Source organism: Pelodiscus sinensis, chromosome 23, assembly GCF_049634645.1.
Source record: "Pelodiscus sinensis isolate JC-2024 chromosome 23, ASM4963464v1, whole genome shotgun sequence".
Classification (NCBI taxonomy): Eukaryota; Metazoa; Chordata; order Testudines; family Trionychidae; genus Pelodiscus; species Pelodiscus sinensis.
Genome location: NC_134733.1, coordinates 17,349,115 through 17,410,062, shown reverse-complemented (window position 1 = coordinate 17,410,062; position 60,948 = coordinate 17,349,115). Strand labels below are relative to the sequence as shown.

The window sequence follows — 60,948 nt, the reverse complement described above, 5'->3', positions numbered from 1 at the left end:
CGCCATTGAAGTCAAAAGTGCAATTTATCCCAGCTTAGTACTGACTTCAGTAGCCCTCTGGGCACCTGCAGCTCTGAGCAAACGGGGCCTCCCTGCTGCTTGGACCCAATTGCTCAACCACATAAGCCAGAGTGCAGCTTCATGCTGGAGTATGTTTGAGCCTGGGCTGTTGCAGAAAGAAGCTGCAAGCAGAATTCTTCACCCTGGAACAGCAGCAAGGCTTGTTATGAGTTAGGAGAACAAAACCAAACAGAGCTAAACTCTGCAGCTGGGGCCAAATACACGGGCTTTTCCAGCAGAGAACTGCTAAGGGCAGCTAGCCCAGCATAGGTAACAAGGGAACTAGATTGGAAGGGTTACACTCCCTTTCCCAATGAAGCAAGTACCTGACTGGCAGGCAATATTCTGAAGACTTACTATGCCTCCACCAAGGTAGGCTGGGGAACCTGTGCCAGGTCCCACCAGTGGTCCCAGCTAGTGCAGGCGCCAGCACCAGGGACTTCAGAGGAAGGTGGAAGGACCCCCGAATGGGCACTAGTGGACTAGCCTGCTCGTAGCAGAAGTTCCTTTCCAACCTCCTCAGAAGCTTGGCTGACACCCTAAAACCACAAGGATTTCATTCCCAAGTGTTTAAGTTTCAACTACTGCAACCCACCCAGCCTGGCTGAATGTTTGAGGTTCACAGGCACTGCTGTCACAATCCTATCTGCTAAGGCCCATTTTTTATGATTGCAAAAGGCATTTACTTTCCTGCTTTTTTTAAAGCCATGTACATTCCTGGAGGCATTATTCCAAGAACAGAACACTGGCTCATTCACATTTGCCTTTTAAATCTACACCTAAACTGTACACAGGCTGTGTCACGGAAGTTAAAATAAAGCCAAAGATGTCACAAAGGACAATGGGGAAAAAAACTTAAGACCTGTAGCGTGCTTTATAACCTACCCTTGTGGCAGTGACAGAAATAGTCAACATTATTGTGAATCTTATCTAGGTATTTCTAATACACCAGCATGCGAGAAATCCTGCTAAAAAACCATTCATCTTGGGGATATAAAACACACACAAATCCTACAATTGCAAAGGAAAGGAGCCAGATTCTTAGCTGCTATAAATCAGTAACTCCACTGATGCGATTTTGATTTACAGCAACTGAGGATTCTCAAACAACATGAGCTTGGCTATGATACATGTTGGACACATATTTTAATGGTACTTTTTATTCAGTTCTATATATTCCTTAACCAATGTATATAAAGAGAGTCTCCCTAAAACTGTACACTTTGAGTATCTCCTTCATCAATTCTTGTCACAGCCACTGACCATGGTGGCATGTGAACAATTATATAGAGTCACTTATAATTAAAACGAATACCAGGTTTTCCGCAAGCGCCTCTCATCAGAGCAAAAATTACCTTTAGCAGCTTTGCCAGCAGGAAAGAATCATTCCAACTCAACAGATCTTGTGTTGTATATTGAATTTACTGTCTTCAAAAGGACACATTACAATAGAGGGAAGGCAATCCTAATGTATAGTAAGTTATGCCAGGGAGTTATGCAGTATTAACCAATCTTCATCTTACAGCAAAAACTAGCAAGATGCTTGTATATCTTATTGTGTGAAAGATTCAGAAGGCTGCATCTTGCCATTAATGTTAATGTTAGTCAAGTACACACACACCTCCACAAAGAAAGTACAGGCTCTGGAAGCTACCTGGCGGGGGTCAAGGGACGACTGTCATCTTTGTTCATGGGGTCTGCCCCATGTACGCCACCTAATCGGAGGGCCATATATTACGTCCAATCAAGTCAACGACAACGCTCCCGGATGGTGCAGAATCAGGCCCATGGTGAGCTTGCAGGCTTTAGCACATGGCTTCCCAGACACAGGGGATAGCTACTAAAATGCTTCACATGCAGGGTAAATAAGCAATGGACACTGAACAGAGCACACGCTTCTAGGGGAATACATGCGTGTTGGTGCTGTGCCCTCGCTCCCCGAGCAGTATGTACATTTCCTTCACTCCCATGCCCTGGCGGGGGGAACTGCACCTCCCAAATGGCATTTTCATTAGGTACTAAAAAGATCCGCAGCCTCATTTCCACATACGCACTTTCCCATCCCGAGAAGGCAGCAGGGCCCAGCCTGGGGGGGCGAGAGGACAGCTAAGCAGTGCGTCTCCCGCAGCCATCTCCTTTACATGCAGGGCAGCCGCAGTAAGAAAAAGTTCTCGATGTGACTAGGATGGTGGGGGAAGGCTCCTGATGATGGTCTAGGGGAGTGCGAACAGGCAGGTTCTGAGAGGTTCCCCATATTGCTCTGCTGATGGGACTCCAACCCACTCAATGGGACGTGTCTCAGGACATGAGAGTAAATTAATCTCCCGTCTCCAGGTCATTCTGGGTCTTCCACCTGCGGAGCCCAGCTAGCCCAACCATGTTGTGTGTGTGTGTGAGAGACCGACCTGAGCTGGCCTTACTGTGCCTCTTACACACCACTTGATCCCCACAGAAGGCAGAAAAGGGTGTAACCTGGTACCAGCAGTAGGGGTGAGGGGAAGAGCAGGATTTTCTGAAATCTCTTCATTTCTGAGCAGACTTGGGGTGTGTGGGCGTGTGGGAGGGGGGAATTTAGCATCCCTGTAACTGACAGATTGAAGCAGTGTTGATAAGACAAGTCCTGTGCAAGCTTCCTTCACACAGTTCTGCCTGTGCACGTTCACCGTGACCTGGAACAACCCTGCCACTCCATTCCTGGGAGTTAATCAGACCAAGACTGCCAGTCTTCTGAGAGAGTCACAGCCCTAAGGTGTGACCAGGCTGTGGTTATTAAACACCCCAGGGCACTTCATTAGAGTCAGGGAGTTGACATGTCCTGGCCAAACTCTAGATGGGTTCTTGCCTCTCGTTGTCCCTCTTCTCCCCAAGCGATTCTTCTAGCTGGATTGTCCCTGCATGTTCTAAGTGCCTTTATCGTCGTCGTCGTCTTCCCACATCAGAAGGGGCTGCATTGCAGGTATGGATGACAGGAGCCCTGTTGTGAGGCTTGTTGAACATCATGGGACGTTTGGGTGGAAGGCTCTATTCGTTAGGTGAATTGACTCTTTGTAGTCATGCTCTAGTCCCTAAATCTGCCTCCTAGATCCACTGACTCATAGGCCACAATTCACCCTGGTCCAGTAGCTTCAGTGGAGTTATACCACAGAGCTAAGTTTGGCTCCCGGACTCTTGTGATCAGTGCAAGACCGGTGCACTTACTGTAAGGTGTCGGGAAGGGATTTATTCTCTGCAAAAGCCCCAACAAGACAGCGAATAAATAACAAAAGAGGAAGCAAACAACAGTAAAGATTTCCCACTTGGCCCTTCTGTCGCTATTTTTCAGGGGGAGGAGTACAGGAAAGGGTAACGCAGAAGGAAGCACAATTTTTAACCTGCTCCCATTGCATGGCTGGAATCCATCTGCCCGTCTTCTTGCTCCAGCCAGCCAAGCTATTTTCTAAGCTGGGGGTGGCACGTAGCAGTTCAGGAGCTTAGAGGGAATCACACACCTCAAGGGGAAATGCAGGATGGGAGCCGATCTGCAAGGTCTCCCCATTCTTCCTTGTCCAGTCCTGTCCCCTCGTGTGAAAGGGAACGGCTCAGTCCAGCGTCCCTCACGCTCTCTGTCTGTGCTTGTATCCTTGTGCTTCTGTCCCTGGAAAGGGCATACAGGACAAAGGTCAGAGCGGCCTGTCTGAGCCTCTCAGGAGAGCCCTCGCCTCTCACGCCACAGCTCTACCATCACTCAGGCCTTTACCGGTGGGGGGTGGGTGGGAATTTCTTTCTACCCTCTCCCTGGCCTTGCCTAGCCGGGCAGAGTCCAAACTCTGACCTTTCCTCTGTCCACACAGCACAGCGCTTCTCCCAGCCTGCCCCTTCTCCTCTCTCAACTTCCGCCACTTCTTCCCCATCACGCCCCCACCCCCAGCCATTCAACTTGGATCCGCTTCCTTTCCTGTCACGCACAGCATCACCTCCTCTTTGAATCTCGCTGCTGCCACCAGAGGTGACTTACAGCAGCACTTGGGGGGTGCCCCCACGTGGCCCCTCCCTGCCCCTCTGGGTGGCCACGCTACAGCCCTCCCCCTGCAGGCACCAGTCTCCCCTGGCTGCTGCTCTCCCCCCTGGACCACGTCGGTTTTCACCTTCCAAGCTCCTCTCAACTCAGCCTCTCCCTGTGACTCTGCTCTGGAGAGTCGTCACCACCCATGACTTCCGCCTGGCGCCAGCTCTGCCAGCGCACCCGCTGCTTCTCCCATAGAGGCATCCCTGGACTTTCTCCCGCCCTGCTGCTGCCTCCCCGCTGGCTTCTCTTCCGTCAAGGCAGGGGGACCACAGGCAGCTGGGTGAGGTCAAAGCAGCCAATCGGATGTTCAAGCCATCCTGTCCCCCGCTCCCCGCACAAGAGCATTGTAACGGCAGTGAAAGCTGGCTCCATTGCTGACTTCAAGGGCTCTGGATGGGGCTCGCTAAGAACAGAAGGAGGATTCTGGGATCAACATGTCAGCAGCCTCCGATTTGGGCACCTCCATTTTTATGGGACTCCCCTCCTCAAAGGAGCCGGATTCTCAGAGTGAGGAGCACGCGCCTCGGAAAAGCCGGGCAAAGCCACGCTGGTTACCTCTGAAAGGCCTCAGCGCTGTCGCAGCACTCAGCGCCCACAGGCAGGGAGCCCAACACACCGTTAAAACAGAGCTCCCCCGCCTGGGAGCCAGAGCGAATCCGCCTCCCGGCCCACAGCGCTTCTCACACGGAGTCCGGTGTAAACCGGATCGAAAGAGGAGACATCTCCCCAGGGCCCCCTCCTGCACATCCCAAGCCAGAATCCTGCCCAACCAGCCCCCTGGGATGCAGCGTCTGACTTTCACAGGTGCTGAGGTTCTGCAACGGGGCAGGATCCGAGCACCTCGAAATCAGACTACTTCTGCCCCGGGCTCCAAATACGCTGTCATGCCAGAGTAGCCAGTGCCACTAGAGGCAGGTGGGCCGGGCGTTTGGGCTTGCTCTTCCTCTTGGGTTCATTATGCAGGGGCACCAGTGGCCAGCATGGCACTTCCTCCTCCCCTCACAAAGCCCTTCCCCCCGGCACTGCCCTCTCGCCGACTCACCAGGCTGCATGTGCACCATGCGGCACAGCCCCTTCCCCGGCTGGCTCCTGTACACGGGCTTCACGCACACTTTGTTGGCAGTGCCCGAGGCCAGGTCAGTCAGCAGCACGCTGTGGATCTGCGGCGAGACGCTGAGGAGCGAGGAGGGGCCCGTCTGCCGCCGGCACCTCACTCGGTAGCCGAGGACTGGCCCGTCGGCGGAGTCCCAGGAGGCCTTCAGGGTGTTGGGGCCCATGTCCTCGAAGCGCAGATGCCTCACCCTGGAGATCTCTGGCCAGGGGGTGGGAGGAAGAGCAGGTTAGAGGAGCCCAGCCACTCAGGGTCATCCCTCCTTCCGGGCCCATTTCTGGCACCGGGAAGGGGTGGAGTTGACAGCTCTTGAGCAGTAGCTGGACTCCCTTTGCATGGCTCCCCATGCCCTGCGGGGGGGCCTCCTCCAGGCAGGAGGGGATGGATCCCTTTTCAGGGCCCATTCAGTCCTCAGCCTCCGCTCTGACACGGACACAAAGCAGTCTGGGCAACACGGACCCCTGCCCACGCAAACCGGCCCCAAGTCAGCTCCCTGCCACTGCTCACTCCGGATCCATTTGGGGTAAATCTGGCCGGATTTTGCCAACTCTGACCAGCTACATTCCCTTTGCGGGTGCCCCCGACACAAGACACCCTCTTCATGAGCTTCCAGCCCAGTTACTCCCACCACACTGGTGTGGGAGTTTTGGCCAAGTGCCTGAGGGGGCTCATGCCCTCCATCCCTCCGGGCTCCAAGACACAGGCCACAGGGAAGGAGAGGACAACAGCATCGGCCTTGGGGTCTCTGGCATCTACCAAGCCAGTGCTGCTTGTGATGCTCCGGGGGGCTTGACTCCGTAAGGGGCCACGGGGCGATTTGTCACAAACCTACTGTTGAATTTTCACCAGTCCTATGTGCTGTCGCCCTGCCATATTCTATGGCTCTCGCTCTTCGTTCCCTGCACCGGCCCCCTGCCACACCCTACCTCAGGCCCCTGCTAGCTGGGCTGGCCGACCTGCTCTCTTGCTGGAGTCCTTTCACCGAGGCGCCCCCTTGCAGAGGGGCGTTGGCTTTGTTTGCACAGGCGATGGGTGGGAGAAGGGTTTCCCCCACAGTGTCTGCTTTGGCCAACGAGGTGGCCATGTTCTGGAGGGACCCCAGGTTGCCACTTTGATGACAGAGCGCAGGTAACACGACCAGCCTCTGTTCCGTTCAACCCCGTGCCAGGGGATGGTGGTTTGCTGCCAGAACAGGGTCCCGCTCACTTACCTGCCTGTGTACAAGCTTTGGCCGACAGGGCTTTCTCCTTCCCCGATTTGTAGATGGCTGTCACCGTCACCAAGTAGGTGGTGTTGGGCGCCAGGTTCTCCACGACCGTGCTGTTGTGTGTCCCGTCCACTTCCAGCAGCTGGGCCGAATTGCCCGGCAGTGGCCCGTACAGGACTTGGTAGCTCCCCACGCTGTCCGGCGTGGGGGCCCAGCTCACGCGGAAGCTGTGTGGCCTGGACTCCGAGATGAGAACCCGAGCCGGGCTGATTTCCTCTGCAGGGAGGAGGGGAAGGAAAGCGTAGGTTGGCGGGACTCACGGCAGCAGAGCTGTCTGCATCCAGAGCAGCTTAAATAAGTCAAGGGCCTATTTGCCGTCTTGGAGGTGGAAGCCACTAGAGTCCGGGGAGGGAGGGGCGGTTCCCTAGTCAGACACGTCAACGCAACCCAACCCTGCTCTAACTCAAAAGGCTTCCCCAGGGTATTAGCTTGCTGCATGGCCAGCCCTTCGCCCTCAAATGGGTCAGCTTCTGCTCACAGCTCCTGGACGCAAGCAGGCCTGTTGACAATGTCACCCTCTAGTGGTCACTGAGTCCACGTCACGTCACGGCTAGGGCCGCAGGTTTCAAACGTTTTTCCTCACGACCCAGTTGAAGAAAATGGTTGGTGCCGATGACCCAGTGTAATTGTGTCTTTTGACCAGAGTGAGGGCTTTGGAGTGGGACCAGGAGGGGGGTGATGAGGTGGCGGGGGGGAAGAAGGCTCCATCTGGGTGTGCAGGCTCTGGGGTGGGGTGGGGTGGGGTAGGAGGAGGGGCATAATGGGAGGTTCCAAGCTGGGGGAAGGAGGGGTTCCGGGTGTGAGAGGAAGCTCTGGGGTGGGGGTGGGTTTCGGGGTGGGTGCAGGCTCTGGGGTGGGCTGGAGATGAGGCGTTTGGAGGGTAGGAGGGGCTCTGCGTTTGGAGAGGCTCAGGGCTGGGGCAGGAGGCTGGTGCTCAGGGTGTGGGCATGGGCTGTCCTCGGCCAGCTCCCAGGGAGCAGTGCAGCGGGGGCAGCTTCCTGCCTGTCCTGGCACCGCGGATGGCCCTGCACCCCGGAAGGGGCTGGCAGCGGGTCTGGTTCCTAGGCAGAGGTGCACAAGTGGCTCTGAGCACTGCTTTCGCCCACCGGCCCCGGTCCCCAGAGCCAACGCCCAGGGTGGAGGCAGCACAGGGAGCCCCATCCACCCCGCCTAGGAGCTGGACCAGCTGCTGGCCACGTCTGGGGCACAGCAGGGTCCACAGTGCAGGACTGGGAGGGAGCTGCCTTAGCCCCCCTGCTAGTCACCTGGTCCCCCTGCAGCCAGGCGACCCAGCGCCTGCTGTTCTGTGACTCGGTCCCAGGTTGTAAACCACTGCTCTAGTGGTCACCCGTGGAGGATGAGAAGCCTGCTATGGCCTTAGGTCAGACACTGGAGTTTTAGATCAGGCAGGAGCGGCAATGCCAGGTTCCTTCCCCACTAACACCCTGCATCCCAGGGGGTGCTGCTACACATGCACGGGTTGTCACACTGTGAGAGCCAGAAAGTGCATGCTGGGAGAGCGGGTTTATGGAGCTCTTTCCACCTGCGTGTGCTTTGCTTCTCTTGACCTTGCCGGGATCCGCCGATTGGCAGTGGTTAAGCCAGGGAGACCAAGACAAGTTCCAGTTGCCCACTAAATTCTGGGGTTTTTTTCCTAGATACATAAGAACGGCCACACTGGGCCAGACCAATGGTCCATCTAGCCCAGCATTCTGTCTCCTACAGTGAACAGAACTGGATGGACGGGATCATCCTCCCATCTTCCCCTCCAAATCTGCAGAGATTTTAAGCCAGAAGACATAAGGGGGCTGCCTAATCCTGCATAATCCAGACCAGAAAATGCCACCGAGTGATTCCTGCAGATCACACCCCTGCCGCATGGCTGAGCTACAGGGCCTCTCTCAAAGCCATGCCTCGGCTGTCAGGTCTGGGCAGAGACCTGCGCTGCCTGTCGCGTGCAGAATTGTCCTACCTTCCAGCGTGGTGACCCGGGTGGTCTGCGGAGGGATATAGTGCACGTTGGACTCTGGAATGAGCACGACCTCATAGGTGGTTTCTGGCGAGAGATTGCTCAGGAGGAGACTGGTGTGATCTCCAGACACTTGCTTCACCAACTTCCTCCCCGGGTCGTCCGTGGGGGCATATTCCAGCACGTAGTAGCCGATGTCGTTGGAGAGGAGCCTGGGCCAGGTCAGACGGAAGCTGCTGGAGGTAATGTCCACGGCACGGAGCCGCTTGGCTCGGATAACATCTGGTGGGAAAAAACAGCAAGAAGTGCTCACTGGAGGATCCTGCTGTGAGCAGAGACATCGCTATGCCCGTGAAAACAGCTCCCTCCCTTCACGTCGGCAGCAGCCGCCTCATGAGGCAGGTGAGCATTTATCACCCCCAAATAGCGGGGGTTCGCCTCTCACACAAGGAGCACTAGACACCTCAGTGCTAACTCTACACAAGGCTCAGCTCACCCCCTGTTGCAATGCAGCCACTTCTGGGGTGGAACAGGGCAGCTGTTTAGCTGCTCACAGCAACACAGTGCAGCAGGCGAGAACCAGGCTGCCATGAACCAATCCCTTTTTTAAAGATTCTGGAGCACAACAATGCCTTTCCCCCAAAGCAAGTGCAAACAGCAGGGAGGTCTGGGCATGTGGGGATGCAGGGGAAACACTGGAGAATCAAGTCTGAAGAACACCCCATTATACCCCTTGTCATCCACAGAGCACCAGGGCCAGGCTTGTAAAGCAAGTGCATCTCTCTCCAACAACCACCAGATGGCAGCAGAAACCACACCCCAAAAACTGGCACAGGGCTCAGCTGTGGGGCCAGGCCTGCACTGAGGCCAAACGGGCAAGATGGGGACACCTGTCCCACTGGGGCTGTGCTCAGAACCGCCCCCATTCCCGCCCCAAGCTCCTGACCGGAGGAGTGCGGGTCGAGGAGTTAATGGGGGAATTGGAGTGAGATGGGATCATGCTGGGGGTGGGGGGAGAGGGGGATTGGAGTAGTTTTTTTCTTCTCACTTATGCAGTTCCCCGTTGAGGCTATTGTCTACACTCGTGGATTCTTGCTCGAGTAATATGCAAATGAGGCTAAGCATGGAATATTGTCAAGCCTCATTTTTTTTCAGAAGAGGCTCTTGCGCAAGAAGGAGCATCTACACTGCCCCTTCTTGCACAAGAAAAACCCTCTTGCACAACGCCGTTCTTCCTGAAAAGTAATAGGTGTAATGGCATTGCACAAGAGGGTTTTTCTTGCGCAAGAAGGGGCAGTGTAGATGCTCCTTCTTACGCAAGAGTCTCTTCTGAAAAAATGGTGGCTCATTAGGTATGCAAATGAGGCTCAGCAATATTCCACGCTTAGCCTCATTTGCATATTACTTGTGCAAGAAGCCGCAAGTGTAGACATAGCCTGATAGTTCTCCACCCCTGCCATACATAAAGAAAACATTGAAACCTTTTGTGGGATATAAATTAATATTTGACTTCATTTAAAATAAAGTTTGATAAACTAACATAAGAAAGTTAAAACGTGTAATCTGTTTAATGATTTACCATTCTCCCTAGCTGCAGCACTAGCAAAATGGCTCAGGCATAATTATGTAATTAACAGTGAGTTTCCATTAGCAACTGGAAGTCTGCGGAAAGGTTTGCACGGAGCCAGGTGTTCCACAGACCAAAAAGTTTGAGAACCACTGCGCTAGAGAGCACAATGCTGCCCAGGCTCCGGGGGCAGCCGAGGGGAGAGGAAAATACACGTGTGGGGGGCTCCCCCTGCCCCAAAGCCATGGTGGCTCCTGGCAGAAAGGTAAAGGCACCATGGACCAGATCCCCAGGGGATGCCACTCCCAGAAGGGTGGGACACCCATGAGTCACCCACCCATTCCTGCCTGGGTCATTTCCTTGAAACCCCCCAGCCACCCTGACCCCACCCCGTGCTGGCAGTCCAGCATTACGCCCCCCACAAGACTGGAGCCAATGCCAGCTTCCTGGGGGTGGGGGAGAAGCCCTGAGGCTCCATACCACATCCAGGGAAAACGTGCACTGCTCCTCCCCTCCCCACAAGAAAAGTCAGAGCAGAGCCCAGGAAACCAAGAGCCCACCCCCCCCAAGGAGAGCGGCACAGCCCAGGGCCGGAGGGTTAAATCTCAGTGCGCCACTTCGGAAAGGTTGCCGACCCCGATCTAGCCCCTTACCTCAGGGGCCAGCCTCATCTGAAATGGCAACCCAGCATGGGGCGGGGGGGGGGGGGGGGGGTGGATCTGCTGTCCTCCCTGCAGCCCTAGTACTCTCAGGCATTGCGGCCTCCCCAGCTCTGCCCTGTCTCAGGAAGCCTCCAGCTTCCCTAGCAACTAGGTCCCTCCAACTCCACAGCTGGAGCAAGAATGAGTGTTCTCCTGCTGCCAGGAGCCCTCTTTTATACAGCCCCAGCTGGGACCTAATTGGCCGTATCTGCCTCAGCTGCTTCTCCACGCTCTCAGCCCTCTGCCAGGACTGGGTTTTAACCCCTATGGGGCCAGTGCGGGGCAGACGCCCCATCACAGTGTCTCATGGATCAGAACGGGGCCCGCAGTCGGGATCGGGCCCCATCATGCCAGGGCTGCACAGACGCAAGCCTCCCCAGGAAGCCAGGCTCTGTAGCAGGTTTGCCCCGTATTCTGCCTGGGTGCGTGACTCCCCTTGATTTGCTTTCCGATCCCTGTAGCTCCTATGCCGCCTCCAGACAGGAGTCTGGGTTTGCCCCTGGATACCTGAAGCTGCTGTGGGCTTGGCTCAGGCCCTAGAGGAGGAGTTGAAGAATGTCAAGTCATCCTGCCCTCTTCTTAGAGCGGCCGGGGGGGCCCGCTTTCCAGAGCTAGCCTCCTTCTAAACCAGAGAGCAGTGATGCCCTTCTGCCCTGGCCACTCAGGGTTCCCCTTCTCCAGCGGGGGTTTATCTAGGCATTACAGCCAACATCCAGGAGCGGCAGTGTGGCCTGTATCACAGAGGAGCCGGCCAAAGCAGATCTTGGGTGGGAAATGGGGATTTCCATGAGTGAGAAAATACAAACTTTCCCCTGCCTAGTGGTTAGAGGAGGTGACCCCTGTGGGTTCTGTTCCCAGTGCTCAGGGGAGGATGACCTGATGGTTAGAGCAGGCGATTGGAAGCCGGGACTCCTTGGTCCAGTCTCCAGCTCGAGGGGAAAGTGACATGTACGGAGGCTGTGAGGCTTCCTTTGCCAGGGTTGGAAAGAAGAGCTCTGAGTCCCTTTGAGGGAGCTGCCAGGGAAGCGAAAGGCTCTCTTGACGCACTGCTACAGCATCGTCCATCTCCAGCTAGAAACGCTTCACACACATCCCTGTCCAACACAGACAGGTGGGGGCACTGAGGCACCAAGCAGTGACGTGACCTCCCGAAGAGCACACAGCAAATCCTCAACAGAGCTGGGAACAGTGCCCAGATCTCAGGCCCCCATGTGACCCAGAAGCCCAGCCTTACCCTCCCTTAAAGAGCTGGTGTCCCAGGCCAGCTCCCATGTGCTCTAGAAAACAGCCTCAGTTTCCCCTTCCAGCTGTTTATGGGCATTCCCTGCTGGGTAGGAACATTCCACATTCCATGCCCTCACTTCCCCTCTTCAAACCAGCAGCACCCAGCGCCCCTCCCTGGTTCCCACAGTGCTGTGCAATAACTCCCCCACCCCACTGGCCCGTGCAGTGTGATTCCTAAGGGCACAAGGCACAAAGGCCCAGCTCACTTTGAAACTCGGAGGCGCTGGAATGAACGTCTACCCTGCCAAAGGCCAAACGCACCGGGAAAGGAAACAAAGCACCTCTGAGAAGAGCCCAGGGGTGTTGTGTGAGAACCGGGTGGGGCAAACTACACCCCTGCCCTGTCTTACATCAGCTGGGCATCTGGCCCGTGGAATGCTGACAATATCAAGCCCCAAGCCCTGCTGCACAGCTGGAACAGCCTTGGCCAGAAAGCACAGCCACTAAACCACAGAGAGAACATCAGAACGGCCACACTGGGTCAGAGCAAAGGTCCATCGAGCCCAGTGTCCTGTCTGCCGACAATGGCAGCTACCCCAGAAGGAATGAACAGAACAGGGAATCATTCACCCATTCCCAGCTTCTGACAAACAGAGGCTAGGGACACCAGCCCTGCCCATCCTGGCTAATAGCCATTGATGAACCTACCCTCTGTGAATTTATCTAGGGCTTTTTTTAACCCTGTTAAAGTCCTGGCCTTCACAACATCCTCTGGCAAGGAGTTCCACAGGTTGACTGTTGCTGTGTGAAGAAATACTTCATTTTGTTCATTTTAAATCTGCATCCTTACTTCCCCCGTTGCCTAGGAACCCCTCTGTCCCACCCCCAGGCTATGAGGGGGCACTCTCAGGCTGGCCAGCCTCTGAGCAGTGACCAGTTCATGGAGGTGCAAGACAGCCCCATGCGAAGGCTGCCCCTCTGCCCATGGCTGGTATCTTAGGTGCATGACTGAATAGCTGACCAAGACACTGCTTTGCCATAACCGTCACACTAGGTGTCTCATGGATCAGATCCGGACCCACAGTCAGGATTGCTATAGCCACTGGATCCCCCTTTGTCCGCATGCTTGTTGACACCCTCAAAGAACTCGAGTAGATTGGTGAGGCATGACTTCCCTTTACAGAAACCATGGGCACTTTTCCCCAGCAAATTATGATCATCTTTGTGTCTGACAATTCTGTTCTTTACTATAGTTTCAACCAATTTGCCCGGTACCGACGTTAGACTTGCCAGTCTGTAATTGCCAGGATCACCTCGAGAGCCCTTTTTAAATATTGGCATCACATTCGCTCCCCTCCAGTCATGAGGAACAGAAACTGATTTAAAGGATAGGTTACAAACCAATGAGGCATTCCGCAATTTCACACTTGAGTTCTTGCAGAACTCCTGGGTGAAAGCCATCTGGTCCCGGGGACTTGTTACTGTTTCATTATCAATTTGTTCCAAAACCTCCTCTAGTGACACTTCAGTCTGGGACAATTCCTCAGATTTGACCTCTAAAAAGAGCGGCACAGGTTTGTGAATCTCTTTAAATGATGATACAGGGCACGTGGCTCGTTTGATTCAGCACCACACGAGTTTCCAATCTACGACTAACGTTAGATTCGTGGGATGTTGTTCCCTAGGCATACATCATGGCTGATGCTTGCCAGTCACCAGTGATGACCACACATGCCTCCATCCAGGACCTGACTTTCTCTCTGTGTCTTTTTGCGGCTCAGGTAGGATTGGACACAGGTGAGCATCTTTCACAGCCACGGGCTTGCTGGAAATGGCTTGAATCTCAGAGAACCCAGGGCAAAGGTGGCAGGAAAGTGGCTGCTCTTTCATCTCCTGCAATGGAAATATTATTCGCAGCGCAGTCTGCTGGACTGGGGCCCAGATCTCAGTTCTGCTGCTGGCTTGTGGGCTGACCTCAGGCAAACCACTTCTCCACTCCAAGCCTCAGTTTCACCAGCCAGTAGTTGTCCATTTTACCAGACAAAAAGCCAGTTAGAACAGCCTGAATTCTGCCTCTCAAGGGTGGGGCCTCGCACCTGCCAGGCACGGTGGGTGTTATTCTTTATCAGAAGGGGCGTCATGTTCCTGGACAACACCATGTATGCAGGACGCGGACACGGAGCTTTTGCCGCAGGCTGCGGGAGCTGAGACGTGCGGCTCTCCCTGTGCTGGAACCAGATGCAGTTTCTGTTGCTACTGGGCATGTAGGATCCTGCAGCAGAGCAGGTGCCAAAGCATGTCAGTTTCGACAGAGCAGTCACCCATCAGACGTGAGCAGGGAGGGATCGCTCGCTAAGGTAGCCCTGCATGTCACCGGAAAAGAATTCTCTGATCACATCACAGGTGAAGAAAGCCAGATTCTCTTCCCCGACTCCCTTGATAATAGGTGGGTGTGTAACCCACACACCTGCTGGGTGTGGTTCCCTGTCCTGTGTAAGGCACTGAGACCATGTACAGCGAGAAAGAGAGTTTGCTCAGCAGCCTTAGCTCAGCCCCAGCTGGCTGATAGCACAAGTTGTAAAGACTCATGCACTAAACTCCCGAGATGTCAGGTTTGTTCCTGCCTGTTGGCATTACCCAGGGATTCTCACCATTTTAAGCTAACACTAACAGCCTAATCACAGAGGTGGTGGTGTACATGGTGGTGTACAAGCAGTGTGGACGTTTTCTTTTTGCGCCAAAACCCCTTTTTCTGCCAGGTCAGTATACTCGGATCTTGCGGAAAAAGGGGGTTTTGCACAAAAAGAAAATGTCCACACTGCTTGTTTTTGTGCAAAAACCCCAGCACAAAAAGAGATGGGCAGAAAATATGCAAATTAGATTGTGACTCATGCAAATGAGTCCCTCATTAGCATATTTTTTGCTGAGAAAACTCGCAGTGTAGACATAGCCGGAGAGTGACGCACTGGAAGGCAGGAAGGTTACACTCTAGGCCCAGGCATTGCGGGAGTGGACCCTGATCCAGGCGGTCCAGGCTCTTTCAATGCCACTGTCTCTAGAAGCAGCCTCATCGCCTGCGTTATGTGGCTCAGCTGTTTTCCCACAATCTTTGTTGTTGTCCCTGCACCTGTCAATTGCAGGTATTTCCCTGGTGCCGGTGGCGGGCTGTAAGGGTTCGAGCTGGCAAAAGGAGCAGGATCAATAGCCTAGCGAACTTTAACCCTTTCTATCTCAGTGGTGGAAGCACAGCATGGAAAGCATTCTGCACACTTGCTCTGTCAGCCGGAGCAGAGCATGGACAAGGGGCTGACAGATTTAGCTTGGTCAGTTCAAGCAAGAAAAGGAACATCGGTGCGAATTTACAGCAGTGAGGGGCAGTTGAGAGGGGCTGCCCAAAACCTCACCAATCCTGGAGAAGGTGGTGGGGAGGAAGTAACTCCAGGGGAAACAAAAGTTGCACTGGTCAGTCTCCTTGCACAGCCTGAGTCTCCTCTTGCTTACAGTTTTCTTTTTGCACGGGGACAACTCCGCTGACTTCAACAGGGCTACTCCTGATTGGCACCAGAGCAAGCTGGACCAGAACCAGACCCACACTCCGTGGTACCACTTGCATTCACTGACCTTCCCGGCACCCCTCACCGCAGGTCAGTTGCTATCATCATAACCATTGTATCAGTGGGGAAACTGAGGCAGAAAGCTGCTGTCACTTGGCCACCGAGAGAGACCATGGCAGAGGCAGGATTAGAAGCCAGGAAGCGGGAGCCTGCATGTGCCCCAAAGATAAATCTACTCCCTTTCTCTCGCTCCCTCGCAACAATGGCTTTCATGTTGGCTTGGATCTAAAATTCTGGCATGAATCCCAGACCAAACAGCTTACCGGGTGTATTCGTTGCCTGCTTAGATCTCGCAGCAAATCTTTAAAAACCAAGATGATGCTTCTGACGCTCATGCGTCTCGTTGCAGAGGTGTGGCCCCTTTAATTTCCTCTGGTGGTGGGTTGTTCCCATGCTCTTGTTCACACCTAAGGCCACTGAGATCCACCCTGGGGGCTATAGCAATGAGCCGGGATGATACCGAGCCCCTTCCTGGACCCGGGTGGAGGGAGGAGCCGGGCCAAGCTCATTACAAAGCTCGTTTGTCTATCTATAAAAGGCCTTTTAACTCACTATCTCGTTGCAAGAGATGAGGACAGGATACACATGATGATAATGCCAGTGCCAGGCCTTTTCCCATGCTGCCCACTGGCTTGGCACAGCCTCCGGGCACTGCATGCCAGCTGCCCTCCCTTCTCTCCTTTGGCACATGGCTTTGTGCCCGCACAGCCCGGCACCCGCTGCTCTGGGGAAGAGAATGCAAAGGGGGCTGCACTGGGCCCACCTGTCGCAAGGTTATGATGATAATTGGTCTTTTTCTTCAAGACCCAGCTCCCAGAGTCATAGGTGTCAGGGAGAATCCTGGAATCATCAAAAAGCCCTGACTGGAGCTCACAGATGCAGGCAAAGCTAGGCCTGAGTGCGGGGCAGAGGCGTACATGCCGGAGGGCAAAGGCAAAAGAACAGAGCATGTATTCTTGTTGGCAAGCTGGTGTCACGCCAGCTTGTGGAGAGGCCTGACTTAGGGATGCTTTCCGCTTGGAGCTGGGGACAACACCGCCCAGCTTCAGGGGAGCTGAAGTGGCCCATTTGCCAGCGGGACTTTGTCCAGCTCTTTGCACATTCCAGCCACTGCTGCGGTAGACGTGGCACGTGCTCCCCGATCCCCCACCCGGAAACCCCAGCTCATCCCACAGCAACGCTGCAGATGTGGTGGGTTTTCTGTTCTGATGTCTGAACTTGCCATGCTTAGACTATGATTACAGTGTATCCCTCTTGCGCAAAAGCCTATGCAAATAAAGTGCGGATTAGCATATCACCACGTTTCATTTGCATAATTAATTAGGGGCCATTTTTGCGCAAGAGGCTTTTGCGCAAAAAGGAGCTGTGTAGACAGCTCTTGCGCAAGAGCTGTTCTTCCTCATTTTTTCAGGAAGAACGGTTCTTGCGCAAGAGGGGGCTTTTGCGCAAAAAGGAGACATCTGTACAGCTCCTTTTTGTGCAAGAGCCTCTTGTGCAAAAACGGCCCCATATTAATTATGCAAATGAAGCGCGGTGATATTCTACTCTGCGCTGCATTTGCATAAGCTTTTGCGGAAGAAGGGTGCAGTATAGACGTAGCCTTGGTTTTCTAACAATGGGAAAAGTGACCCAGGGTTTTGCAACGTGCTGTAAGCAGACTGCCCAGGGCAAGGATGTCTAGCAGAAGGTGGCTGGCGCAGGCCTCACTGCTTTTCTTGGATGACAAAACTGCAGTGTCAATAGGAGATGGTGGAAAGGGTTAAGGATACTCAGCACCAGGCTCTAACCTGTCTCCCCACAGCAGGCGCCATGCAGGGAAGGCAAAACATCCTTTCCAAGAGAGTCCGTCCCCGCCGCTCCAGAAAGCGGACGGAACGCCGCGCAGGGCCGGAGGCACTTGCGAAGCTTTCCAAAGAAACTCTGGCATACGAGGCACTTTGGGCAAGGGCCCAGGTTCGCAGCGGCAGGCAACACCCAGGAATGCTACTGAAGCGCTGCGTGGAGGACGAGCGCCGTAGGGAACGACGTTCAAATGAGCAGGAGACGTTCTGCTTTGCTGCCAGCAGGCTGCTTTGCTTCGGGAAGTCTGTCTCCAGCGCTGCGCCCGGGGCTTTCGGCCAACTGGTCTCTCCCCCGAGCACTTTTCAAAGTCCGGCCATGACTAACCCACCTTTGCTTTTCTACTCTTGCCAGTCCCTCCTATTCCACTGCCACAACCCGGTGGGCAGCAAACTGGCTTGCCACAGGCTAACGTGGCCTTGCCTGGCCAGGGTTTTCCTCCAAGGCCTGCACTAGCCAAACTGTGCTACACATCACTCCCCTTGGCTGCCTTCGTTCAGCACGTTACCACGCTGCACTTCAAAAGCAAAACCCCAGGTCACATTTTCCACTGCTGGAATCCTGCTCGTAACCACATTTCATAATGATTATTAAGTGCGCAGCCTGCCAGGCGGCCTCAGGGCTGGACTTTGAGCCTTCAGTGGATACGCATAGCCAGGCTAGGTTCCCATCGTGATCACGCTCCTGTGTTTCGATGGGATGCCACTGAGCCATTCGACATGTTTGTTACAAACGTCTGGAAAATGTTCACCGTCCATTTAGAGATCACATGCACCCAAGATAATTTGCGGTTGAGTTTTACAGAATCTCTTCCTGCTTTATGGCTTCCAGCTGCTTTACAGACATCAACTAAGCAATCTCCTAAGGCAGGCCAGTGTTACCCCTGTTTTACAGCGAGAGGGAAACTAAGTCAGAGAAGTTAAGTGACTTACCCCATGTCATAGCGGGAGTCAGTGGTGGAGCTGGGCTACAACTTGGAAAATCCCAGCTCACACTAACGCCTGCCACTCAAGAGCTTTCACCACCACCTAGCTAGACCCCATAATGCTTGTCACTACTGTAGCTTGGATAGATCATGCTTATATATTAAAGAGAAAACTGCTACATCAGGGTTACAGGGCATCTTCTTGGCAGGGATTTACTAGGGTGCCTAAGAGAATTAGGCACCAATCTCATGTTTGAAAGGGATTTGGGCACCTGCTCTGGAGAGTCCTAACCTTTATTTCCCACAGCTAAGCCTCCTGCTCTGCCGAGTTCCCTGGGTAACCATTAACCCATGGAAACAGAAGGAAAGTTCTTGGCTTGGGTGGATTTTCATGCCTGGCTTGAATTCCAGGGAGGCTACTGACCTGCCTTGGTGATGACTCATGGGTTTCAAAGGAGTCCAGCTCCTGTCTGAGCTCTCCTCGCTTCTTCCCTACCAACAGGTCACTGCAATACCAACGCCGCCCACTGCCACCAGCCCTCCGGAGGGCACGGACTCTGGTTTGTTTCCATTGGCGCATGCAGGGGAACGTTCCAGCTGCAAGACCTTGTGGTATCTTCTCCAAGGGGAAGGCAAGAATCTGTCTCCCCTCCACCTCCAGCGTCCTCAAGTCCTGGGGTCCCCAGGTCAATGCCCCACAAAGCCAGGCGAGGGACCCGAAAGCCAGGGAAGCATGTCAGTCTAGGAGGCTTTCCTCTCCCACCAGCTCCTCAGAGGAAGGGCCTTGCTGCCTCCATATTCAAAGCAGCCCCAAGCATGGAGGCCAGATCTCTAAAGGTCTTTAGGCACCTAAAAATGGAGGCCTGCACTTGGCGGGATTTCCACAAGAAGCAGGTTAAGCCCCTAACTCCCATTGGTTTGGTGCCTCACCAGTTTAGGCCCTTCCAAAAATTCCCCTCAGCCCCTAGCTGAACAGTGAGGTGCCGAAATGCCGTGGAAAATCTGGTCGTTGTCATGGCAACCCACTCCGCATGGCACTCTGCCTGGGAGGCCGGGCCTTATATAGAGGTCGAGGAACCTGCCACAGCCCCGACTAGCAGAGCTGGGACTTATAGCAGGGGCCTCTACTGCCTGAGGTAAAAGAGACGGAGCGCCCAGAGTCAGTCCCTGCTGCTGCTGAACCCACCCGATTGCGGCACGTTCCATCACCCCTCGACAGATATCTGCTTCGGGTACCTAGGTGGGCCATGCCAGCAAGTGAGGGCAAAATACGAGTGGACCTGCCTTTTGCCCATCCCCAGAACTGAGTGTTCTCAGAGGCTCTGCAAAATCTGACCACCTGCCGCATTTCGGTAAAATGGCTGAGCCCAATGGTCTCCAAACCATGGGGTGCTCCCCCAGGAGGGGTCAGAGGAATGTTTTGGGGGACATAGCTGGGAGGGAGTAGCATCCAGACCTGCTTTGTCCCCCGCTTTGCCATGGCCCCTGCTCCCAGCCTACGATCCTGAGGCTCCATTCCTAGCCCCAAACCCGTCCCACTCCTGGCCCCTGGGCTGGGGTGTGAATAAGGGTAAGGGGAGGTGTGATTGTGAAAAGTCTGGGGACCATTAGTTCAGCCCTTCACCGTTCTTTGTGGGATTGGGGGAGCGGTTCTTGTGATGCCCACCAGCAGAGAACTTGGAGGAAATACTTGGAGTCTCATGAGATTCCCAGACCTGGCTTTGCAGGCCAGAGGCCTCCACAGAAGAAGTCCCTGAACTCTTGGGGCACCTCCCCACACTGAGGGTCTGCCTACCATCCCCCCATCCCCGCTAGCAGGGGGCATCACTAACGAACAGCTCTCCCCAGCACCCCGGCCAGCGCACCGTACCTATGATGGCGTCCCTCAGTTCCTTGGTGATGATGGGCAGGTCATCCACATCCACAAAGTGCAGGTGCTTCTCCGGAGGCTGGCTGGCCGCGGCCGAAAGCTGCAGGTAGTTCCCCCGCCCGGTACTGACGATGAAGACTGTGACCCCCATGTCCTTCAGCAGCTGCATGGGCTGGGAGATCTCATCCGTGGAGAAGCCGTCCGTCACCCACACCAGCACCTTGGGCACATCAGGCCGGGCACCAGCTTCGTCGGTGAAGAACTTCTCCTTGGCATAGGAGAGGGCTTTGCCAGTGTTGGTGTCCCCCATCAGCTGCTGCGTGTCCCGGATAGCCTGCTGCACTGCCCCGGTAGACAAATACCGGTCGAAGGGGAACTCCATGGTGGGCGTCGTGCTGATGTGGATGATGCTGGTCTGGACATCGCTGGGGCTAAAGGTGAAAGGTCGCAGGAGGTCCCTGATGAACTCCTTGACTCTAGAGAACTCGTAGTAGGAGACGCTCCCAGAGCTGTCCAGCAGGAAGAGGAGGTCCCCCTCTGAGTCTGGAATGAAGGGCTGGAGACCTGGCAACAAGAGACAGAGAGGAGGTGATGGAGGGGATGTGACCCAAGCTCATCCCCCGCCACAGGAGTCTGGTAGCAGCGCATTTGCTTATCTTCCTTGGCCACATCCTGAGGTCCCCGGGCAGGCGCTCCAAGGGGAATGAGGAGCTCAGGATCGGGCCCTTGTTTATAGGTTTTCCTCTGGTTCCCCTCTGGGCACCGCCCCTGATGCTCAGTTGCCAGCCTGGGCAGGTCATTTCACCCCTTTGCGCCTCCCTCTCCCGGCCTGCGCAGCGGCATTCGTTGTGCTTGTCTGCCCCGTCCCCTGGCCGCGGAGCTGAATTTCTGCAGAGAAGGTCAAGTGCCGCGGTGGGGGGGGGGGGAGGGGGAATGCAAAGCAGTAAGACCCACCAACCTGGGGAAAGGCCGCTTTGGCAGTTTGGACGCCCTGGGTGAGAAAGGACAGGCCGAAGTGGGCAGTTCACAAACGGGAGAGGGGAGGGTTCATGACAACCAGGCTCACGCCGGAGACCCATCGCAGGGCGCTGGCACTACCCGCACAGCCCTGGGCCTGCAGCATAAGAGGTTACACTTGGGGCCTCACTGTAAGCCAGGGAGGGGGAACCTTTTTTGGGTGGGTGGGAGGCCACTGACCAACAAAAAGGTCTGTCGGGGGCCACACACAAGCGAGAAGCCAAAAAACCCACCTCACAGACTTTCCAGCAATTGGGGCAGGAAAGATAATTTATAAAACATATTTATAAATCAATATACTATACATTTTCAGTACATTTCTACCCCTCCCCACCCCAGCCCCCGCCATTGCTTTCCTGTGTCTGTGATACATTTAATGCGCTGTGCCGATATACACCAGTTCAGAATCTGGTTCTGAATGGATAATATCGTATCTTGGCCCTGCCACGAGGGCCGGGCCTGGACTCGCTGACCTCTCAAGGTCCCTTCCAGTTCTGTGATTCTATGACATGGTCCCGACTGAGAAGCAGACGGACCCTCCCCACATCCCCCTCACACAGCACAGCCTGGGGGGGGGGAGGCAGGAGAGTAGACTTTGTGGGGGAAACGCTTTTCTGCGCCATCCGGGGAGAGAGGGGGTGGCAGTGAGCAGAGCCACTTCCTCCCCCACCAGGCAGAGCCCATGGATGCAATCTGGCTCCGGCTTCCCTGACTCCAGCCCACGAGGCTCAGGGCTCCTCTTCCTACAACAGGAGCCCTGTGGGGAGAGCTGCGGGGGTGGGGAGGAGGTGTGGGACTGGAGCGCCAACGCAGGCTCCCCAGTGCTCGGGTGGGGGGGGAAGCCCAGAACCTTGGGGGCTGGATCCAGACAAGCTAGGGGGCCGGATCTGGCTCCCGGGCCTTAGGTTCCCCACCCCGGTCAGCGAAGGTGCGGCTCCATAGCGTGCAAAAGGCTGTGCTGCAGCACCACTCCCGTGACCAGCGCCTTCTGCAGAAGGGTTAAAATCAAGCAGGCGGCTGCTGTAAATAGCATCCTGGGCCACCCAGACACAGCGCTGCCGAGCGCCTCTCACCCGCCTGCTCCTGGCAAAGGCCCACGCGCCACTGCACCCTGGCCTGGCCTCCGGGAGCGGCGTCCTTCTACGGGCATGTTCTGCACGGCCCCCAGGGCACAGATCAGCCGGCCCCGCTAGACTCAGGCCGCCCAGTGCGGCTCCGGTGGCCAAGGAGCCAGGCTCGTGCTGCGCCGGCTGTTTCTCTGCTCCCAGAGACTCCTTGCCAAGTTCCTTTTAAAGTCACATTTTGCAAAGGAACACAGGCGAGGGGGGAGGGGGGAGAAGCCCGCTGCTCCGGGCATAACCCTGGCACCCGCTGAACGCGGTGCTGGGCAGACACACGGGCAGACACAGTCCCTACGTCAAAGAGCTCCTGGCAGTAGCCAGACAGACACGGGACGGGAGAGGAGGGAGGGCCAGAGAGCCTTGTAAACGTCTCACAGTAGGTCACTGACAGCGCCAGGAATAGAGCCCTAACCATTGGGCCACACTGCCCCTAGTGTAACAAGAAAGGGAAAAATGCTCAGCAGTCCTGTCAGATGAGCACAGGCAGCAGGCATTTGGCATGCAGGCTGTGTCTGACCTCACTGTCTGGGGCCCGGACCCCATCCTTCCCATAAGGGGGCCCAAAGCACCTGGAGATGGTGGGAGCGTTCCACCCATGCCAGTCCGGAGACGGGACCCCCGTGCCGTTCTGCAGCTGCGGGACAGGGGCGTTATGGGGCTATTTCATTTAACTTTGGTTCCTCTGCATCTGGCGATCTCCAAGCACTTTGCAGATGCTCTCACCCACGCCATCCCGTGTGACTGATGGAGGCCCAGAGAGGGGCCGTGACTTGCCCAGGGTCAAGCCAGAAAGCGGTGGCAGAGCCAGAAGTCAAACCCCAGCAGCATCCTAGCTGCCGATCTCCTGCTCCCTCCCTTCGAGCTATGCAATCCGTTTGCTCCCACATTGCGCAGCAGGCTGGCCGGTTCCTGGCCTGTTCTCACAGGCCTAGCCTAGCCCTCCCTGAGCTTGCTGCATTCCCCCCGCCTGGAGCTGGCACGGGGCTGGGCCCCGGGAGGCTGTGAAACAGCCATGCCAGCCAGACCTACTGTCTTAGCCTCCGGCAGAGCAAGCTCTGGAACCAGAAGCAAACAGCTGGTAAGAAACAGGCAAAGTCCCGGCTAAGGGAATGGGCCTCTGATTTCCCGGGGCGGAGGAAATAAAGCCCATCTTTCCAGGGGAGGGAGGGGGAATAGACAATGAAATAACGAGGTGGAAGACGCTGCCGCTTCTAGATCCCCAGGGGAGGCAGCTGGAGGCACTTGGCTGGGGTTCAAGGCTTGCGGTCAGGGTTGCAACCAGATTCTGTCCCCGGTGGGTGTCTGAGCGCCGCGATTTGCACGGGGGATAACAGCAACGTCTGCTCCTAGTGGCAGAGACGGAGGCAGGCCTCTTTCGGTTGCAGTTCATTCTCCATAAGGTGGAGGGACTGATTCTTTCGACACCCAACTGCAATGGGCTCCAGTCCTTGCCTGCAACAGATTTAAATGCTTCCCAGCTGATTAGCAGAGCGCCCACAGCCGGCAGTGTGTGTTTCCACTGGTGGTGCACATCTGCGCATGCCTCGGTGCACATGACAAAATTTATTCTGCACAGGGATGGGGAAAATTCTGCACAAGGATGGGAACATTGTTAACAGCCCTTCCCTTGGCTCTCCCACTGTCTCCCTTTGCCTTGGGGCCAGTAAGACTTTCTGCTCCCACCCGCTCCTGCTCCCTTCACCTCGCCCTCAGTCTGGAGGACAGATCGTGCATGGCGAGATAACGGTCACAGCCCCCCCTCTGCACTTGCAATTGTATTTCTGACCCTCCCCACTACAGCCAGGGCAGTACTGCAGGCGGGAGCCAGGGGGGAGATCTGGCATTTAACGCCGCAGGAGTTGGGGTTCTCAAAAGCCAGCAGGGTGCGTGCTCCCAACTCACCGTCACCTGGGAGGATACACTCCGACTGAGCCCGCCAGGGTCCCAGGCTGATGCGTTCTCTTCCGAGACTGCAGGAGGTGCTCTGCAGATGCTCCCAAGTTTACAGACTTTAGAGATGGGTCAGCCCTCCACAGCCCCGCCCCGAGCTTTAGGGACGTGCGGATCTGGAGCCAACCTTTGTGACTTGATACAAAGCGCCTGCCAGGGCCACCAGCCCGAGCTTGGAGACCCTTCTTGACTACCCTTGGGCAAAACTCAGCTCAGTGAGCCGCCCCTCCAGCCACGTCCCATCAGGTCTGAGCTCACCAGACTGAGGGTATGTCTACACTACCCCGCTAGTTCGAACTAGCGGGGTAATGTATGCATACCGCACTTGCTAATGAAGCCCGGGATTTGAATTTCCCAGGCTTCATTAGCATAAGCGGGGAGCCGCCATTTTTAAATCCCTGCTGCTTCGAACCCCGTGCAGCGCGGCTACATGGGGCTCGAACTAGGTAGTTTGGACTAGGTTCCTATTCCGAACTACCGTTACTCCTCATGAAACGAGGTGTACCGGTAGTTCAGAATAGGCACCCTAGTCCGAACTACCTAGTTCGAGCCCCGTGTAGCCGCGCTGCACGGGGTTCGAAGCAGCGGGGATTTAAAAATGGCGGCTCCCCGCTTATGCTAATGAAGCCCGGGAAATTCAAATCCCGGGCTTCATTAGCAAGTGCGGTATGCATACATTACCCCGCTAGTTCGAACTAGCGGGGTAGTGTAGACATACCCAAAGCTAGGTTGTAAGAGGTACTGGTCATTCAATAGGTGACTCTTCCCTCTGGGGCAGTCCTGAACCCATGGGGCCAGTGTAGCGCTGAACAGTACCTTGCAGTACGTCTTCCAGAGGAGATGTACAATGAAGATCCAGACCGTTTGTGGTTGTTAACAAAACCCTGGCCCAGCTTGTGAAAGTCGGCGCATCCTCCCGAAGGAGCAAGGACCATGCAGGTGTCTCTCAGAACTATGCTCACTTCATGCCTGACTAAATCTCTCATCATCTTGGCTTGGTCCTTGCAGAATCAAGCTGGCTTTGCCAAGTTCCAGCATTGTCAACCTGCGGAACTCCTTGCCAGAGGATGTTGCGAAGACTTGGGACTTTAACAGGGTTCAGAAAAGAGCTAGCTCATTCATGGAGGTTAGGTCCATCAATGGCTATTAGCCAGGATGGGTAGGAATGGTGTCCCTAGCCTGTGTTTGTCAGAGGCTAGAAATGGGTGACAGGAGAGGGAACACCTGATGATTCCCTGTTCTGTTCATTCCCTCTGGGGCACTGCCATTGGCCACTGTCGGAAGACAGGATAATGGGCAAAATGGACCTGTGGTCTGACTCCGTGTGGCTGTTCTTATGTTTTTATGTCCCATCCAAGTGACCTAAATTCCCCTGACAGTTTCAGCTATGCTAGTGATTATTCACGTCTCCTACAGACTGCTGTGTGGTACCGCTGCACTCTTCACCCCAGCGGTGTCTACGTTTCGGCGCCTGATGGGCGCGCCGTGTTTCAACAGCCCCATCGCTCCGGGAGAGCCTCCAGGAAGGACGGAAGCATTGTTGCTATTCACATCAGAGTTAATCAGAGCGCTGGAGGGAAGCGGAGGAGGGAAGAGGATAGGAGGGAGAATCTGCTGCGATAACATTTCTCTCTGCCTCATTTGTGCACGGCTGCGGGGCTGGGCTCAGGACTTAATAAATTCTTCAGCCTCCTTCTTGCACAAACCGCTGAGGCTGCTGGCGGAATCCTTCGGGGACTGAAAATGCCAAGCAGGTGGAAGATGGACTGAAAAGGCTACGGCTGGGGGGTGGGGAGCTCCCCCACATTACACTGTGCTGGCCTGTCTTCTCTGGACACCCAGGCCCTCAGCTGACTGCAGGTCAGAAGAGAAACGAGGCTAGTAACCAGAGTCCAGCCCCTAGCAGCAGTGTTCCCTGTAAGCTGAGCATATGGGCGGACAGCCAGGAGAGATTCAGGTGCCAACCAGCTGATTAGCAGAGCGCCACAGCCGGCAACATGTGTGCCTACTGATGGTGCACATCTGCACATGCCTTGGTGCATGGAACAAAATTTATTCCATGCACAGATGGAAAAAAATTAGAGGGACACTACCTAGCAGTGCTGTGAGCCCCAAGAGTTCAAACAGCCATCGCAAGGCCTCCAAAAGCCACGCGGCTGCCTTAGTGAGCAGGAGAGGCCTTTTTTAAGTAAGAAGATTTTAGTTCTTTTTATTGCTTTTTTGGTTTTTTGAGCCGGGGGGTGGGGGGGCAGAGAGGAAATCACATTTTCCACTCCCCCCCATTTTTCCATGCATGAAAGTGGAGAGTCTCATGAAATCACAGGACTCCAGGAGGTGGAGCTTTAAGTATTGCCAGGTTTGGAATGAGATCCTGAACCGGGCATTGACCAGACCAATTCCTGGGGTTGCAGGGGCAGGCGGGAGAGTTCTGCGTGGCAAGGATGAGGTGCATTGCGAGCACAGCCCGGAAGCAGCAGGGCAGGGGCACTGCCAGTCTGTGGGGAGACCATGACGAGGACACCAGGGCAGGCTGCATGGCACAGGTGACTTGTGGTAGCACTTGGGGAGTGTGCCGCCTCGCTATGCCCCTGCCAACATTTGGATTGCTGCCTGGGATGCCCCTGCCCCTCTGGGAGGCTCTCCCTGCGCCCCCTCCCCTGCAGGCAAGCACCAGGTGCCCCATTGCAGAGCTGTGTGTGTAGCCAGGACTGGGACTGGAGCGGGTGCCGGGGCACAGGAGGGAGGAGACGGGGACCAGGAATAGAAAGGCAGGAAGAGGTGGGGGCCTAGTGGGAGCCCAGAACTTTGAAGTGGTGGGGGGGAGGGAATGGATTCAGCCCAGCAACTTTCCCCCTCATTGACAGCCCTGAAACAAAGCCCGCCCAGAGGAGAAGGGGGGGGACAGATGGGAATCCACTCCCTCGGCTTTGCTCCAAGCGCAATCGCTGACCCCGCCCAGGAGCCTGGGAAGCCCATGCACAGCACGGAGCAGTGAGCCAAAACCACCAGGCAGGAGACATGCAGGTAGGAAATGTCCCAAGAAAGAACTGTGGGAAGATGGCACGAGCACCTCCCACCCTGAGCCGGCTGCCGAGGGAGCCAGGAGCCTGCGCCGTTTGGGGACGGGACTAGCTGAAAGGGGAATCGTCGCTTAGTGTGGGTCTCTGAGAGGTGGGGGTGCAAGCCGGGAAGGTCCGGAAGCTGCACAGTTTGGGAAATTTAAAGCTGCACTAGACAATGCATTGATGGGTGTCCGTGTCCCCATCCTCCCCGCACAGAATCAGAACTACCCAACTGTGTGTCTTAGACCCCGCAACCGCTGAACCTAATGGGGATTCTCCTTTAGCCAGTGGCAGGGGATGCTTTGGAAGCAGGAGGGTCTATATTCTACCCCTCTGGCCCAATGAGTCCCAAGTGGGCCCGCTGCACGCAAAGTGGAAATACATTTGTGACCCCATACGTGTAAGTGCGCTGCCAGGGGAAAACCTGTGGGGAGCAGGCCCCCGGCCCTGGTTGGCCTTGCCCATCCTGAATGTCTCTGATGTTTTTAAAGCTCCTGGGGGGGGGGTGTCAGTCTCTGCCCACGGCTGCTGGGTTAGCACCACCCTGCGCAGCCCTTTGCACCGAGATAGGCTGGCGCAGGACTAGGAGCCCTGACTGCCTATGAGGTTCCCCTGCTAGGTGCAAGCCCTTTGTTCATCGGCTTAGGTGCAGTCTGAGCCCCTAAATCCCGGCCCACCAAGGCCCACGTGCGGGATGCACCATGTGACCGAGACCCACCCACTCTGGGGGATTCTCTCCCTTCCGCACTACTAGCTCGTCCTAGCACCTCGACGTCACCGGTCTCTACACCCGCGGGAAGCACCTGGTAACAAAGCAAGGGCGAGACGCAGGAGTCTTGGGGCCAAAAACGAGGGGCAGCCGAGCAGTGTGGACACAAACCCAGGAGCCCTTTGGACCCACTTTCCCTCCTGAGCCCGGCCCTCGCTGCATCCCCTCCTGTGTTTCACTCTGGCATTGGCACGCCCTGATTCGCCTCCCCCCCGCCAGTATGCGCTGCTGCGGCTTGGCACACCTCCCAGAGTCGTTGGCGCTGCCCTGTGGGGAGGGGGTGGGGGGAGACTGCCTCTTGCCCACAGATTCTTCTTCAGGGAGCAGTCAGGTGTCTTCGCCCCCCCAGGGAACATCCCGGGCCAGGCCAAGGAGAACGAGGGACCTGAGCCCGAGTCATGAGGAGGCAGAAACTGCCCGGCACTAGCCCCAGCCATTGTGTCTGTCAAGGCCGGAGGCAGGCGTGTTGGAGCATGAGCCTGCAATGGTGGCGGGGGAGAGGGGTGGTGGTGTTCGGAGCATGTGTGTGTGTAATGGGGATGCAGAGTACGCTCCACGTCATGGGGCTCTGGTGCTCCGGGCATGTGCACAGGCCGGTAGGCACCAGCAGGCCCAGGCACGTTGGGGCCAGTGTCTTGGGAATGTCAGAACTTGTGTGAGCAGGGGGCCGGAGCCGTGCGGTGGCGGTGGGCACGTGCGAGGGTGTGTGGCATTGTGGGTGCTATTGCTGAAGTCTGGACACCAGCTGCAACCCCCCAGGGCACCCCCGGCCCTGAGTCACTGGCCCGCCTGCTGTTTGCACGGCTTCCGGGGGAAGCAGCGCCCGGTTGCACGAGGCCAGCAGCCAGCTCGCTCGTGAACCGCTCCCGTGTGTGACGGGCTGGGGAAGGGGTGGCGTAGTCGGCCCAGCACACCCTGGCCCGGCAGCAGAAGTCACCTAAATCTTCCTCATTACAATCCCGCCCAGCAAGGGGGAGCATTGAAGTCAGAGGGCGGCGACTCCATGGGAGATGCCCAGAAGAGGTGCTCCCAGAGCCTGTGTTCATCACAGCCGCCTCGGCACGACCCAGCCTGACACAGAAACACACCTGCCGGCACCGCAGCACGACCGACCCATCCACTGGGCAAACCGAAAACCTCTCCATTGCTTTGACATTTTAACATCAAGAGAAGGGGCAGACCTGTGGCAGGGCACTAATTCAGTACAATGAGACAACGCCTCCCATCCAAGTGCTCTCCAGAAGGGGTAAGCATTATTGTCTCCATTTGACAGAGGGGGAAACTGAGGCAGTGACTTTCCTGAGGTCACCCATCAGGTCAAGGGTGAGAAGCGAGGTCTCAAATGTCTAGCCTTAGCTCAGTGGGTCAGAGTGCCTGACCACCACATGAGTGCCCGTAACAGGCATCAGACCAAGAAATGGCATGGGGGGAGGAGGGGTTGCTATTTGTTTGCAAAACTTGCACAGCGGCAGCACAAGTGTCGATCCTGACCTCAGTTCAGAGGTTCTCCGTGACCCTGTCAAGCCATCCATGGCCAGTCTGCTGGCTAGGGGGTTGTGGCTGGCAGGTCAGGCCGAGCACTTGGCTGCACAGTTGCCATCTCCTAGCATGAAGACATACGTCTCCCCATCTCCTCCCTTCCCCCATCCAACCCCGAGGGTATCACTTGTTTCCTGCATGTTGCAACAAACAGCTGCAAGAGCTCCTGGCTCTGTCCGGTTCTGGATGGCCTGGGACTGGGGGTGGCCAAAGGAGTCTCCTCCTCCGTGGTAAACAAGATCGTGCACAGCTGAGCTCCCTGCAGAGCGGGGAATCCACCATGAGGCAGAAGGCACCCAGGAAAAGCCCAGCCCTGCCAGCCTTACTGAGTCACCCCGCACTCAGGAACAGCCCTGACTCAAACCCCACAGAGCAGCCCCTCCCAGGAGGAAACTATCAAAGGGGGGATGTGAGCCAGCATCCCACCAAACCTCAGAGGATGCCACCCCACACTGAAAGGCCAGCTGGACCCATCCTGCCTTGCTGCAAATGGGTATGTTGATTGGCTGGCACTCTAGGAAGTCCCCTGCCCCCATGGCAGGACCAAATACTGTCTAGACCATCCCTGACAGACATTTATCTAACCTGCTCTTCAATATCTCCAGAGATGGGGATTCCACAACCTCCCTGGGCAATTTATTCCAGTGTTTGACCACCCTGACAGGTAGGAACTTTTTCCTAATGTCCAACCTAAACCTCCCTTGCTGTAGTTTAAGCCCGTTGCTGCTTGTTCTATCCTCAGAGGCAAAGTGCTCCACTTAGGATGGACAAGTTTTCTCCCTCCTCCTTATGACACCCTTTTAGATACCTGAAAACTGCTATCATGTCCCTCCTCCATCTTCTCTTTTTCCAAATTAAACAAACCCAATTCTTTCAGCCTTCCTTCATAGGTCATGTTCTCTAGACCTTTCATCATTCTTGTTGCTCTTCTCTGGACCCTCTCCAATTTCTCCACATCTTTCTTGAAATGCAGTGCCCAGAACTGGACACAATACTCCAACTGAGGCCTAACCAGCGCAGAGTAAAGCGGAAGAAGGACTTCTCGTGTCTTGCTCACAACACTCCTGTTAATGCATCCCAGAATCATGTTTGCTTTTTTTTGCAACATCATCGCACTGCTGACTCATATTCAGCTTGTGGTCCACTATAACCCCTAGATCCCTTTCTGCCGTACTCCTTCCTAGACGGTCGCTTCCCATTCCGTATGTGTGAAACTGATTGTTCCTTCCTAAGTGGAGCACTTTGCATTTGTCTTTATTAAACTTCATCCTGTTTACCTTGGACCATTTCTCCAATTTGTCCAGATCATTTTAAATGTTGACCCTATTCTCCAGAGCAGTCGCAACCCCTCCCAGCTTGGTATCATCTGCAAACTTAATAAGTGTACTTTGTATGCCAATATCTAAATCGTTGATGAAGATATTGAACAGAGCCGATCCCAAAACAGACCCCTAAGGAACCCCACTTATTATACCTTTCCAGCTAGATTGTGAACCATTAATAATCACTCTCTGAGTACAATAGGTGGTGCATATCTGCAAATGCTTCAGTGCACGTAAAATTTAATCTGCACATGTAGGGAAAAATTAAAGGGAACTAAATTAAAGGCAGGTCTTTGGAAACAAAAGACAGAGCCACTAGACCGCTGTGCCATGCACCCGTCTCGCCCTCTCGATTGCAACGCACATGCCAGCCAAGCCAGGTGCCAGCTACATGACTGGAAGCTGCTGAAATGGAGCTCACAAAGCCCACCCCCTCCCTCTTGCCCGTCACTTTTGCTTGTCTTTCTCTGGGAGAAAGTGGCTGGGCAAAGCTTTCCTCCTGCCTGAACTGAGCTCTCAAAGGGCGATGCCGGCCTACACTCCCCCGCCTCAGTCACCAGTCTCTTAATTATGCCTTGGCCTCCAGCCCTGCCTCCCCACACCCTTCACCGATTTGTTATGAGAGGGGAAAACCCGGTGTGCACAGGAGTTGCTGCAGAAAGCAGGCGTGGTGCTCAGTGCTGTCCCAGCTGGAACAGACAGAAGGGGAAGGACCCACCCTGGGGCAAAGGCATCAAACATCTCCCAAGAGGGGACATTTACCACCAACCCAGCCCAGAGGGGTTCCTCTGGAGAGCCCCACGGGCCAGAGCGAGGAGAGTCTGCGACAGGCGAGAGAAACCAGGCTGCGGGGGAGGCAGCGGGTGTAGGGCCGTGGTTCTCAAAGTCTGGTCTGTGGACCCACTACTGGTCCGTGACCGTCTTGCAGCTCGGCTGTGGGCTCGGGGCTTGCCCTAGGGAGGAGCCTGTGCTAGCGCTCCAGGGTCGTGTTCGCCCCACATGTGTGGGCCACACATGAAGTTGCAGTGACAGGCAGTGGCTCAGAGCACTGCCCCCTCCCTCCCACAGGAACCTGCCCTGGAGGCTTTCCTTGATGCTCCCATTGGCCGGAATCATGGCCAATGGGAGCAGTGGGAGTATGGCGCCTGGGGGCAGCAGGAGGCATAGAGCCACCTAAGTTCCCCCCCATCCCTCTTATGCCCTGACCCCGCACTCCCACTGTCCTTAGGCACCCTCTTTCCGAGACCCCATCCCACCCTGCTCCTGCATCTTCCCTCCTGTCCAGACCTCGCACGCTGACCCGCACCCCACCTTCCTCCCAGATCCCCCACTCCCACTCACCTCCTGCACCCTCCCTCCCACCCAGGCCTCCTACCCTCAACCAACTCCTGCACCCAAACTCCTGGCCAGACCCCCCATCCTCAACCTGCTCCTGCCCTCATTTTGTCAGCATGGGTGGTTGGCTGGTGGTCTGCAGAAAGGTCTGCACTGAGTGGGATGGGCTGTGGGCCAAAATGTTTGAGAGCCACCGGTGTAGGGGCAAAGCACAAACCTCTCCAAATGAGGGACGCTCACACAAGCCAAAGACCAAACCTGCCCTACAAGGGAAGCCAGGAGCTGTCAGTATGGACCAAATACAGGCCGCAAACTGAGAAATAGCTCTGCAGCCCAGCCGCTTTGACGGCGACAGCAGCGTGGCTGCCCCGCGTGATCGTGTGCTGATACTTGGTGCTTTGCATCAGGCCCCAGCTCCAGGAGTCCTGTGATTAGGAGAGACCCTCAGCTCCCAGTTACACTAATAATAAAAGTTTCGACCCTCACGGGAAGGGAGGAAAGCGTGAAAACGTGACCCGATGGCACCCTGTCTGGCTGGGCTTTCTCTGCATGGCAAGTCCCTTGCTGAGGCCAATGGAGCAGGAGGGACCCTGTGCAAAGCGCACATGGACAATGGCTTCCTGTGGCATAGGCCAGGTCAGTGACCTTCATTTCTCTTATCATGCCCTGCCTACTGCCCACGCTCAGGATTTGGGGGTGGCATTTAATCTGCTACAATCCCCAGGTCTCCAGTGCTAGCTGCCCCCAGAGCTAGCTGCAGCAAGCGGCCAGGTCTCTGCGCCATGACGAAGCTCCGCTTCACCGTGTCCAGGCAATACTCTCTTGGCGATGCTCCCGCCACAACACAGAGGCTGACGCGAGCAGGGCTTGCAGCAGCGGCAGTTCAGAACGTCACGGTTTTCCAACCCCATCCAAGCACCATTCTCCTCTGGGAGTTGGTGTTAAAATCACTGCTACTCCCCAGGCCCAGCCTGGTGTTGGCTGCTGTTTCCTGCCTTCCTGCACCCCGATGGAGCCATATCATCCGGGCAGCAGACAGACAGCGCCCCAAAGCCACACATGGCACTGGTGCGAATCACAATGCAGGTGCAAAATGCAACCTCTGCCCCAGGGGTTTGCGTGGGAGTAAAGGCAGCACATGGGAGAAAGCAGGGCTCTCAGGGCACGTCTACGCAGCAGGGCAAAAGTCGCATTAAGAGACGTAACTTCAGCGACGTCAATTGCATAGCTGAAGTCACAGTAGAAGTACTAGAGGACACCAAATGAAGTTAATGGGTAGCAGGTTTAAAACTAATAAAAGAAAGTTCTTCTTCACACAGTGTGTAGTCAACCTGTGGAACTCCTTGCCAGAGGAGGCTGTGAAGGCTAGGACTATAGCAGAGTTAAAGAGAAGCTAGATAATTTCATGGAAGCTAGGTCCATAAAAGGCTATTAGCCAGGGGATAGAAATGGTGTCCCTGGCCTCTGTTTGTCAGAGGCTGGAGCGGGATGGCAGGAGACAAATCGCTTGATCATTGTCTTGGGTCCACCCTCTCTGGGGCACCTGGTGCTGGCCACTATCTGCAGACAGGCTACTGGGCTAGATGGACCTTTGGTCTGACCCAGTACGGCCGTTCTTAAGTTCTTATGCTTAATTCGGCCTTTGGCAGGAAGTCAAAGGAAGAGAACTCTCCCTCCGACTGCCCTTACCCCTCGCGAAATGAGGACCACGGGAGTCGGAGTCAGAAGTCCTTCAGCTCGACAGTGTTTCCACCTAACGGGCTGGCTGCGTAGCCGTGCGCTTTGTCATTTTGAACGAACGCTGCAGTGTAGACATGCCCTGAGTGTTCTCCTTCCTAAGGCTGGTTCGGTTGCCACTGGTGGAACTTGAGAAAAAGCAGCTCAGGTGGAACTCACGCCCACAGTAACGCGGGGGAAACGCTGGGTCGGCACGGGTGCCAAGGAGAGAAGAACCTGCCCCTAAGGACGAAGCTAGCGCTGCCTTCCTGTCTTGGCGACCGCTCTCTGAGGACGACGGCTGCTGAATTAACGCGCTGACACTGTGCTCAGAAATGCCACTGGCTACCCAGCAACGTCCTTGCAATTAACCAAGAAGCTGCACACAAGTAGCAAGTGCGAGCGCCAGGGAGAACCGGGGATGTGTGGACTCAACTTTCTTATCTCCTGCTTAGTCCGTCATCCCCGCCCACCACACGCCGTCTGCCATATACTTGAGAGAGTTTGTCTGTCTGTGGGTCTTTCTGCCTGCTGTGTGTCTGTCTGTCCCCAGGTTGCGCCTGTTGCTGCGGCCATGGAGAGGCACTTCTCACCTGGCCCCAAGTTGCTATGGGGAGAGAGGGCTGGGGTTGCCCTCCCTCTCCAGGGCAGCCTGCATCCTGGACCCCTCCTCCCCAGCCTCACCCCCAGAGCAACAATTGAAATGAAGAAAACCAAAACCAAACTGAATCTCAGCGGGGCAGCCTGTTAATCTGTAACTTTTAAAAAATGAACTGAGTTAAGGACCTGAGCAAGGGCAAGTAAATCTTCAAGTAAATCAAAATAGGCCGCACCTGAGAGCCCATCCAACACACAACCCGGTGGTTTTCTCCAGCACATTTCATGCAAAACTTTAGCGGCACCTCTGCTAAGCCCGGGCTGGGAGTCAGACAGCACCAAAGAGCGACACCGTCTGAGTAGGAAAACAATCCTACTCAGTAGGAAAACAGCCGCTGCCGGTCACTGGGGAGCTGTAAAACCAAAGCAAAGAACCCGAGATTGCGGCTTGTAAAACTTTGCTTCTTGCCTCAGCCACATTCACGTGATAAGGCGAGGCTGGGCTCCTTACATTCCCTCTTCAAGGCAACCCCTCTCTCGTAGGCCAGGCTGGAGAAGTGCCTGTCCGTTTCCAGGGCTGGTCACATGAATAAGAATAATCATTTCTGCTCAGGTGGGTATTGGAAACTGCTGGCTTAGCATCAGGTGCAATGATGCATTGATGCCTGTTGGGCACCACAAGCTAGTAAATCATGTTACTTGGGGCAGATCCCTGCCCCCTTGCACCGAGCGGTACTTCACTCTGCAATGTGTGAACAGCAAGCCTGGGCAAGTGGTGCCTGCAGGGAAAGGTGGTATAGGGTGGGCCACCCTGACAGTGTTCCCTTTAATGTTTTCCATCCATGTGTGGAATAAATTGTGTGATGTGCACTGAGGCATGTGTGGATGTGCACCACCAGGAGAAGCACATGCTTCTGGCTGTGGGTGATCTGCTAATCAGCTGGGTGGTACTTGAATCTCTCCGGGGCGGTTGTCCAAGCACTTGTCTTACGGGGAATGCTGTGCCCAGAGGGGCAGGGAGGGGCATACGGGAGCACCCCATTTAGCAATTAACATTTTGGCAGGAGAATGAAGGGCCAGGGCACCTCCCAAGTGCTGCCAGGAGTCACCTAGGGCAGCAAGGTACTAACTCAGCTTGAATAAAGGTGGCAGAATCTACCCCTTCAGGGAGGGGTGGGAACCTTTTTTGGGTTGGGGACCACTGACCCACCCAAAAATCTGTTGGGGGCCAGCTGCACACAAGTGACAAGCAAAAAAACCCCTTCACTAGATTTTGTACACGACATCCCCAAGGTGGGGCAGGAGTGCCAGCACAGGCTCCCCAATGCTGGAGAGGGGTGCGGGGGACTGAGCCTCAGGGTCTGGATCCAGGCAAGCCAGGGGGCTGGATCTGGCCCCTGGGCCTTAAGTTCCCCACCCCCTCCATAAGGCTATAGCTACTCAGGAATTTTCAGACTTTTTTTTTTTTTTTGTCGTAAGCTGCCAGTTCCTTAAAAACTGGAACACGTTTGTGGGCAAGGGTCAGTCCCGACACATTTATTGGTTTCAAAAACACGTAGGAAGCTATTGCAACATTGACATTTTTTCATTAAAAAAAACCCCTCAATCCTTTGGGTAGAAAATGCCTCTTTGTTTCACAATATAAGCTAAATAGAGTAAAACATATAGAAAAGTCACAATCACAAGGAAACATTTCAAAACCATCCACATGAAACCTTTGGACAGAGCCAAACTGAGGGTTGGTTTTTTTCTGGACTGTGAATTCACAAAGGTGTTCAAGTTTCTTTTTCTGATTTGGGACAGGCACATTTTTAGGACCATCACATTTTCCCAGGACCAAAACACTTTCCCACAAAGCTCTCCTCTCCTCCAGTCCCTGCATGACTCCCCTGGCAGGACAGGCTGAGAATCTGTTACTTGGACAGGACTGAAAATTCACATCTCTTCTCACAACGTCTTGTGCCCCAGGTGTGGATGCTACCCTATTATGCAGTGAAAATCCTCCTGCAGCTACTGCTGTTACAACAGGCAAAGCCTAGAATTTTAATAACAGAATCACAGAACAGTAGGACTGAAAGGGACCTTGAGAGCCCGGTCCCCTGTCCTCATGGCAGGACCAAGCACCATCTACATCATCCCTGATAGATGTCTATCTAACCTACTCTTAAATATCTCCACTGATGGGGATTCTACAACCTCCCTGGGCAATTTAGTCCAGTGTTTAACCACCCTGACAGGTAGAAAGGTTCTCCTACTGTCCGACCTAAACCTCCCTTGCTGCAGTTTAAGCCCTTAGAGGACAAGGGGAACAATTTTTCCTCCCTCCTTGTGACCCCCTTTTAGGTACTTGACAAGTGTTCTGGTCTCCCCTCTTTCCCCTACCTCGGAACACATGAAGAATAAACCAGACCCCGTCAACTTAACTATCACTCCGCCTGAAAACTTTGTTTACCCGCGCCTGGCCCAAGTTGCTACGGAGACCTCCATGTCCCTCGGTGTTAACTCTGCCACCCCACCTCGCTTGTCAGTTTCACGCTCGCGTCCCCCAGCTGTTTACCGCGGGGTCTTTCACACCGGGGCAGGGGAAACGCGGCGCCGAAGCCCCACTCGCCAGCCGGCGGACCCAGGGCAGCGGTGGCACCTGAGCCCGCTGCTGCAGCGGAGTCGGTTCTCCGGGGTGCTGGACCAAAGGACCAGACCGGACCCCCTGTCCCTGGGCCCGTGGGAGGAAGTTTGCCCCCGGCCCCCCGGAGAAGAGCGGGGGCGGGCGGCCACTCACCTTTCCCGGGGATACTCTGCTCCAGCGCCACGTGCAGCCACAGAGCCAGCGGCAGCGCTGTCCGGGCGAGCATGGCCAGCGAGCGCCCCGAACTCCCCGCGCCCGGAGCTGTGCAGGCGGCTGGGCGGCTGGGGATCGCTCATATTCCAGGGACGGACCCTGCCTCCCCGCGCCTGGCCTGGGTGCCCGGTCCAGAGAGGCTCCTGCGGACTCCGGAGACAAGGCCCCTCCCTTCCCGACTCAGAAACCCTCCCCGGCGGGAGGGGCTGGGGGAGCAGCCCGAGCCACCCCCCCCTTTCGGCTGCCGCCTCCGGAGCGGGGAGTGGGTGGCAGGCGGGGTTTGGCTGCAGCGGGGCCGATCGCACCCCCGGGGGGGTCTCGGCCCCCGGCACACCCTGGCGCCCAGCCCAGGAAGAGCCGAGCCTGCTGCCCGGAGCCGGAGAAGGGGGAACGAGCACCTACCCCCCCCCCCTCCCTCCCGCGATACTGGAGCAGGCAGGACCAAGATCCCTCCCGGGGCGCTCGGTCCCCTCTGGCCTGAACTCAGCAGCGTCCCGCAGTCCAGCGCGCCCCCTACAGGGCTTTGCAGCTGCCCCCCACGACCGTCGGGGAGCCACCTCGGAGGCGGGGGGGGGGGGGGGCAGTGGCAGCGGGAGGGCAGCGCACCAGGCTTCCCACGTGGGGCTGATCCAGCTGCTACCCCTCCCGCCGTGGAGTTGCAGGAGGGGAAAGGCTTTGCTGGGGCCGGGGCACAAAGTGTCTCCTTGAACTGCTGTGGCAAAGGGCCTGCAGGAAAGGGGGGCCCAGCAGAGGCAGCCCCGTGTTGTCCTACGGGAGGGAAGGAGAATTTTGGCCCAGGGATCTGGCTCAGGAGACCGGGTTACATTTCTGGCTCTTCCACGGATTTCCTTTGTGACCTTGGGCATGTCACATTGTCCCTCCCAGCCTCAGTTCCCCATCAGTGAAATGGAGATCAGCCTTCCTGTGTATCCATCTCCTCTAGCCGCAGTCTCTTGGGGGAAGGGTCTTCTCCCCAGGGGCCCTTTAGGGAGGGTGGGGGGCTGAAGCTCTCCCCGCCCTTAGTCCTATGGGGACATTGCTGGCTGTCCCCCTTCCTCAGGGAGCAGGGGATAGTTCAGTTTGCTGCATTCGTCCCTGGCTGGGGGGCAGAGCAGGCAGACAGACCTTGACCTGCCCCAGCCCCGGCGATGCCTGCTGCAGCTGCAGTGGCCACGGAGAAACGCTTCTCACCTGGCCTCAAGCTGCGCAGTGAGTGAGGGCTGGAGTTGCTCTCTCTCCCCAGGGCAGCCTGCCTAGCGAAGCCCTTCTTCCCAGCCCTGCCCTAGAGCAATGACTGAAATGAAGGAAAACAAAAATGAATTAAGGACCCCAACTCGGTCCTGCACCACCCCAGCTGCTCTGCTGGTTCATCCTGATGGCGCATTTTTCAGTGCAATCCAAACATAAAGCACAGGACGCAAAGCCAGGGGAGAGCTCTGTTCCACACAATTCCTCTGGCCCCCAGTGTGACCAGCACATGGCATCTGTACTGCAAGCCTGAGCCAAAAAGTTACTAATGGAGAGAAAGTGGAAAATCACACTTGATTGCTACATGCCAGCCGAGTGCCCCTCCATTTGATAAGGGGGATAATTGGAATGAGAGAGGACACAAAAATTTCAGGAGATGAAACTTTTGATGCAGGGGGCTCTCTGAAAGTTGTGAGCAAAGTTTCCCCCCGAACCAATTCTGGGACTCCCCTCCGGGGAATCTCAGGAAAGTGACAAGAGTTATAGGCTGTGCGGAGTGGAAAGAAATTTAGATTCAAACTCCTCAATGAAATGGAAAGTCAGGAGGGCCCCAGCAACTTAGGGTCAGCATGGAGACCTGTGGAGTCAAGCAGCTAGTTTTATTGTCTGGGCTTCATGGTGCAAATGTGACCCCACCTTACGCATGCCCTTGCACCAACTCAGTACCAAATTGCAGAGGGAGAGAGTTTTGCATCTGTGCTGTCCGATTCTCTGTCCCTCCTCTGGTAACACTATATCAATGAGTCAGTCTCACGCCCTGATTGATTCCCACGGGCAGGAACAGTCATTATGCCAGAGCCTGGTGAATGGGAAGGTTCCAAACCAGCTGTTCTCACTCCAGTCATCTGGCATTTGTAAGGCCCTGCCCGTAGTGGTGGCACCTGCCCTGTGGGGGGAATCATGGCCAAACCTGATTGCTGCTCACTGGTTTCCCAGCCGATGTGGGCAGGACTGTTCAATCTGAGATCACAGATCCCAGGGGCTGCTGGCCCGGATAAAGGCTGCAAGCCTGAGTCCCAGGTTAGACTATCGGCCTTATTCAATGGCCAGTGACTCCCATGTGCTTTGGATCCAGCACCATGGTGCAGAGCTGTGCTAGAGATAATCCAGAACAGCAGCTGCCTGTAACTCCCACTGACGTGAAGAGGAGCCCCTCGGAAACGCACCTCTGACAATTGGCCATCTGTCTATTACACTGTTGGGGGAGGGGAAGCTTGTCACTACAGGGGAAAATGGGGGGAGGGGATATCAGTTACTGGGATTGGTACCCAAGATGACTGTTCAAGGTGGCCAGGTTGGGGTCTATGCAAGGATGCTGAGGCAGGAGTCCCCAGGAGCACAGGTATGGGATAGGCCTGGCCCTGGGTTTACCAGTGTGGGCACTCCGTTTCCAGTGCTGCAGTTCCCAGCATTCACCTGCACGGGATGTAAACCAGCCCTGAAGTTCAAGGAGAGGGATCATTTCCTTCCATCACTCCCTCCCCACGCACGACTTCCCAGAGAACTGTTACTGCTTTTGGAGTCATTTCCTTCCAAGGGACAATGACTAGTCCCATTCAGCCCTGCACCACCCCGGCATGCAAAGGTATCAATCCATGTCTTCCCAGGAGCCCTGCTCTAGGGAAGCAGGAGAAAGCAGATTGAGAAAGTATTAAATCTTACCCTATTTTATTTTAAAATTCTGCTGGAGGGGCCAGATTCTTATCTCACCAAAACTGGTGTCGATCCAGAGTAGCTCCACTAGCCTTGAAGGAATTAGGGCCACATTCTGCTCTGAATTACTAAATCCAGAGTGACTCCATCAAAACGAGTGTAGTTACTCCGCATGTAATTAGATCAGGGTTGGGTTGTAGGTGTCTGAATATGGAACAATCCAGATCTGGAGGGTTAGTCTGAGCTTTGAGAACAGTGATAATCCTGTCTAATTCATGCCCCAATTACTGTCAGGTTCTAACTTGGGCTGCTAACTCTCTTGCACTGAAATTACAAACTCATTCAAGAAGAACTAGCCTTCTTAAAAAATGATGCTTTTTAATGGAGTGGTATTGAGTGCTGTTCGAAAGTGCTCCATCCCAGAGGCAGTTGCATTTCGGTGCTGCATGAAGCAACTCCAAAGTATGGCCATCCCAATCCTGCACACACACACGCAGGGTGCCTAATTTTGGGAACATGAGAAGTCTGCCAGCAGGATTGGGACTGTACACTGGGAAGTTCTTTAAGTTTATTTTTGTTATAATTGGTGTTTATTCTTGTAAGTCGCCTCTAGCGGAAGGATGTCAAAGCTCTTCTGTGGAGCAAGATGCAGGAAGTCCTTCCCTTGGAGAGGAAATGCAGCCACTCCTCTGCTCTGGCACCATGCTACACACCACTGGTTCATGGACACAAAACCTGGCTTCCCCATTACACAGCCGGGGCGCTTCGTTGGGCACACAGCGGGCAGTTACCCAAAGTGGCAGATGCCAGGGCCCTGGTGCTAGTTAGCCCCCTGACTCTGATGAAAGGCGCCAAGGGGTCTTTAATGGGACCACACGCTGGGGACATTGGATGGAAAGACAACAACTCAGACTGCTCACGTTGGGGCATTAATTGGACCCCATCTCAAGGGATGGTAGGAAGCAGCGACCCGTCAGCGCTGTGCACTGCAGCATCTGGGTTCTCCTGGGAGAGCTCCCAGTCAAGTGGTAACCAGACCTGCCCCTGCCCCCTGGCTTGCTGATCTGCTGGCGCTGTGCTCTTCTTAGGGTGACGCCTACTTAGTGAAAGGTCCCTGCCTGGTGGAAAGTGGCAACGCTCCATGGACATAAAAGAGCTACAGTGGATTTAGGCTGTCACGGCTCACAGGTCAAGCCCACACTTGGCCCCTCAGTCCCTGGGCAGGGACCCCTCTCTCCAGTGCGGCAGCCCCTTCTCGGGGAGCCCACTCTGGCACAGCGGCAGTGAGATGGCCCTTTCGCAGGGAGTCCACTCCAGTGCGGCGACCCTCTCTTGGGGGGCCCACTCACACCTGGGGGGTCTGCCCCTCTGCCTCCGAGACGGCGCCTCTCAGGGTCTTCCGCCCGCCTGCCTCCGCCGTGAGCCCCCTCGCGGGGTCCACTCCCTCTGGAGCCCCGGGGCCTCCACTCCCAGACGGAATAGTGCAGCCCTGTTCTCAGCCCAGAGCGACTCTCGGCCAGCACCAAACAGGAGGGTTTATTGAGCTTTGAACGCAGCAAAGGATCCCTCAGGCCGGTGGGCCTGGCCTCCCTCAGCCCCGCACGTCTGAGTCTCCCCTGCAGCCAGGTGAGCCCTGCCTGCTCTGCTCCCTGACCCGATCCCAGCAGAGCCTCCGATACCCTGAGCAACAGCCCCTCCCCTGCCCAGAGTCTTCTCTCCAGGTAGTCAGGGTCGCCCGGGCCCCTCCCTTCTCTGGCCAATGTTCTCCTCACACTGGAACCAGATGGGCCGGTCACCGAGGTCTCCCCTCTGCAGCCCATTGTCTGTCATGTGGCCGGAACCCTTGTGTCCTCTGGGCGGGGTCGGCCGGTCACCAGGGCACCAGACATCAGGGCTCCCGTTCTGTGCTGTTCTCTGCAACAACAAACTCCCTCTCCCCTGGTCACATGAAACCAGTAACATCCTGGGTACTGAGTGCCCCCCTCTGCATGCAGCCCCCCCCCCCCCCCCCGAATACCCTAAACTCCCCACTTCCTCACACATGCCTGGCCCTATGTTTCTAGCTCTCCATTAACTGCCCGGTCTAACTCATGCCATCTCAGGGCTCAAGTCAGCTCCTACTTTTCTTTGGTCCTGAATACAATGTACAAAAATAGTGACCTTGTCTCCCTTGGTTTTCCAAATGTGTCAGGCAACTGGAGCTCACACGGCGAGTGGAGGTGAAGGGAGAGAGCTCTCTGTAAGGTCACGCAGCCAGGCATGGGGCTGTCAGATGTGTAATTGGCTTTGAGTGGTGTGGCTCTGTCTGAGCAAAGCCTGCATGGGTTACGGGCCCCGTCTTCCTCCCAGCGGTTGCTTCGCCAACCCGTCTGAGCCGCCTGGATCCCAGCGCCTGCCCACCGCGGAAGCCCCAGGGGAGCCGGCTGTCATGTCGCACAGAGAAGTCAGGTGAATCGTGCAAACCAAAGTGACTTGTGGCTCTTGGGAGTGTGAGGAGCCTGGAAAGAAAGGAAACAACGGTCCTTTGTGTTCTCTTGGCTGGCAACAATGCTCCCCCGCGCCGGCCTGAGAGCGCACAGCATTACAATGAAGCTACAGTTCCGACCCCCGCCCCCGGGTGTCAGGACAGATCCGCCGGGCAAAGGGACCCACCATGGGCATCTTAGACAGAACGCAGCAGGTAAACCCTGGAGAGCCAATCCGCCTTGTGCGCAGGCCCCTCCTCCCCACCCTCACGGCCAAGGCTCTTCCAGCTGCTGCAGCCCCCAGACAGGGGTTGGGTCAGAGAAGGGGGTGGGAGGGGGGTCAGGTCTATAGGGAGTCAGGGTATCACAGTGTAAGTTAAAGCCGTCCAGAGGCTCTGCCACCGGCCAACATAGGCCATGCCAGGCACTGGAGCACAAGGACTGCCAAGGTGGCCAAAAGCCAGCATAACCCCCGCGCCAGGGCCAGGCTGGAGAATTTAAGGGGCTGGGGCCTCAGTGCAGTTTTTCTGGGTAAACTCCTGGGTACCAAGACCTTCCTGCACATAGGCAGCAGGTGAAGGCCCAGCTGGGGAAGGCAGCAGAAGCCCCGCCTCTTCCACCCAAAAGCCACACCCCTTCCCCGAGACCACGCCCCTTCACAACCTTTCCCATCACCCCCAACTAAGCCCCATCCAACCCCAGCTGCGGGATGGGGCTGCTGCGTGGGGCCCCAGCCCCTCCCTGGTGGCTGGACAGTGTAGGCAATTTGGGGAAGGCCTCCCGTGTTCCTTCAGTGGCTCTGCCCAGCGTGGTCAGAGGCTGGGCCCAAAGGCTGTGGTGGCGCAGGGAGCGGACGGTAACCCCGCTCGGCCGGGACGTCCCTCCCCCGCTGTGTGGTCGGTCTCCACAGTGCAGCGCGTCAGTAAAGGAGGAGGAGGCTGGCTGCTCGGAGGTGCCCTCCCCACAGGGCCGGGACCCCACAGCAGGCGCTCAGCAATCGTCTCCCGTCTGGCCAGAAAATTTCAACCCGGACCCTGAGATTCCTTTCCAGCAGTGCAAAGGTTAAGCATCTGTGGCCCACTCAGAGCTGGCCTAGAGGAACGCCAGAGAGTGCCAGTCCCTGGTGTGGCCTGATGAAATCCGATGGGAAGCCAAGGCAAAGCTGATGGGTTAGCGGGAGGGGGCCGTGTCAGACGGGCAGGCTGGAGCACAGAGCGAAGGGACATGGACGGTGGAGCCGGATTTAGGATCCAATGGAAAAGTCGCCGGGGGTGTAAACCAGCATAGCTCTCTGAAGTCAGTGGGGCGGAGGAGTGGGCCGCCTGTCTCCCGAGTCTCAGGCCTGGCCTGGGTCTAACTTCATAGGCCCGTAGCGTTTTCAAGCCACATTTTGTTCTATCCTGTAAGCTCGGTTCATGTTCTAGCTCAGGCTGTGTCTACACTGGGCCACTTATTCCGGAAAAGCAGCTGCTTTTCCGGAATAAGCTGCGAGCTGTCTACACTGGCCCCTTGAATTTCCGGAAAAGCACCGACGATCTACTGTAAGAAATCAGCCGCTTTTCCGGAAAAACTATGCTGCTCCCACTCGGGCAAAAGTCCTTTTTCTGGAAAACTGTTCCAGAAAAGGGCCAGTGTAGACAGCACAGTAGTCTTTTCCGGAAAAAAGTCCCGATCACGAAAATGACGATCAGGGCTTTTTTCCGGAAAAGCGCGTCTACATTGGCCACGGACACTTTTCCGGAAAAAGGGCTTTTCTGGAAAAGCATCCTGCCAATGTAGATGCTCTTTTTCCGGAAATACTTATAATGGAAAACTGTTCCGTTATAAGCATTTCCGGAAATTCATGCCAGTGTAGACGTAGCCTCAGTGTGTGTCAACCTTTTTTTGCTCATGGCCCCCTTCTGAGCCTCTGTGTCCCCCCCTCATAGCCACTGTTGGAAAAAAAGGTCCAAATTTTACCTAATGTTCTGTTTTTTCCATGTGGCCCCCTAGAGGTAGGGTGTGGCCCCTGGGGAGCCATATGGCCCACGGTTGAGAACCACTGTTCTAGCTCTCTCGGATGCCCTGGACCATGCTTGAGCTCAGCAGCTATTGCTGCCGCCATCCAGAAGAGCCTTTGCTTTGCCGGGAAGAAAAAAGCAATTTCCATCTGCGAACCTGCCCCTTCCAGGCCCTATAGAAAGAGCCTCCCTCCCACCCCAGCTAAAGAGCCGTCATATTTTCCAAAGTCGTTAGGCTCAAAAGAGCATCACAGCGTGTGCTGGGAAATGTGTACGTTGGCTCAGCCGTGGGAGAGCTCGCGCCGCGCCCTCGCCAGTATAAAAGGGTGGTTGCTTGCGATCCGTGTTTTGCATGAGGTTAGATAGTTGCAGCTTGAGCTGGGACATATGAGCAAGCTACTTAGGGACGAGGCAATGAAAGGAACCTCTGATTGCAATTGGGGTTTATGGCCAGAGCAAGTCATGTGGCTGATAAGGAGCCCAGCAAACTGTCGAGTGCCGTAAATAGCTTCCAAAAGCCAGAGTTTAACTTGTCTGCTGGAGTGCCAGCCCCTCACCCCTCCAGGCCTTCGGCTCAGCCCTCTCCTCAGGCGCCCGGATCTCTGCCTCTGGGGAAGGGCCAGGCTCCTACCCTGAAAAGGAGGGTACAGAGTGGGGCAAGGGGGCGAATAATTTTCACATGGAGGCCACTTCATGAATTTTGGTATGTGGTCACAGGCCAGCTGCCGGCCCCCTGGGAGGGGCAAGGCCTTGGGTGGCAGGAGTGGGGGTGGGGCTACGAGTATGTGAGTGTGACAGGGAGACACTGTGTATGAGCGACACTTTGAGACACAGAGTGAGTGTGTGCGGCACAGAGACAGGCGAGTGTGTGTGACAGTGACTGTGTGTACGCGGTACAGAGACAGGCGAGTGCGTGTGACAGTGACAGTGACTGTGTGTGCGGTACAGAGACAGGCGAGTGTGTGTGACAGTGACTGTGTGTACGCGGTACAGAGACAGGCGAGTGTGTGTGACAGTGACTGTGTGTACGCGGTACAGAGACAGGCGAGTGTGTGTGACAGTGACTGTGTGTGCGGTACAGAGACAGGCGAGTGTGTGTGACAGTGACTGTGTGTACGCGGTACAGAGACAGGCGAGTGTGTGTGACAGTGACAGTGACTGTGTGTGCGGTACAGAGACAGACGAGTGTGTGTGACAGTGACTGTGTGCGCGGTACAGAGACAGGCGAGTGTGTGTGACAGTGACTGTGGGTGGCAGCACAGGGACAGCGTGGCATAGACTGGGGGAGTGTGACGGTGACCCAGAAAGTGTGTCTGTGTTGGCTTCTGCTGGGTAGGTTTCTGAGAGGAGCCTTGCGCTGTCTCTTTAAGACAGGGAAAGCTGCCCTGCTCTGTTGTCTGTCCCTGCCCCCTGCTCTGTAGAGATGGGGTCTGGGGGGCAAAGGAGAGGGGAAGTATGTGTGTGGGAAAGAGACAGAGCCCACAAACACTGAAACTTAGGAACAGGGTGCTCCCTTTTATGACAGGCCCTCCTCTGAGTCACTCACCATCCACGCTTCAGACTGGAGCAGCTCCGCTGTGTGTCCCCCTCTCCCTGGTCCCTGCTGTGCAGAGATGGGGTGCAGGGGTAGGGGGACACCCTGACTTGAGCCCTACCCTCTCCCCTCCACCTTCCCCCACCCCTCTCTGCTCTGCACAACTAGTAGGAGAATGCTGGGAGCAGCTGGGCTGCAAGATGGAGCATGGTGGGGGAAGGGCAGCTGAACACTGTGGGTGTGTCTAGACTACAGGGTTTTGTGGACAAAACTATACCTGCGTCTATACTGCCGCTGAGTTCTGCTGACATAACGTCGACAGAACTCGGCAGTTTTGTCGATGGCTGTAAACCTCATTCTACGAGGAATAACACCTTTTGTCGACAGAGTTCTGTCGACAGAAGGCGTTACTGCATCTACGCTGTCCTTTGCATCTGCACTCTCATGTCGACAAAGTGGCTTGCTGTGTCGACAGAACTGGCTGCCATCTAGACGCTCTTTGTCGACAGAAGCTTTGTCGACAGAATCTGTCCACAAAGCCTCTGTCGACAAAAGCCTGTCGTCTAGACGTACCCTTAATGAATTTTGCTATGTGGTCACAGGGAGGGCAGGGGAGGGCCTGGAGTTGAAGGGACGGGGCTGGGGCTAGCTTCCCACCAGAGTTGTCTAGGGCTGGAGGCTTTGAATTAAAAACACAGAAGAGGGCTGCTGGCTCCTGGCCCCCCAGCCCTTCCACTACTGGATTGCGTGGGAGCTGCCTGGAGTTGCTGTGACTATTTAAAAGGCGTGCGGCTCCAGCCCTTGCCAGGGTAGTACTGCAGCCAGGAACCATTTAAATAGCCTGAGCCACTGCCTGGAAATTCTGTGTCCCAGGCAGCAGGATGTAAATAGAAAGCGGCCAGATGCAGTCCGGGGCCCGGATCAAAGTGTTAGATGGGCTGGATCGGGCCCCCGGGCTGCATCTTGTCCAGCCCCGGTCAAGACGGAAAGGAAAGAGGCCAGGCCAGCTGTTTAGCTGGTGTGAGCTGGCATTGTTCCATAGAAGTCAATACAACGACACCGATTTCTAGCCGCTGAGAATCTGGCTTGTGCAGTGGAACACCTGGGTCATTTGCATAATGTATCCCACTGCTTATTCCATCCTTTTGCAAACTCCCCGGCAGGAGGTGGAGTCGTCCCGACACGGACAGGCCTAGCTCAGCAAAGCCCCTGGTTTCAAATCACCGATCTACAAGCCAGGAACGTAGGCTCAGTCCTGGGAAAATCGGACCTACGTGCATAGACGGCTCCCAGGGCTCCGAGTGCCGCGCTCTGTCTCCAATCCAGACCATGCATCAGGACGGGAGACAGCAGACTGTATCGCTATGGGTCGGGGAGGGGTGAACTGTGATTTAAAGCTATAATGTCTCTATTGTGCTCAAGCTGCCTGGCCTGTTGCCACTGGTAGCCCCTGTTTTTCCTTTACATTTGCAAAAGGCATTTGCATCCCTTAAAAAGACTCCCCAGAGAGCCCTTTGGCGTGGGCTGGGACGGTGCAGCCTGGGGTTATTTATGATCCCCTGCAGCTATACATGCTTCTTTGGCTGTTGTTAAAGGCTAGTGACGTGTGATTTCACTGCAGGCGTGAAGGGACAACGGGGCCTCGTGGGCTCTCTGCGTTGGCCAACTTTATCATGTGCCTGGGTAGCTAATCAGGCCCCAGACCTGCCACTCCCTGGCGGGGACGACAGAGTCTTTAAAGACACACGGATGCATGCAGGGATTTCCCTTTCCGCCTGGGGGTTTCAAATAAAGTACTTTAAAGCTCTCGGAGCCAATAGAGATGCTGGGAGCTGGCGAGACAGCTGCGCTCCGCCTAGTTGCCAGCTACTGGCGAAGAGCTGGCTTCAAGCCACACAACATGGCCCTGCCTACGGAGGACCCCAACGTCTGTGAGGGGCTTGAGCCCAGGTCTTGGGTCTGTCTCATTGTAAACACCACCGAGGTCAACGTTCAGGAGACTTTGGAGCCCAGGCTTGGGAGCGGGGGTGTCTCGGAGGGGACATTGACGCTGTCGTTCCGGGGTGTGGTCGCAGCGTGTGTAGCCGTGACGGCTCCAGCTTTCTGCTGGCTAGCCCGGCGACCAGAGCCGTGACCGCACACCGGCTTCGTGGGGGGCTCGCTGCCCCAGCATGCACCTGGGTGGGCTGGCACAGCACCCAATGAGGCCCAAGCTGCTGCCACTTCGCGGCTCTGAGACCTGCCAGAAGTAGGGAGGAGCTAGCTCAGGTCTGGCTGCTGCGGTTGCAATGAAAACATCCCCTCTACGAGCAGGCCAGGGGCTCCCGGGCCAAGCCCCTTGTGTCTCTATTTACACCAGTGCAACGGGAGCGTTAGGTGCTCTTACTGGTGTCAGAGGGGTGACAGACTGGAAGGGGTGTGGCCTCAGGTGGAAGGGGTGGGGCCTGAGCCAGAAGGGGCAGGGCAGCCAGCCAGTAGCAGTGCCCGGAGCACAACCCCCCCAGGCAGCCCTCGGAACTGCTTGAAGCGGGCTGCACGGCATTCTAGTGGCAATTTAACGGGCACAGGGCTCCAGCCGCCACCCCCCTTGTGGTCGTGCCCGTGGGCCCCAGTGGCAACTGCCCACCCCCCACCCCGCTGGCAGGCCTGGCTGGTGTGAGCGAGCCGGGAATTCGGAGTTGCTGGCGTTCTACCACGTGCATAAATCGCTGCCCATGCTGCAAAGCTGGGGCGAGCCGGACGCAGGACAGGGTCGAATTCTCCACTTGCTTAGCCTGGTCTTCTGCGCTGGGGGCGGGGGGAGAGGAGTCCATTGACCTGTGGTTCCCAGCCGGTGGTGTAGACGCACCCTGTGTGACAGAAGCTCTCTGGCTTCTCCGTGGACACTGCGCTCCCAGTGTCACTGCGGTGCCGGCCCTTCATGCACAAGCAGGGACCGGCCTTTTGCTTCGGCGTGGGAACATCCGCTCTCTGCAGCCTGGTGGTTCTGCTGTGGGGTAGCGGCAGGGGTCAGCGTGCTCCCGAGTCCTGACGCTGCACTTCCCCTTGACCCGCAAGTGCTTGAGGGCAGGGACCAGCGTTGCTCTGGGTTTGTACAGCCAGTTTGCACAATATCCTGGCCCACGACAGCAGTGCCTGGGTGCTCCCGCCACACAACCCAAACATAATCCTGCAGGGCCAGATTCTCAGCCGGTGGAAAGAGGCCGGGCTCCATGGAAGCTCGTGGACCTGCATCTCTTTGCCCCAGCAGAGCATTTGGCCCACCAGGCACGGGAATTAGCACAATGGGGCTGTTTTGCCCCATATAGGTTGCGGAGCTGGGCAGCACTGACAGGGTTAGCCAGGGAGACTAACGCCACGAGTAGTCCTCGGCAGCGCCTGGCTTCTGCCTCTCCTCAGGCGGGACAGGAATAGACCCACGTCTCCCCGACCGGCGGCGCTTCCCATTAGCTCCGCTCCGGCCTCTCTGCATGCAGCAGGCTGAGTGAATAGCTGCTGTGGTGTCCCAGTGGATCAGAGCCCTCCCGTTCCCCACGGCCAATGCTAGCCGGGGGATCTGCACGGATCGGTGTAGGCCGGGGCACGCCGGCGGTCAGCCAGCCTCCGCTTCCCTGCATCAGCCCCGCTCCCTTGGCCCCACTGACGCTGGTCCTGGGGGAAGAGGAAGCCATTGTGTAAAATGACTGTCCTGAATCGATGCTGCATGGCCGTCCCCCGGTGCTGGGAACCCCAGCCAGTCCCCCAAAGTCACGAGCTGGGCTCCATGCTCACCACAGCTGACAATAACAAATGAGCAGGGCTGTCCCTAGTGGGGTGAAGGCCCCGGACACCCCCCACTCCCGGCTTCACTTCTGCCCCGCCTCTTCCCACAAGTCCCCTCTCCAGGGGAGCCGAGCAGGCTGGGTCTGGGTCTCTCCACTTCCCGCTGCTGCCACTGAGTGTGGGGAAGGCCTGACCTCTGCTGCCAATCCCAGCCCCTCCCCCCCCGCTAGTCTCCTGGGATGACCTGGGCCTTGCGGGGCCCCCCAAAGCATGGGGCCCGGAGGGTTGCCCCAAAGCATCCAATGGATTCTTTAAATGAAATGGGGGGGGGGGGTCTTTTTATTTAAATTCTGGCTGCGGAACTTTCAGGGGGTCACGTTCTCCAGCTTTTTGCTGCGGCCCCAAAGACTAGAAAGTCCCTGAATTCCCTGGGCCTGGGTCTCCCCCCAGGGAGAACGGCTCTAGCGTTTCACAAGCCATCACCACAGGCCGGGCGGCCGTCTAGGCCCCAGCCCAACTGGGTGGAAGGCTGCGTCTTGCTGAAATAGCTTGTGTTGGCACAATGCATCCAGCCACGTGTAGGCTGGGATTAACAAGGGAGTCGGGCAGCCCACTGCTACTGCAGTCAATGGGCCCCTTGGCAAGTCTTGCCTTTCAGCTTCAGTTCCATCTCCTACAGAACCTGGGCCTTTTGGAAAGGAGGGAACCCCTTTGCTGGTCCTGGGAAATCCGGTGACCTCGCTCCCCCTCCCCCCCCCCCCGCTCGTTATTTCGTGCTCGGAGGCTGGTCTGAGGGCAGAAAGGGGTGACCCGCAGGGGAGAGAATCATTTTACAACCGCAGCTCTGCGCATCGGCCCGTCCCGGTCATAACTGCAGCACTGCAGGACGTCCCGTAGTCGTGTCACCCAGATGGAAGCAAACCCTTTCCCCAGCCACACAAAGGAATGGTTGCTATCGGCTTCTCCCAAGGAAGAAGGCAAATACTGTGCATGTCAGGAGTGTCTATCTTCAAAGGACCTCGGAGAATTTGATACACACTTGTTAAAATTCGATGTAGCCCCATATTATCTGCATAATGATGGGGAAACTGAGGCGTGGAAAGGGCATCCATCTGTCCTAGGACACACAGGAAAGCTGGGGCACAGGAAGGAACTGACCTCAGAAGTCCCGACTCCCCGTCCCCTAGACTAACTCACCAGGCAAAGCAACACTTCTCTCTACCATGCCACACGGCACAGGTCAAACCTCTCTAGTCCGGCACCCTTGGGATCTGACCCGTGCCAAACCAGAGAATTTGCTGGACGGGAGGTCAGTATTGTCTAGCAGCATTACCAACACTTCTGTGGCTTCCTGGGCTGTCAGGGTGCATCTACACTTCAGGGCTTAACTCGAAATAAGCTATGCAAATTGAGCGACGGATCTTATTTCAAAATAGCTTACTTCGAAACAGGGAGCATCTACACAGCACTTATTTCAAAACAGAGCACTCTTCCTCCGACTTCTCTTACTCCTCGCACAATGAGAGCTACAGGAGTTGGAGTAAGACGTCCTCCAGTTTGACAGTATTTTGACACTATTTCGGACTAAGTTATTTCCGAATAGTATCGCAGTGTAGACGCACCCTCAAAGACCTTTAGGAGTAAATTAGAGCTAAATAACAGCACAGAACACTGAGAGCCAGGACTGGTAGCTGTAAACAAACTTATGGGACCATGGGAAACTTGGCCCTACCATGCTAAGTGGACATCCAGTACAGCCGGTCCCCAAGTTACGAACGGTCAATTTACAATCGTTCGCATTTACGACCAAACATCCCATTAAGCGGTCGTAGATGCCCCTGAGTTACAAACGCGACCCGCGCTTACGCACAGCATGGGCACAATGTAACTCAATGGGGTCCGACTTACGAACATTTCAAGTTACGGCCATTCGTAACTTGGGGACCATCTGTAATTAAAATCATGTCAAACCACGGATGTTGCCAGACAGAGAGGTTCAACGTGTAATCCAATTGCCCCACTCTTACGCACAGCAAAGAGGATAAGCCCCTGACCGTCCATACATACTGCCCACAGAAGATTTCCCCGCATATCTCACAAGCTGGCCTGCAACATGCATTGCCTTTAGTCTACAGAAGATTGGCTCTGGCTCAACAGACCTAATTCACTTTTAACTTTAATTCCCTTCCTACACAACCACAGCAGCGTGCCTTGTCAGGCACACTGGGTACCATGGTTTCGGCAAGCTTCAGCAAGCGTCGTTCCAGTGTAAGGAGTTGGAAACTGGCCCAGCCAACAAATAGTTTGGGCTGCAAAGGGAAAAGGACACAGTGCATGGCGTGTTTATCTTGAAATGTGCCCCTCTCGGCCCTTAGGAGAAGGCCAGCACAAGATCCCAGCAATTACGACTCATCCTGCAGCACTCGGTTGGGAATATTCAGAACTCCACATGCACAAGGATCCGGACTGACACTAGTTTCTCATGGTTTTACCGTTTAACTGACAGCCGCATCTGGCCCCTGGTGGTTATGGAAGGTTTCCCGTGTGAAATCAAGGTGCAGTAACATCAGTGCCAAAAATGAGCTCCTAGCCTTCATTCCCCTGGGTTTTGCAGCATTATTAAGTTTCTCAGTTAAGGCCCAGAGTCCAGATTCTGGTCTCAGTTATACCAGTGTGAATCAGGGGTAGCTCCTACAATGTTAACTGCAATCTGTGTCTGACCCCTTCCTGGTGTCAAGTGAGCATTAAATCTGAACTCTAGTCTTTACAGAGAGCTCTTCTGTGGGAAATTTGGCTTTTCCTTGCCACTTTTTTTCTGTTCTGTTGGGAAAGCCCCAAACGCAATGGCTTGGAAAGGCCAAATTAAAACACACCTCATGGGGATTTGATTTCCTGAGCAAGTCAGGGACCCGGTCACCGGAGACACAGGAATTTCCCTGTGAACAAATGAGGTCTCCCTCCGTTCAAGGTTATTCTCCTCGTGACACACGGAGAGGAAGCGTTATTGCAAGTGGTGTCGCATGCACAAGCACGTGTGTGAGAGGAGAGGTTGTTAGTGGGAGGGGTGAGAGCACGGTGTGTGCCGAACAGTGTGTGTGTGTGTTCATGTGTGACATGCAGCTCTTTAGCAGGGAGGGAGAGATGTGTGGGTCTGTGCAACTGTGTGACATTTGCCATGTGCAGCGGGAGGGGACAGGTGTGGTTCTGTGACAGTCCTGGTCTGCTCCAAACGCACCCCCCTCCCCCGTTAGCTAAACCGCAAATGTAGCTGTGACGGGAGGGGCTACCTGGCCTGAATGCTGACCTATCCAAGGTGCTAGGCAGAGACTCAGGGAGCTAGCCCTTGCCACCGTGGTTGCACTCTATTTTGTAGCATGCTAGTGCGGGTAGGTGCTTGAGCTGGAGCTTGCAACTGCCACCAAGGTTCCCTCTAATCTTTTCTACCCATGTGTGGAATGAATTTTTTATGTGCACCCAGGCATGTGGGAATGTGCACCACCAACAGGAGCACAAACCTAGCTGGGGGCTCTCTGCTAATCAGCTGTGCAGCATTTGAATCTCCCCTGAGCAGCTGCACGAGTGCCCGGCTTACAGGGAACACTGCCGGCAGCTCCAAGGGGAGACATTTGCTTAGTGGTGCGGAGCTGCTCGGTCTGTGTGTAGTGAATTGCTATGGACAGAGAGCATCCCAGCCATGCAGCGGAGCTCCTGGGTTTTGCAGAAGGCAGACAGTGTCCCATTTTGCAGGAGGCTAGATCAGCTGACCCTGGCGGTCCCCTCTAACCCCACAGTTCTTAGGCTCTCTGGTCCCTCCAGAGGCAGGCAGCCTGAGCGGGGGGCAGCAGGGATAACTAGCTATGAATCTGCTCTCTGACCCTGAAAACAAAATGCCCTTTGAAATCTCCCCCTGAAGATTTGGAACAGTCACTACTCACCCCGGAGGCCAGAAAGGGCCAGCTGGGGGCAGACCACGCAGCCTAGAACCTGCCGGCCACGCCGGCATTCCATCGGCTTGAGCTTTCTGCAAGAACAACAAAGAAGCCACCGCGCAGCCCCAGGCAGCGACCTGCCCCCGCCCCTAGCCTCGGGGCTTGGAGACAAACACAGGACACGGCTGGGGATTTCTGCGCCAAGAGCCTCCCTTTGATCCCAGCCCTGCTCCTTTGGGGGTTCCATTCTGCTTTCTTCTCCCCTGCGATGCGGCGGCTGGAGAGGCTCCAGTCTGGGCACCCGCAGGGCGATTTTGCTCTTCTGACTGCACTGGGGCTTTGTGTTTCTTGTTCCGCCCTTTGTTTTCTGGCAAGGTGGGGATGGGGAAACAGCAGGAGAGGAGGCTAGAGCGGGTCAAGGCGTGCAGCAGGTGTCCGGGATGGGGAAATGTGCAGCCTCTCGCACGGAGTTCACTGTGCATTTGCCACCACCAGGGCACTGCACAATCGGGGGAAACCAGCCTCCCCAGGAGGTTACAGTACAAAGCAGCAAGGTGAGGGCACCCTCCTCTCATGTCTGACCCTGCACCTGCCGGCTTCTGGCCTGCGGAGAAGTCGTGAGAGTCTCTAGCAAGGATTGGCTCCTTTCCTACAGCCCCTGCGGCCAGCGCAAGAGCCTTCTCCTCTGCATATCCTGCACTCGCAAGTACCTGGCAGGACTCTTTCGGCCTCATGCCAGTGTAACCCCAGCATTCAGCTGGCCTCCTGCTTCTGCTCCCGGGGCCTGCACGTTGCTGCTTCTGACTCCTCTGGCTCAGGAGGTCTCCTCCGTGCAAGGTGGTTCGCCTCACGACACGCCGAAAGGACACTGTGGTAAGTGGTCTGGGCCCGTGAGCACGAGAGGAGCGATTGTTAGGAGGGGAGAGAGCATGGTGCGTGCAGAGCAGAGTGTGTGTATGTGTGTATGTGAGATGCAATGGTTTAGCTGGGAGGCAGAGATGTGTGCGTCTGCACAATGGTGTAATATTTGCAGGGTGTGACGGGGCCCTGCAACCCCACACTAAAGCCCCCGCGGCAAGTGCCCTATTCGGGCGGCAGGGAGGCGCACACTGGCATTGTGCCGGGTGTACGCACGCCACAGACCAGCTGGTAGCCTCAGGCACGGCGGCTGCGGCACGGACACTGCGGGAGGGGCGGAGCTAGCCGGTGACATCAGCATGACGTCCCCCTCCGGCGCCGGACACGGCGGGAGTTTTAAATACCGCCCCCGAGCTGTGTAGAGGAGGGGGATGTGGCGGGAAGACAAATGCCGGAGATCGGAGCCTTCGACCCTGGAGGACGGGCGAGGACACGAACTTGCGGCTGCGGGAGGCAGGACATTGCAGACACCCATGGAGCAATGGGGTCCAGAAGGCCGTCCGGAGCGACGAGTGGCTGGCCCGTGCAGAGCCGGGTAAGCCAGCAGCAGGGGAGGGGAACAGAGAGGAAGTAGCCCAGGGCGGGGTCATATAAGAACCCCGCAGATTGGCAGGTTTCAGCGGACGCCCCTGTCAGCCGGACCAGGACCAAAACCGGTCCATGTCCTTTAGGGCCCTGGGCTGGGACCTGGGAGTGAGGGTGGGCCCGGGCCCCCCTCTCCCTCACCACCCCCTCCCACTCCCGGAGTCGCTAAGAAGGATACGCCCGAGAGAGGGACTAAGGGGCGTTTCGGACACGTGTCGCCGGGGATCGGCGGTAAAGGTGCGTCACAGGGGGTGACGATAAGGGTGCAGAACAAGAGGGCACCAGACTATTCTGTCCGCGCTCGGACCCCCCGGGGTAGAGCCCAGGCTGTGTGGGCGCTGTCGGAGGACAGCGACCCGAATAGAACAGCGCCGCCGCCGTCGGAGCCAATTCCCCAAAATTGGCGACGGGCGACGCTGTAGGGGGAGTCCGAAGCCCTACACGGGGCAGGGAGTTTCACCGCGGCGCTTCTGTGACATTCCTGATCTGCTCCAAACGTGCTCCCGTAAAGTGTTTTGAGATGGGCGGGGGCGGGGTAGTTTTCATGCCTGGGCCCCTCCATAGGGTAGGGCCAGTGGCTGGAACACAGGCCAGGGCTTGTCAGACGTGGGTGAGACCTTGAGCAAATCATTTAATCTGCCCTGGGCTTCGATAGCTGGGGACACGTCCGGGGAGGTGCCGTGAAGCTAGCACCGGGGAGGTTCCCGGCTTCTGCAGTGACAAGGCCAGCTACTTGGCCAGTCACATGCACCACTGAGGGGCCACTCCAGCATGGCAGGGGACCCTGATGTGCCAGAAAGCAGCACCCCTGAGCTGAACTGGGCCGGTCTCAGCTGCGGCTGCTCCTGGTCTCTTTCAGATGCTGCATTTTTATCGCAAGAGGGCCTGGCCCAAGTGAGTCTAGGCTGGGATTTGCACGCCAGAGACATGCACTAGGCACCTAACTCCCTTGGCCGCCTCAGAAAAGCTCTGCTTTAATAAATGCCTCTTGGTTCTTCCTCTCCCACTCTGCATTCAGTCCTGGGGTCTAAACTGGAGTCGTAGCTCGTTCCCAGGGGGAAGCAGGAGGCACTACGCAGCGGGAGACAAGCCCTGCTCACGAAGGAGCAGCTGGAACGGCGCCTGCCCTGCCAGGTGTGCTGGATTTTTAGACCCTCATCTAATACTTGCCCTGCTCAACTGGGCTCCTGACCCGCCGGGAGTTTGGTGTGTGAGGAAACACTGACGACTGTGCCCGGCGCGCTCATTGCACGCCCGTCCAGAGGAAACAGGAAGGAGAAATTCCAAAGCCATTCCAAACGCGTGCTCCTACCAGGCCAGGCTGGACGGTCCTGTCCTGCACTGGGCGGGTGGAGAGGTTGGACACCAGCTCCCTAGTCGTGGTCTAGATAAGTCTGGGAGCAGGATCCGCCTTTAGCCGGGTGAGTGACTGCGCTCTGCTAGTGGTCTCCCTGCTCTAGCGCAGCCTCTGGGTGGGTTCGCTCTCCCCAGGAGGGTGTGGCGAGCCGTAAAGGCAGCCCGGGACCGATGGGAACATGGCTCTGCAGCCGGTGTGGCTCAGCAAAGAGCCAGCATCTGTCAGCTGCTGAGAACCAGAGCGGGAGCAGGCTCCAAGATCGGGGTTCCCAGCACTAAGGGGCAAACCCCTGGGACATCTGGGATGGTCCTGGCCTGCTGGCAGAGTGTTCCTGGAGCACCCTGACAGGTATTCCAGGGCAGCTACCTGCAAAAGGGACAATCCCGAGGCCACCTGGCCACACGTTCCTGGCCTTTCCCCTTCTGGGTCCTCAGCCCTTGGAGCTTTCCCTTGAGTGACGGGTCCAAACGGTGCCATAACCCAAAAGCAAACTCAGCCCAAAGCTGCTGGGCTCTGCCACCTGGAGCCATAACCGGACCCCTGATCTGGGCCAGACAGGACAGGAAGCTCCCTGGAGAGCCGGGCCCCATCTCCCTGCAATCTCCATCCAGCCTCCCACGCCACCTGGGTTTCAGTTCTGGAGCAGCTTTCACGTCAGGTTCCCTCACCTGGCCCCTGTGCCCACGGAGAGACATGCTTGGGCGGGCACCGACCCCGCAGCCCAGGAACAAAGCTCTCTTTCCACTTTAATCCCAGCGCGGCGCCAGCTGGCAGCGAGTGGGAGGGAGCAGGGGAGAGGCCTCTCCGCCCCAGACAGGCTCTGTGTTATCCAGCCAAGGTCACTGTGGCCTCGCTCTGTGCATCTCCGTGGCTTGTGATCTTTTTTCTCAGGCTGATTGGGGTCGGGATCGCGGCCCTCCTCTTACGGCCTGGAGACTCGCTGGTCCATGACTCCTCCACTGGGTCACGTGCAGGGAGAAGCTGCTGCTGCTAACGTGAAACATGTCCATGGCAGATCAGCAAGGCAGGGCTCCCCTACCACTCCCTGGGGTCCCGAGCTGAGCTGCGGAGCTCAGGGCAGTGGAGTGGGAATGCGGATGGAAGATAGAATCTATGGGGGAGCTGGAAAAAAATTGAGGAATGCCCTTTGGAGCTCTGTGGTCTCCTTTTCGGGATACAGGGCTTCAAGGTCAATGCTCGGTCTCAATTCCCCACTACACAGGAAATGGTAGGAACCTGACTTGCAAAGTACAGCGCTTTCATCCGCCATGCTGTCTAAACCAATGATGCTGTGCGGATTGACCCTCTCTAGTCCGGCACTCTCTGGTCCGGCAACCTCCATTGTCCAGCAAGATTTGAGTTCGCTAGATCTCTACTTATCATGGCTGTGGCCAAGTTTCCCATCAGGGGCGGATATAGGGCAGGGTGAGCGGGGCGGCCGCCCCGGGCCCTGCGCTTCAAGAAGCCGCACGCATGCGCCGTGGCAAAGGGGGGCCCCGCGAAATTGTGCTGCCCTGGGCCCCGCAAAATGGTCATCTGCCCCTGTTTCCCATAAAGTTTGTTTACAGCCACCAGGCCTGGCTCTCAGTGTTCTGTGCTGTTATCTAGATCTAAATTACCCCTACATGTCTTCTAACGGCCCAGTAAGCAGCGGAAGTGTTGGTCATGTTGCCAGACAATATTGACCTCCTGTGGTCCAGCAAATTCTCTGGTTGCCACCGGACAGGTCCCGAGGTTGCTGGGCTAGGGAGATTCAACCTGTATTTTTTTGTCCAGACAGACAGAATATGGGCAGAGATTGGCTTGGATCAGAATGCTAGAGCCAAACCCACCGCCTGCCCAGAACATTTGGATCAGGGCCTGGGTGGTTCCAGTCCCTCCTGGCTCATGGCTGCTAAATTCACCCCCCTTATCGATCACATGGTTCCTGGCGCTGCTGGGAGCACAGCCGAACTGGGAGGAAGGTTGTAGCTGAGGAGACAGCCAAGCTTTCAGAGCTAGGACAGGGAGGAGGGCAAAGCTTGGGGAGTCGTGTTATTCCAGGCGCACAACATTCCCCAGCCACCAGTGCAGGAGGAAGAGGCTTCCGGCTCTGGAGTGGGCATTAGGTGACGGGAGGGCCATCTGCAGTTGTCAGAGGCTCAGTGACGTTGGACAGATCGTGACTGTAGCCTATAGGGCTACCCTGCTTGCTTGCCTGTAGATATGTAAATTTGGTATTTCCTTGTGGCTTTGATTATGTGTTTATTATAATAAGTTACAGGCGGTTTAAATTGGCATTTTGGCTGTAACACAAGGGACTTACAGACCACATCCTGTATGCTGAGCGAAGTCAAAGCTATCATACACATGCCTGGGGCCTTTAACCCAGATAGTAAAGTCAATGCGCATATATTAGGGACCGTTCATCTAGGAAAAGCAGCCGTCCATGGCATAGGGGCTGCCAAGAATACCCTCAAACTTAGCAGCTCCATTGTTACTTGCAAAAACCCTGAAATAAACAGCTAAGTCCAGACTGAATAACCCAGTAGGACAGAAATAATCAGGGCTTGACAAATAATACAATCTACTCGCCACGGGCAATTAGATTGTAACCTGGAAGAGCCGGGTTCGGGCAAGCTGCACATGCGCAGATCGCCGGACAGCACGGCTGGTGAGCGGGGCTCGCCGCGGTTCGGCGAGCCCTGGAAATAATGAATGTCATAGGCAACCACAAAAGGCCCATGGTAACCAATTCATGAACATGATGAGAAGCTGAGATCAGTGATATATTGTCCCATAGGGAAAAAGACACTGTACCATTAGCAAAGCGAGGAAATACAAATGAGGAGAAAAGGAAACATCCCTTACCGAATATGCATCAAACATAACAATATCAGCATAATGCCGCCTAGCGGTGGGCAGGCAAAGAAGCTGCCATCCTTGGGAGGTGCTCAGCGAGGGAAAGACGAAGGCGATGAAGAAGATGATGGCTAACACCTCAGATTGTTCTAGAAGGAATGGTGTGACTATGTGGTGGGGAAATACAGATCTACTTTCCCGATCTGGCTTATGAAGCTGGGGAGTTTGTGACTGTGCTAAGTCTATTAAGAAACTACATTTGCTAATATACAGGAGTCTCGATAGCGTGCGTGTAGCAGCTGTGCAGATCAGGGTTCCCAATCACAGAAGGATTCAATACCAGGCCTAGGCTTGGGACAAAAGATCTGTCAACCCTGAAGGCAGTGCCTGGAAATTCATACGCAATCTAAGATCAGGCAACATGACCTCGCTGGAGAATGTCCCCCTGTGAAAGGGGAATGATCGGTCCTGCTTGCCCACCCGCCAGGACAGGAAGAAATTAACTGTTGCACCGTGCGCTGCCACATTGTATGTCTCCCTCTAGCGGCTGGCCCCACAGTTAACAAGAACCTGTTACTTTTACTAACGGCGAATGGAGTTTACTCCTTTCGCCCAGTGGTGGGCAATCTGCAGGCCCACTGGGATTCTGGGGGTGGCCCATAGGACATTTTACTTACCGGCATTGCCAGATTCTGCTGGTTTCCATCTCCGTTGTTTCTTCCCTACTGATATTACTAAAGCGACACGCTTGCAAAGCAAGGGGCAGGTGACGGGAGGTGCGGGCTGACTGCACACAGCACTGACTGGGTGAGCCGGGCGCTCCCTCTGCAGCCAATCCAAGCGTCGCTACAGATCAATCCGCACCCCCCACAAATTCTAGGTATTCAAGTGCAATTAAGCAAAACTCCCCTATCCCAGGAGACCGCTTCAGTTACAGCAATCTTGTGGCCCAGTGGGATCATGAGGGCCACTCCTGCGATCTACTCTCTAGCCACGTTGCCTATCACTGCTTTAGCCCAGCTGGTACTTGCTCTTTTGGGGCTGTAGCTTTCAGGTTTGATACACTGCTCCCCCCTCCCCTGCATGCAGATGTATGGCCGTGTCTGTTAAACTACTTAAAGCTACGGAAAGAACGTGTTATTATTGAAGCATGGTTCTTGTTATAGATGAGAATAAGCTACACAACTCAGAGCTGGA

General features: G+C 55.9%; 1 protein-coding gene across 2 annotated transcripts; it reads right to left on the bottom strand.

Moving 5' to 3' along the window:
• Positions 1–1,461: 1,461 nt before the first annotated feature.
• VWA1 (von Willebrand factor A domain containing 1) lies at positions 1,462–37,856 on the bottom strand. Of its 2 annotated transcripts, XM_006124662.4 has the most exons (6): positions 37,400–37,851; positions 20,193–20,756; positions 8,456–8,734; positions 6,427–6,699; positions 5,148–5,417; positions 1,462–3,694 (listed from the first exon to the last, which is right to left on the bottom strand). In XM_006124662.4, exons 1-6 carry the CDS (start codon positions 37,470–37,472, stop codon positions 3,654–3,656), a joined length of 1,500 nt encoding a protein of 499 aa, XP_006124724.2. In that variant the 5' UTR covers positions 37,473–37,851; the 3' UTR covers positions 1,462–3,653. The 2 variants fall into 2 exon arrangements, with proteins under 2 accessions (XP_006124724.2, XP_075762537.1); XM_075906422.1 differs by lacking the exon at positions 5,148–5,417 and having other exon boundaries at positions 37,400–37,856.
• Between the last annotated feature and the right edge of the window lie 23,092 nt (positions 37,857–60,948).

Bases quoted from the DNA above. Each gene is read 5' to 3' on its own strand.
- VWA1 (XM_006124662.4), bottom strand. From the start codon at position 37,472: ATGCTCGCCCGGACAGCGCTGCCGCTGGCTCTGTGGCTGCACGTGGCG. The intron at 20,757-37,399 runs GTGAGTGGCCGC...TCTTGTTGCCAG, and splicing joins GCAGAGTATCCCCGGGAAAG to GTCTCCAGCCCTTCATTCCA. The intron at 5,418-6,426 runs GTAAGTGAGCGG...CCCCCTGGCCAG, and splicing joins CAAAGCTTGTACACAGGCAG to AGATCTCCAGGGTGAGGCAT.